Source organism: Bidens hawaiensis, unplaced genomic scaffold (assembly GCF_021521415.1).
Source record: "Bidens hawaiensis isolate Kalapana, Puna unplaced genomic scaffold, B.hawaiensis_p1.1 tig00030964_1, whole genome shotgun sequence".
Lineage (NCBI taxonomy): Eukaryota > Viridiplantae > Streptophyta > Magnoliopsida > Asterales > Asteraceae > Bidens > Bidens hawaiensis.
The window spans coordinates 54,587-126,675 of NW_027495190.1; the positions used below are offsets into that span (position 1 = coordinate 54,587).

General features: G+C 37.8%; 3 protein-coding genes across 3 annotated transcripts; 2 read left to right on the top strand and 1 right to left on the bottom strand.

The window, feature by feature from the left end:
- Nucleotides 1–26,344: 26,344 nt before the first annotated feature.
- On the top strand, nt 26,345–29,308 carry LOC143581460 (calcium-dependent protein kinase 32-like). The gene is made up of 5 exons (XM_077064238.1): nt 26,345–26,770; nt 28,601–28,715; nt 28,798–28,890; nt 28,972–29,118; nt 29,217–29,308. The coding sequence occupies exons 1-5, from the start codon at nt 26,345–26,347 to the stop codon at nt 29,306–29,308; spliced, it is 873 nt and encodes a 290-aa protein (XP_076920353.1).
- Nucleotides 29,309–38,110: 8,802 nt separating this feature from the next.
- Nucleotides 38,111–39,522, top strand: LOC143581461 (dual specificity protein phosphatase 1-like). The gene is made up of 5 exons (XM_077064239.1): nt 38,111–38,182; nt 38,255–38,366; nt 38,458–38,575; nt 39,069–39,220; nt 39,461–39,522. The coding sequence occupies exons 1-5, from the start codon at nt 38,111–38,113 to the stop codon at nt 39,520–39,522; spliced, it is 516 nt and encodes a 171-aa protein (XP_076920354.1).
- A 10,318-nt stretch (nt 39,523–49,840) lies between these two features.
- Nucleotides 49,841–53,394, bottom strand: LOC143581463 (fatty acid amide hydrolase-like). Its single transcript, XM_077064240.1, has 11 exons — nt 53,205–53,394; nt 52,226–52,345; nt 51,621–51,742; nt 51,147–51,248; nt 50,973–51,076; nt 50,687–50,779; nt 50,551–50,619; nt 50,403–50,467; nt 50,249–50,310; nt 50,084–50,179; nt 49,841–49,909 (listed from the first exon to the last, which is right to left on the bottom strand). The coding sequence occupies exons 1-11, from the start codon at nt 53,392–53,394 to the stop codon at nt 49,841–49,843; spliced, it is 1,092 nt and encodes a 363-aa protein (XP_076920355.1).
- Between the last annotated feature and the right edge of the window lie 18,695 nt (nt 53,395–72,089).

The following is a 72,089-nucleotide window of genomic DNA, read 5'->3' on the forward strand; positions in this document are numbered from 1 at the left end:
TGAAACGTGTTCCTCCTTGAAAGATGTTATCGAAACATTTGTCAAGAATGGCAGACTCCGACACCTGATGGCATCAATCAAGAACGGAGGGAAGAATGACAACCGATACAGAAACAACGGGCGAAAGCCAGTTGACATCAGTATCCACATGGTCCAGGGTAACATCATGGGTAGGAAGAGACGAGCGACAGAACCGTGTGCATGGAAAGAGGCCGAGGTACGTTTCCCACGAGTGCCAGGAGGACCCAGCAAAGAGGGCCCTATCATCATCAAAACCCAGCTGGGGCATTACATCACTTCCCGCACTCTCGTTGACAACGGCGCTTCATCAACGGTTATGTACAGACAGTTCTTTGACAAGCTAGATGAGGAAGACAAGGGGCGGTTAGAAACGGTCTACGCCTCGATGGAAGGATTCGATGGCAGCACGAACACCCCCTGGGTATTTTATCTTTCCCCGTCACTCTTACGGATGGGAACCGCTCACGCACAGAAGATGTGGATTTCGTTGTCATGAGAAAGCCACATCACACATATGACATCCTCTTCGAAAGAGATGGGATGGCAAGGTTCAATGCCATTGTATCTTCGGTCCATGGCATGATGGGATGGCCAACAGCGGCAGGTGTAGCAATGATCACCGGCGTTCCCCAGGTATGTATCGCATCTGTTTCTTCCAACCCCAAACCAAAAATGGCCAAACGCACATTCACCGAACCAGAAGAATGGGCTTTCAATGGCAAATACCCCGATCAGGCGGTTACCATTGGCCCAACAATCACTGACCCCGCACGCACCTTACTCAAGCGCTTACTACAGAAGAACGCTGATATCTTCGCATGGAAACCAGCAGATATGACTGGTGTACCTCGAGATAAATCGGAGCATAAGCTCAAATGTGACCCGGCTTTTACGCCGGTTATACAAAAGCGTAGAGTAATGGGGGCAGAGCAAGCTAACGCGTGTAGAACCCAAGTCAAGGAACTCCTTGACGCAGGCATCGTGCGCGTTAGCAGATATCAAACTTGGGTTGCAAATCCCGTTATGGTACCAAAGGCTAACAAACAATGGCGCATGTGTATAGACTTCAAAGACTTGAACAAAGCATGCCCCAAAGATTGTTACCCGTTACCCGAAATTGATCTCAAGGTAGATTCGTTAGCACCGTTTCGCCTTAAATGCTTCCTTGATGCGTATAAAGGATACCATCAAATCCACATGGCCGTTGACGATCAAGATAAGACCGCATTTCGGACGCCCGATGGCACATTCTGTTATCAAATGATGCCATTCGGACTTAAGAATGCCGGGTCCACATATCAACGCCTAATGGACAAAGAGTTTCACGCCAAAATCGGAAGGAACCTGGAAGTATACATGGATGATCTGGTCATCAAAAGTCTTGACCCGGAAGCGATGTTGAAAGACATCGAAGAAACATTCAACACTCTTAGGAGGATAAACATGAAGCTTAACCCGAGCAAATGTTCTTTCGGGATGGAAGAAGGGAAGTTTTTAGGAGTCATTGTTACAAAAGATGGCTTCAGAGCGAACCCTGAAAAGGTCGAGGCCATTGTCAAAATGGAATCACCTACTACCATCAAGCAAGCTCAGACACTGAACGGACGTCTAGTTGCGCTTAACCGCTTCTTGGCAAATCATGCGGAAAGGGCGTTCCCGTTCGTGTCGACCCTGAGAAACTGTTTAAAGAAAACGCACTTCCGCTGGACACCAGAAGCGGAAGCAGCTTTTCAGGAAATTCGGTCACGCTTGATCGAACTTCCAACGCTCACAGCACCGGAAGCGGGAGAGGAGTTAATCCTATACCTCTCCGCAACAGACAGAGCGACCGGGGCCGTCCTGTTAGTCGAGCGAAAAGGCATCCAGATGCCAATCTACTATGTTAGCCGCCTCCTAACGGACGCTGAAACTCGGTATTCTACCCTGGAGAAATTAGTCTTAGCGCTGGTCCAGGCTTCACGCAGGCTAAGACGATATTTTCAAGGTCACCCAATTACTATTCTCACCAACTATAAACTTGCAAACGTTTTGGGCAAACCCGAACTGTCGGGACGCCTAGCCAAGTGGGCAATAGAATTGGGGGAATATGCAATAAAATACAAGCCACGACCAGCCATAAAAGGCCAGGTCTTGGCAGACTTTATTGCCGAGGTCCCCGCATCGCGAGAAAAGGAGTGCCAGGACGAGGCTCAGCCCTCTCAAGCACAAGACATCGACGAGGTCTGGCGACTTTACACTGATGGAGCGTCCAGCAGTGAGGGCTCAGGCGCAGGGTTAAAGCTGACCAACTCAACAGGCCAAGAGTACACTTATACTATTCGGCTAGACTTCCCAAGCACGAATAACGAAGCTGAATATGAAGCATTTTTGGCCGGGTTAAGGATTGCGCGTAAGATGGGAGTGAAAAACTTAGAAGCCCATTTTTGGTGTTTCTTCAGTGGGCCCGGCAGGGAGATCACGGCCGGTGAAGATGGTGAGTAGAAGTAATCCCAAAAGGGTACATATTAAACAAGATAATAATATTAATCTTTTTGGTAGACTTTTGTTATTATTATTATTATATCTTCTTAATCTACTCATTTTTAGAACAATAATTAGTGGAGTTGAGATTCAGAGATTTGTGGAAGTAGATTTTAATGATTGTTGTACAGATGAGGAAAGGTATCGTGTTACGAGGTGGTCGTGTGCCAAACTGTGAAAGTACACTGATGACGTGTCGGTTTTTATTTTTGTTTTTTTGTTTTTTTTTATTATTTGGGTCAGACCATATAAGCCCATAATACTATTGGGTTGCCCAAAAACATATTTGTAGGAGAGAGTCAGCAAATTGAGCTACTTGTATTAGGAGTGTGTATTGCTCGATTTAGTTGGGTTCGGTTCGGTTCGGTTCGGTTCGGTTCGGTTATTAGAATTTTTATTTTTATATGTTAATCTATTTTTATTAACCAATTAGTTTAGTTTATTTAGTTAGTTTGTCGGTTTTCGGTTCGGTTTGGTTAATAACAACCAAACTTGGGCCATATTTTTTTCTTAGGAATACATTAAATGGTGGTATAAAAATCGGTTAACCTATTACCGGTTAATTTTTTAATCGGGATTTTTACTGGAAATAACTGGTTAGACCGGTTAATCGTGTCGGTACTAACCGGTTTTGATAAAATAATTATAAAAAAATCGGTTAACCGGTCGGGTACTAACCGGTTAAAAACCAGTTTTTAATAAAATAATAATAAAAAAATCATTTAACCGGTTCAGTTAACCAGTTTTGAAATCAATAATATAAACCGGTTACTAACCTCCAGTTAGGATCGGTTAGTAACCGATTATGATTGGACTGGTTAGTAACCGATTATGATTGGACTGGTTAGTAACCAATTAGACTTTACGTTAGAAATCGGTTAACCGGTTTCTGTGTGCACCTCTATTTGAGGGTAGATGTGTAAAAAAACCGGTCCGGAACAGGTTAACCGGAAACTGAACAGAACCGGTTCATTTATAAACCGAACTCAACCGTCGGCTCGTATAACGGTTTGGGTATTTTACAATCAAACCGTTTTTTTTTTCTTAACCAACCCAAACCGATCCGGATCAGTTTGGCTACTTCTATACTTAAACCGAACTGGTTTGACCCAAACCAGTTTTAAATATGCAAAAACCAAACCGGTTCGGTTTGTACACCTCTATTTGAGGGAGGGGTTATCAAATTTAGCTGCCAAAGTTCCGCTTTTTATATAATTAGGAGCCTAGTTTGCATATCCGGTGTAGATCTGGTGGGAAATATGTAAGGGTCGGTTTTGACAACTTGTAGCATAGTATTCTAAGAAATCACGTTGAAACGATGGAAAATTGGAAAGCAAGCTAGGCTAACTAGTTATATCTAAAGTTAAAAGTTAGCTTCAATTATAATAAGTTAAATAAAAAGGAATAAAACGTATAAAAAAGTAAAAGAAAAAATATCGGTTAGAGAAAGGAAAAAAAATCTTTGTAAACCTCAAAAATTGTATAAACTTTATTAAAGTTTAGGGGTAAAATCGTAAATTAGTTTTAAAAAGTTATTAAAGTTAAGAGTATTTACGTTATTTGGTTAAAGAAAAAAAACTTGCTTAAAGTAGAGAGGGTGGAAGTGTTAAAACCTATAAAGACATTAAAACTTGAGTAAATTTCCGAGGCCGTGAGTTTTGTCTAGCTCATCTATTTCCATCTATTTGAGTATAAATTCTTATTTTCTTTTTTTTGTTAGATCATAGCCTCAGTTTTGGAAATCAGTCACGTAAGGGGCACCAGCGGGCATTTTCGTCCGGTAAGAGTTGTGGAACTAGCTTTGAATGATTATGATACAAATGACTAAAGAGGATTGAGGAAATGTGTCGTTTTACCGTACGAGGTGACATTTTATATTTTTGCGATTTTGGGTTAGCCCTTAACAATATTGGGTTAATCCAGAATCATATTAACGGAGGTGGTCATTAAATTGATCTTCTTGTATAGTTGTATTACTCTAGTCCAGCCCGATAAAAACAACATATGCTTTTTATTTTAGAATCATGTTTTATGGATTAATGTAACCAACTCTTTTGATTAGTCTTGAAACTAAAAATAAAAGCAAGCCACTTTATCAACTCATAAGCAAGCTTGAGTTGAGTATGAGCCCGATTCTCATATCGTTGAGGAGATTACAAGCCGATCGGCTCATCCAATTTCAAGCTAAAGTTAATAGTGACTTGGCTTAGGTTGCTTACTGAACAAGTGAACAACCATACACCGGTGGAAACAAAACAAAGAGTCCAAGTTACCATTTCACATTTATAAAAAAAATAAACAAGTAGTTTTTTAGTTAATAAATTACATGTTTTATGGGAAAAAAAAAGGTTATTGAAAGCCCCAATACTACATAATTAGGGCCTTAGGGGTGATGTTATGACTCGTACTGATGGGCCTATCCTTCCGGCCCATAAGTAGCCCAATGACTTAAAGGATCTACTGAAGTAAAGGTGTTAAAAAAACTGGTTTGGGACTGGTTTTAGGCAAACCGAACTGAACCAGTTCTCAAACCGACCCAAATCGTCAGTTTTAGGACAGGTTCCCCTTAAGAACTACCAAACCGGTTTTAAAACCGAACCGGTTTGAGAAAAACCGGTTAAACCGGTTTATAAACCGAACCGACGTGACAAGGCCGGCCTATCTTGCTTCTAAACTGGTTTTGACCAGCCATTGACCAAACCGGTTCGGTTTGGGTTTAAAACCGGTTTTGTACACCTCTATATTGAAGGCTTGAAGCCATCACTGATATAAACGTAGCAGGGGAGGGGGGATGTCTAGGGAATAAATGAATATTGTTAAGAGTGTATCGGTTTCTTCATCCCATCTCCCTCTCTGATTATCTGATTCTCCCATCCCCTTCTGTAGTACTTGTTCTATCATGCTTTTAATCTCCTAGTTGTAATTGTTTCATGAAATTAATAAAGATACAATCGATTAAAGTTTCATTAGGTTGCTTCTATGCGTAGGTGACAAATGTGACCCATTAAGGTTCATATAGAAGTGTGAGCCCAATTTACAATTTCACATTTGCGACCCTATACGTAATAGTTACTAGGCAGCCACTTTTAGTTTTTTTAGCACACTTGGTCTAGAACTAGGGGTACAACAATTCCAATGGCCAGTGGACAACGGTTATATAAAAGGCTTAAACTCTTGTTTTATGAGATGTTGGACGCTTCTTAGAGTATGTCGTTGTACACGAGGTTTTTCGTAGGTTGGGCCGGGCTGGCCCTAACTAATCATACTCTGTGCATACTCCGGTATAGAGGTGCACAAACCGGGTATTCTTAGGAACCGGAACTGGGTATAGTCAACAAAAGTCAAAATCGGGTCCGGGCAGGAACCGGTTCCGGGTATAGTCGGGTATTTAACCGGGTTTTGACCGGTTCCGTCGGGTTTTTTTCGGGTTTCGGGTAGGGTACAGCCGGGTTTTGACCGGGTATTGGTGGAACTGGTTCCACCGGTTCCGGGTCGGTTCCAGTTCCAGTTCCAGTTTCAGAGGGAAACCCAAGACCCGGTCCATACCCGCGGGTAGGGTAGGATCGGGTCCGGTTCCAGTTAGGAACCGCCGGGTCGGGTCCGGATCCGGTTTTTTTGTGCCACCTCTACTCCGGTATGGCCCAAACAAATACGGTGAGGCAACAATCCACCACCTTTTACATAAATTACAATCCTTCGTTATTTGTTTACAGATTTTGATTATACTTTATCTTGTTGGTATATATTTTGTGAAGTTAAACCAACAAACTTATTATTGCCCGATGAATTTGTATAAGCTATATGTTTAACCCACAATATTGATTTAACTCCCCAAGTGAATTGTAGCATTGTTCATATCCATTTATGTAACGAAATCAAAGACAATAAACTGAAGAACATCATCATGAATACGAGAACTTGTGGCAAAACATAATTGTTTGTCTTTACGAAATGACCACACTTGAATCGTCGTGTGATTCTTCAAAACCTTATTATCGTCCACATAGGGGTTCCAGTTTGTGTTCAACACATAGTTGTTGTCGGTGTGTTTCATATGCCAAATTTTCAACCACAGTGGTTGCTTATGCATAGGCTCGGTTCTTGGGTTGTGCAGTCCATGCAAATAGGCCTGTAAACGAACCGAACGTTCGGTGAACTATCGTGAACCGTTCGGCGGGAAGTTCGTTTATGTTCGTTTATTTAATAAACGAACGAACATGAACAAAAAATTTGTGTTCGTTTAATTAAACGAACGAACATGAACATATGTTCCGTTCGTTCATTTATGTTCATGAACGTTCGTTTATGTTCATTTATGTCTGTTTATTTATGTTCGTATATGCATTAATAGAAAAACAAGTAAATATTATCTGAATAGGCCATCTGCTTAAAGGTTTTTTATTTATTAATTTGTGTTCATTTAAATGTTTTCATTTAAGTTCGTTTACATTTGTGTTCATTTACATTTGTTCATGCATGTTCGTTTATCTTTGTTCAGTTATGTTCGTTTAGATTTTAAACAAACAAGCACAAATGCCCATTTTTAAATAAACGAACATAAACATAAATATTTGTTCAATTAAGTGTCCGTGTTCTTTTAAAGTTAAATGAACGAACATGAACATGCCCTTGTTCGTGTTCATTCGATTCGTTTACAGGCTTTCATTATTTACATTGATAAATACATCAGTCTCAATCTCTAGGCTCTACCGATTTTATTTGTTCGTTTGTGTTCGTGAACCATTCGTGAACACATTAATTTCCTTAATGAACGAACACGAATATAAAATCTCGTTCGGTAAGTGTTCGTGAACCGTTCGTGAACACATTATTTTCTTAACGAACGAACATAAATAAGGCCTTGTTCGTGTTCGTTCGGTTCGTTTACAACCCTGCAAAAGCACAAGGCCCAAAAGCTCAAATGGGCCCAAAAGTTTTTTTAACTTATATTTTTATATATACATGACTGACTAGTGACTACATGAGGCCCAAAGGCCAAACCCAATCATCCAATACGTAATTGAAAAACTGATCGGTACAGTGAGTAGACCACATTTTATGCTACCTGTTGTACTTTGCTTAGGTGGCAATTTGACCACATAGTTTTGTTGGCTTTTTCACTTTCTTTTAAAAATAGATAAAAATTGTCGATCAAAATCATGTTAAATTTGGTTAGCTGCACGTTGGCTACATAAGTGTGTTGGGGTTTTTTACTATGCTTAAGAAATATTTAAATGTAAGTTATCTTTTCAAATTTATAAAAAACAACATTTATAAACGACCATTTTAACTTTTTGGAGTTGGTATTGATTTTGTTGTTTTAATTTAATTTGATAACCGGATTTACAGTAAAAAAAATCTTATATTTCATAAAAGGTTTTTTGATTTTATTAAATTTAAATAATTCTTTTAATAATTTTTTATCATTTTGATACACTACTTTTTTTTTATAACAATTTTCTTCATATTGTGGTTTGTTGATATATAATTGATGAATTTATATTATGAGGAGGCCCAAATTTTATTTCGAACGAGGCCTTAATTTTTTTATCATTCTCAGGGGTGGGCAGGCTTATGCAATTGCATTGCGGGGCCCATCACTCTAACCTCAATACCCTCTTTACTTACATTCACGATTCGCATCTCATCAGCATCAAGAACTTGTGTGGTCGTCTCCAATTGCTTAATCAGTATGTTTTGTCACTTTCATACAAGGTTTTCTGGATCAGAAGCTTCATGTCTAAACGGTATATCTCGCCCATAATGAACCACTTCAACCGCACGACTATCTCTTAGTTCACCAACGTCCCACTGTCCATCTTCACTAACAACTTCCTCTTCTTTTTCTTGTCATCGTCCTCCTCAATCAACAAACAATTGCGTTTCTTGATCATATTATTGTTCTCGATTTCTAACAAGTCCTCAAAAACAAACAACTCCCACTTCTCATAAAGTTTTTGGATTTTTTTGGTAACAATGATGATGTTCATCTTCCAAAGTAGCAAAAGGCATGAAACCAAGTGCTTATTTATATACACACAGGAATTTGATACATGTTTGGCCAAAATTGTAGATTTTCGTTATAATGAAATCTAATTAATTATGAAAACTAAATATGAATACTTACCATATTTTCAAATATTAGTTTGAGGGGAAAGTTAAAATGTAAAGTGAGACAAAAATAAAAATTGAGAGAAAGATTTGTGGCTACACAAAAAAACCAATTAAAAATTCAAAAAAATAATAATAAAAAACCATAACTCAATATATAAATAAAAAACGAATGAAACTAAAAACAAAAATGGTTCCTCCGTCATTCCCGTTCCAAAAAAAAATTGAAAAGACACAATTTCGAGAAAAAAAGACACAATGCCGAAAATGAACAAACAACACAATGATAAACCAAAAAAAGACACAATAGATCGCAAATATAACACAATTGTGAACAAAATATGACACGATGTTGAGTAATATAACACAATATTAAGAAAAAATAAAAGACAAAATGTCAAGAAAAAAAAAAGACATAATTAATGACGAAAATAAAAACAAAACACGATGATAAATAAAAAGACACAATGATCTTTTTTACTCAAAATTGTGTCTTTTTTGAGGTTTATTTATTTATTTATTTATTTTTGAGAACGAGAAAGACGATGTAAGCATTTTAGTGTTTTTACATTTTCGTTTTTGTATTAAAATTTGAGTTATGATTTTTTTTTATTAATTTTTCATTATTTTTTTAGGGATCTTTTTTGTGGTTAAAAATCTTTATCATCCTTCTCATTTTTGTCTCACTTTTTATAATAACTTGACCCTTAAATTTTAATTCAAAATTTGAAATTCGGTTTATATTTTACTAATACATTTCAATTTTAATCTTTTAGTTATAACTAAAATATATTTCATATTATTTAATCAAAATTGCGCATCAAATTTTTTCTTTGATAATGGGTCATGATTTTCAAAAATAAAAAGAAATTAACCGGCAAGATCATATAAATAAACCGCAAATGTCAAATCAGTTTTTCTTCATAATGGTCATGGTATCCACTTGTGTCACTTTTGTAGGATTATAGCAATAAAGTATTTGAGCTAGGGATTGTGAGATTGTCAGTTCGAATCCTGAGCCCACTCGGGTTTTCGTCCCACCATGTGTTACGTCAGAGAGTTTTGCTCTTATGGTGGTACAACAACTGTCAATTGGCAGCCGGCGGTATGGTTTCCAGCGGAACGTCCAAACCAAACTCTGAAGCCAGTATGAGCCTGGTTAAGACAACATAGTCTGGTCAAGGTGAAACAACTAAACAATCCAAATTTAAAGAGTGTGGTGGCCTACACAAAAAATTCATTGTGTCAAAAAAATATAAATAAACCACATATGTCAAATTAGACATAAACCAAAATCCATATTCCATCAGTATTACAAATCATAAAATTCTCAATCCAAAACTCTTTATCCCTTCAATTACGACTAACGTTTATCAATTAATATAAAAGTTGAGGGGTAACGCTATTCGCTCCTGAGACCGCCTTTAACACCCCCCCCCCCCCCCCCCCCCTCCTCTCCAAAATTCTTTATCCCTTTAGCCCGCCATACGCAAATGCTGGGTAAAGCTGAACAAGAGTTGCTCCTGCTCTTATCTTTTTATAAGCATCCTCGCCACTACATCAAGTATTCCTTTGCAAAGGTGATATGGGAAATTACTACCACTTCCAATACATTTAATCACATGAATATACGCAAGGTGAAATATTTATTATATAGTTATGATAAATATTGATGCATTTTTGTATGATTGTTATTTCTTTATGTTTCCTTGTAGAATTTTAAAGATACGGTTTGGTCAACCGCTTGTTGAACCAAGAAAGGTTAGTTTTTTCATTGATGTAGTCCTATTTTGAAATATTGGAAAATAGTGGTTTGCATGGAACCAAAAAACCAATCCGTAACCAAAAAAACAAACCTAAACAAAAGCCGATGCTTTTGTTTCTTAGAATTTTCCTTTTGTTCTTGTTTTGAGTATAATTAAAACCAGGGGCGGATCTACAGTGTACGAGGGTGGTTCCCCAGAACCACCCGAGTTTCAAAATAATAATGCATCGATATATAGAAAATATTAGAGGAACCACCTTATAAATTAGGAAGGAACCACTCTCCGGGACGGAACTACAGGAGGGTCCGAGGGTCAAAAGATGGAAGAAAAAGATGGTTTAAAAACTTTCCAGCCGGAAAATGGTCCGTCGGCGACTGCAAATAAAAGAGGATGAAGAAGACGTACAGTACAGTGTAGTGGATCTGATTTTAAATATTAAATGCCCTACTGTGGGCTTTTAAAAAAATACAGGCTTGGCCCATCTATTATTAGTCTATTTACCAATGTACAAAACTCAAAAATCCTTCATTTCCAAGATTTTCATGCGTGAGTGTGCATTTTTTTTCTTTTTCTTTTTTTGGTTTTAGTTTTGTTTTCTAATTACTTTTTATTATTAAAAATTGTGAACTAAGTTATGTACGAATTTTACTTTCAGAAATTCAGAAGGTATGCAAAGCTCTAATTTCTTTTATGTTAGGTTTTTTTTAATCATCACTGCCTCTTTTATATTTTAAAATATATATATATATAACAAGTTTATAACCCGGTGCATTGTGCCGGGCAGGTCGATAAAACTCAGTCAGTGGTAAAACCCAAACTTTGAGCTGGTAAGTCGATGCGATTTCGGTGACGCGCATTATCGTATCGGAATTAAAACCAAATATAAAACAAAAATTTATAAAAATTGAGGTGAACCAATGGGGTGACGTCGGCCGGTAAATCTCAAACGTTGGTAAAATCTAATACAACAATCAACACATAGATAGATACAAAGAAATAGCAAAAAAATAAAATAATAAAGAAAAAAAGCAAAAGAAGTGCTACAAAGGAGACTTGAACTTGGGCTAATCTGTATGTCAACATTTAAAAAGCTTTTCAACAACCATCAAACCAACTCATTTATTTGAATAAACCTTGAAAGTAATCATATAAATAGTCAAATTCATAACCTTAAAAAAACTTTGAAACATCAAAGTTCTTAATTATACTAATTTATAATTAATTAATTACGCTATATATTTTTTATCTTTTATTATGTAACGAGGGTTTAAATAGTAGGCACACAACCATGGTTTAGATGTAAAAAAAACTTATAACATGAACCCCCAGTTGAAGACTTCGGGTTCCGTCACTGACCACTCTATTTACACTACAAGCATTGGACTAGCTGCTAAGTTGCAGGTTTTGTAAACAGAAGGTTACGGGTTCGATTCCGTGTAACAAGGTTTTTTTTTGGAAAATTGGAAATAAATAATCCCACCTTTTGTGTATTGGCCAATAATAATCCTACCTTTAAAAATCACTACCAATGATTCCACCTTTCAACTATTTTTCTCACAATGGTCCTTCGTTAAAAAATACTTAACGTCGTTAAGTTTTTTCCTATTTTCAAATCGATGTTTTAGGGCTTTTGATCAGAAGAAGGATACGAGTCAACCGATGTAAAACTTATCTCGAAATGGTGATCCAAACGACGAAACAATGTTTCGATTCGGGTGCTTGAATTTCCAATTAACAAAAATCAAGCCATTTGAACCACTGTTTCGAGATAAATTTTACATCAATCGACTCGTATCGTTCTTTCGATCAAAAGCCCTAAAATATCGGTTTGAAATTAGGGAAAAAACATAACGACGTTAAGTATTTTTTAACGGAGCCGTTGAGACAAAAATAATTGAAAGGTGGGACCGTTGCTAGTAATTTTTTAAGGAGGGGTTATTATCGAGCAATACACAAAATGTGAGATTATTTATTTCCAATTTTCCTTTTTTTTAAATTGCTGTCTCTCTACCTTCCTCATACTCACCCTTGCTAGTCTTCATAGACTCCTCCCACTATAAAGGTAACTTTAGACTCATTTGTTAGATATGTAATTGTTCTTGATGTTGTTAATTGTTAAGTTATTTGTTAAATTTTAGTTTTTTAATTTGTTAGTTTGTTAGTTTTAATTTGTTAGTTGTTTGTTTTTAATTTGTTAGTTTTAGTTTGTTAGTTTGTTTTTAATTTGTTAGTTTGTAATGAACTTTGTCCGAACCATTGAACCAACCCGAAATTTTTTATATCCGATTCTATGAAATTGAAACATATAAAAGTAGTGCACCACCTGAAAAAAAATTCTGGATCCGCCACTGATTAAAACCGAACTGAATATGGGTTTTGCTTTCTACTTTTAATGTTAGGTAATTTGTAAGAATTAAATATTAGTCCAAATATATAATAACTAATTAATTATTTACTAACAAAATATCAACATTTTAGGCTCAAATTCATATTAGAGTTGCCCACTATTATTCATTGTATTCAGAAAAACGTTTGGATCCAATTCACCGAAGCCCGACCCGAACCGGCTTGACTAAAAAACCAGTTTTAGCCAAACCGGTTCCCAAACTCACATAAATCGTCGGTTCCATTGCCGGTTCCCCTTTGGAAAAACTGGTTTGAGAAAAACCGGTTTTAATCCGGGTAACCCTGTTTCTAACAGTTCGAACTTTCATGCTCCTAAACCGGTTTCTAAACCCAACCGGCTTAGGACAAACCGGTTTTGACCAAACGGGTTTGGTTTGACAAATAAAACCAGTTTTGTACACTACTACGTATGTTTGCGTGCGTGCTATGTTGACTTTGGGCTCGGTAATGGAATTTTGGATGGGTTGTTTCGGGTAGGTTTCAGTAATCGTTTGTGGTTAAAAACGACACTGGTTTAAATTCAGTGGGAAAAAGAAACGCAAGGTTGTCATTCGAGTTTCGTTACGAATCAAGTTTCGAGTTAAACTTCGTAATTACGGGATAACTTTTAATCAAGTATGTATCAAGTTTACCAAAAAAAAAAATAAAAATAAACATAAAGTATCTTATATTCTTGGAATTTGATTGCGAGTTAGTTTTGATACGTGTCGAAAATTTGGTTACGAGTATTTAGGAAATGAGCCGGTATAGAAAAGTAAATAAATTACTAACGGGTTACTCTAATCTCAAGGGTGGAGATTAAAATTGTAGCGAGTCAGTAGTTTTGAAGGTTAAAGATTCACAATAAAGTTTGATAACTGAAGAAACACTAACCGCTGAGGCGCGTGCTCTTCGGGAGGAGAACCAACAGCTGGCGGCAGCTGCCGCCGACAAGGAGAAGGCCTTCAAGGCCCTCGAGGTTGAAGTTCAGGCGCGACTCGAGGCCCGCTCCAAGGCTGCCCAAGCTGTGAATGAACAGCTTCGGCTGGCCAGGGAGACTGCGCGAAACGCAACCGAGAGGGCTGCCAAGACTGAAGCCGTTGCTGAGCCTTTGCGTGTGGAGAATGAGGAGCTCAAGGCCAAATTAGAGGCTCTCCAACGCGCTCATGATGCCTTGGCAATGGAAGATGCCAAGAAACTTCAGGAAATCCTGTACCAGAGGGGGGTGCTTGACCACACCGAGCGGAAGCTTAAGGGCGTCGAAGAGGCTGCCGCAAAGGAAGTTTTACTTGCCAACCTTAACAAGAGCGAAGCCGAACGCGCCCATAAAGAAGCTCAAGCTGCCCTCCAATGGCTTCTTCGAGAAGCGTTGCCTCAGGTATGTTTAGTTTTATCTTCACGCTTTTCTTTTGTAAGAAAAGGTTCTAATACTTGTGTTTTTTCTTTGTAGGTTGTGCGTCGGGTCTTTTCAGAGACCTCTTACGATGATGCTATGACCGCAGCCCTCAACGCTTCTCATGAGGATGGGGAAAAGGCCGGCTTCCTGCTTGGTCTAGGGTTTGTTGAGAAAGGCGTCCCGCCTTCCAACTTCCCTTTGTTCGATGTGGATACCGAAGCCATTTATGACCAAGCATTGAATCAATACGCCGCCTTCCCGCATCCAGTGGTGGAGAAGGTGGACGAAGTAGCTGCTGCTGATGATGGGTTAGCTGTCCTCAAAGCGTTCCTCGAACCACCCCGTTCTTCTGACGGAGCGGGTCCAAGTGGAAGCGGCCCTGAAGCTTGATCCTGAAGATCCCTTCCCATTGCTAAGATAGACTTGTATAGCTTTTTTTTTTTTCTTTTAGGCGGGTAGTTACCCGGCCATTCTTGTAATATATTCTTGAACTATTAATCTTTTTGCGTATAAGATTGTTATTTCCTTCTTTGGGTTCCTTGCTTTATAAACTTATGACTTACATACTTAATTTAAATTAGCAATTTTCCAAGTGTTTAGAATAAGAACCTTTGAACGTGGTTGATAATGTGTTAAAGTTTCGCTTCCTCCTTCGTGATTGTGCGGGTAGAACCGTCACTTGCACTTGGTAGGATGGCTAAACTTTAACTTTTATCTGACCTGCGTGTAGGTTTTCCTTTTCGAAATTTCTAAGGCATTAAGATAAGTTAACCTTTGAACGTGGTTGATAATAGGAAGTTTTGCTTCATCTTTCGTGATTGTGCGGGTAGAACCGTCACTTGCACTTAGTAGGATGGCAAAACTTTACCCTTATCTGACCTGCGTGTAGGTTTCTCACCTTTTGAGGATAAGTTAACCTTTGAACGTGGTTGATAACAGGAAGTCTTGCTTCCTCTTTCGTGATTGTGCGGGTAGAACCGTCACTTGCACTTAGTAGGATGGCAAAACTTTACCCTTATCTGACCTGCGTGTAGGTTTTTTTCTCCTTTTGAGGATAAGTTAACCTTTGAACGTGGTTGATAATAGGTGTGAAGTTTTGCTTCCTCTTTCGTGATTGTGCGGGTAGAACCGTCACTTGCACTTAGTAGGATGGCAAAACTTTACCCTTATCTGACCTGCGTGTAGGTTTTTCTCTCCTTTTGAGGATAAGTTAACCTTTGAACGTGGTTGATAATAGGTGTGAAGTTTTGCTTCCTCTTTCGTGATTGTGCGGATAAGACCGTCACTTGCACTTAGTAGGATGGCAAAACTTTACACTTATCTGACATGCGTGTAGGTTTTCCTCGCCTTTTGAGGATAAGTTAACCTTTGAACGTGGTTGATAATAGGTGTGAAGTTTTGCTTCCTCTTTCGTGATTGTGCGGATAAGACCGTCACTTGCACTTAGTAGGATGGCAAAACTTTACACTTATCTGACCTGCGTGTAGGTTTTCCTCGCCTTTTGAGTATAAGTTAACCTTTGAACGTGGTTGATAATGGATTAAAGTTTTCGCTTCCTATTTCGTGATTGTGCGGATAAGACCGTCACTTGCACTTAGTAGGATGGCAAAACTTTACCCTTATCTGACCTGCGTGTAGGTTTTCCTTATCCTTTTTAAGAATTTTGTTTTGAACCGTTCGACGCGCGGTTGTCGATAGGTTAGTGTTCGGTTTCCTTTCATGATTCATGCGGATAGACTGGCACTTTCATTTAATAGGATAATTGAACTCTTCCCCTTCAACTGACCTGCGTGAAGGTTTGTCAAGTTATTGGGTTCGTGCGGGTAGGACCGCCTTCCCACGCAACGACTTCACGTAATGTGAACGCCGTCACCAGTGTTGCATAGTTTAACCGTTCGACGCGCGGTTGTTGATAGGTTATTATTCAGTTTCCTTTAATGATTCATGCGGATAGACCGGCACTTTCATTTTTGGGTGCTGAACTTTTTCCCAAACTGACCTGCGTGAAGTTTGTCACGTTATTGGGTTCGTGCGGGTAGGACCGCCTTCCCATGCAATGACTTCACGTAATTATGCGGTGAAAACCGGCATATTAGTGTTCAGAAAAGTATGAATGTAAAATCATCAGCTTCGATGTTCTTAAAGAGAATCATTTCCATTAGGAGTGGCTCTTGGCCTTTTCTTTACAAATTGGAATTGATTTACATGCAGACTGTGTAAATGAGCTCCCTTCCATGTTGGGATGGGAGTGCCATCGAGCCGATATGCACCTGGTTCGGGATCTCGTTCTTTACGCAGCATGTAGTCTCAATGTTGAAGCTGGAATTTTTATTCGTTTTCCCCAGCTGGGGTTCTACACGCATCCGCCTGCTCAGCCTTTATTGCGCCACGAGGTGTGCGAGCGTCCCATCTCTGACAAATGCTTCGACCATGTCCTTTACGTCTATGCATTCTTCAGTGTTGTGGCCTTTTGTCTTGTGGAAGTCACAGTATTTGCTCCGATCAGCATCGTGACGATGTCGGATTATTGGAGGCTTTGGCCATGGGAGCTCTTCAGTGGCGAATATCTCAGTGACGCTTTGGGTGAGTGGCGTCCATCTGGAGTTCCGGTGCGACCGTACATTATCCCTTCCGCCCATTCGATGTTGCAAGCCGGATGAGGTGTCAAAGTTTACCCTTGACTGCCAAATGCCTAGCTTTCGCTTTTTATTTAGTCTGGCGGTGAGGACGTTGTCTTCTCTGGTCTTCTGAGTGTAGAGGTTTGTGCTCTGTGGGAGATCTCTACCCAGTTGCTTCTCTGTTTCCGCATAGCGTTTTGCTGCTGTCATGATGCCATCCCATGTGGATGGCATGCCATCTTTACCCGTTAGGGTGCGGATGAGCTCTGGGTCATGTGCGCCCTGGATGAAGGCAGCGCGAACAAGATCTTCGCTGATATTGCCCAAACTTAGCTTCTTTGAGTTGAAGCGAGTGATGAAGTTTGGCAGAGATTCATCTTCCTCTCGTATGCATTTGAGGATTGTCCATTGCTCCTCGGTATACTTCCGTTGCTGGCTGAAGTGTTGGCTAAACTTCTGTTGGAAGTCTGCCCAGTCGTAGATGTGGTTGACCGGTAGACGATCAAACCAAGCTCTAGCAGCCCCAACAAGCGTCATTTGGAACATGTAGCACCACGTGGGTTCCGTCCAATTGCTGACGGTTGCCCCCGCTATGAACCTGTTCAAATGATCGTCTGGATCAGATAAACCGTCATATGTGCCTATGTTGGGCATTTGTTTGGCACTCTTTGGGGCGATTGCTTCAGCAATGTCCCTTGCAAATTTGGACGTTCCTGCATTTGCAACGTTTGGTCTGAACGTTTTAGAGAAGTCTCGTGGACTTCCACCTGTGCTTTTTGGTTTGAAGGCTTGTCCAAAATGCCTTTTCGGTTGGGATTCCGTTTCCTTACGCTTCCCTTTTGCCCTATGGCGAGGGTTCGCGTCGGAGTCGGATTCCTCCGAGTCATCCTCCCAGTATTCGAATTCGTCGGCCTGTTGCACGGAACGCAAGCGTTCGTCCAACTCAGCCTGGAATTCCTTTTGTCGTGCCTCCGCCCATGCCTTAACTTCATCGAGAGTCTGGCGGGGGAGTCTTCGTTTCTCAAACTGGGTATCGGTGGATCCCAGTAGTCGATCATTTACAGCACTTGCCCCAGCTTTGGTAAGTGGGGTAGTGTTCGTAAAATTTACTTCACTTGCCCCCGCTTCGGTAGCCGGGGTAGTGTTCGTAAAAACTGTGTTGCCGGTATTCCCCCTAGTAGCTGGGGTTGTGGTTACCGGAATTTCTCTAACCATCTTTGTAGAAGTTTGAAAAAAACTGGAGAAAAATAAAGTTCTAGCTTTATGCACGGATGGCGCCAATGAAGAAACACTAACCGGACCCCGGACAGATTACTGGTAACCTGGGGGTTGGAGAGATGTTTCCCACGAGGGGTTAGACCCTTGGAAGATGGTTCTTCTGATAACCTGCAAAACAGACACCGTGAGCTCGTCACTGAGAAGGGGGGGGGGGGTTCCTCCTTGTGACCACCCTCCGGCGTGAGAATCAGACTAGATTGCTCTTTAAATATAAAAGTATATTAAGAGATTGCTAGAGCAGATATCAGGTATAATATGATGATAATGTAGTAAGGTATGATAAGATGAGATGGTCATACCATTTGGGGTATTTATAGCCGAAGGTAGGTTTCCAAGGAGGTATGGCCGGCTGCTACAGTGTTCCTGTTCATCAACAGTAGCCTACGCACGTGCCCTGCTGGTAGTTGGTGGGCAGGTAGCGGCTGATAGTGACCAGGCCTGCTGTATACTATTCCTGTTCCACCAACTGACGGCTACGCACGTGGTATGGCAGTAGTTGGTGAGTAGGCAGCGGCTAATAGTGATACAGTACAGGAGCATGCTGCTCGCCATACTGTATCAGTGAGCTGTCGTATCTCTGATCAGATCTTTCGCCCATACCTCGTCAGGTACAGTAAAAGATCCTTCAGTATACGGACTGGCTTATTTGGGCGGGAGTATTCCCCCTCCCGCCTCTGTGCGGGATTGCTCCCGGCTTGGCTCATTCCTTCAGGTGACACTGAATGATGGAGAGCTAAGTGCCTTGTGCGTGTAGCCATGCTGCGCGGGTGGCCTTCCCTAATGGCTTGTATCCGAGGCTGCGGGGACAGGCGGAGTCCTTCACCATTGGGAGGCATTTCCTGCGGGACCAGCTTGCGTACTGCGCGTAAGGACGTCACGTCTCTGAGCATGGTTGGTCCTGCGGATCCAGTTGGTCTCTGCGCAGACGTCCCTGTTTAAGGTGAGTCTTGCGGGTCCAACTGGGCTCTGCTGGGACCTACCTCTTCAATAACCTTATAATTTAACGAAGACAAAAATTCGGCATATAAATGTGTTTATAAATAATTAAGATGGATGAAAGCTACGGATAGTGAAATTTTATGTAATTAAGATTTTACAAGTGTTTTCTTGTTATATGTGGTATGTATTTCTCCAAAAGGTTAACGTATTATTTAATATGCACTAAACCGTTTTGCAAGTCGTCTATGGATCCCGTGTTGAGAAAACAGTGGGAAACATCCTGTTCACCAGCTTGAAAGACAACCTTTGGCATATGTTGAATGTGTGAACAAAATCTTTCCACGTTTTTTGTTTTCCGTTTGTTTCTTTTTATATTATACAATGCAAAATATGTTATAAGATATTATTACTGATCTTATACATTTTCTTTTGTAGCTCAACATGATTAACATTTTATTAAAATTTCGTATGTCATTCGGAGATTTTGGATTTTTTTCTTCGTATACGTAATTCGTGCACATATATAATGAAACCGTCAACTTCACACCGACTAAATCATATACAGTTGCCGTAGAACCCCAATAATCGATGTAATTGACATACTAGACATACACTTATACAGTTATACTTGTCATATGAACTACTATAGCAATTATTTAATGGACTAGATAAAATGTTTGAGACGACAAAAGGGCCGACTGGCAATACACAAAATGGAATCTAACACCAATGGATATTCAAACAAAATCGTAAAGCTTTTTTTTTTGTCGCTACAAAATACTAATTAGTTAGTTGCTAAGTAATCATTAGTTGAGATACCTCGTCGTAACGCGCGGGCTCTCATACTAGTAGTTTACTAATACATTTCAGTTTTAATCTTTAATTATAACTAAAATATATTTCTATTATAACCAGAGAGAAATATGAAGAGGAAATCGTTCTTCATTATAGATAATCATAAATGTGTCATATACATAACATATATATACAATACCAAAACCCATAAAATATTAGGTCGTGTCATAAATGTGTGTGTTTATAATAATTTCATATTATTTAATCAAAATTGCGCATCAAATTTTTTTCTTTGGTAATGGGTCATGATTTTCAAAAATAAAAAAAATTAATCAGCAAGATCATATAAATAAACCGCAAATGTCAAATTAGTTTTTCTTCATAATGGTCATGGTTTTCACTTGTGTCACTTTTGGTGGATTATAGTAATGAAGTATTTGAGCTAGGGATTGTGAGATTGTTAGCTCGAATCCTGAGCCCACTCGGATTTTCGTTCCACCGTGTGTTACGTCAGAGAGTTTTGTTTTTATGGTGGTACAACAACTGTCAATTGGCAGCTGGCGGTATGGTTTCCAGGGGAACGCCCATACCAAACTCTGAAGCCAGCATGAGCCTGGTTAAAACAACATAGTCTGGTCAGAGTGAAACAACGGGGCAATTCAAATTTAAAGAGTGTTGTGGCCTACACAAAAAATTCATTGTGTCAAAAAAATATAAATAAACCACATATGTAAAATTAGACATAAACCAAAATCCATATTCCGTCAGCATTACAAATCATAAAATTCTCAATCCAAAACTCTTTATCCCTTCAATTACGACTAACGTTTATCAATTAGTATAAAAGTTGAGGGGTAACGCTATTCGCTCCTGAGACCACCTTTAACCCCCCCCCCCCCCCCCCCCCCTCCTTTCCCTTTCTGTGTGTGTGTGAGATTGATTTTGGGGCAGGGATGGTGGTGGTGGGTAGTGGTTGGGTTGCTCACGGTGATGGGCGATGGTTGAAGAAGAAATTAGGAAGGATGATGGGTATAAATATCTACCGTAATATTTCAAGTCTATCACAACTTTTACTTAACGATATAAAATAGTTATCGCAAACAAATAAATCAAACTATCATTTAATAAAGATTTATATACTGACTTTAATTTAATTATATTATAATATTTTACATATTTAAAAATTTTATAACTTGTCTCTAAAGTAGCATACGAGAAAAAAGAAAAAAAAAAGAATACATCGACTAATAAAAATAATATTCTTAATTTGAGATACACTTTTAGTATAAACATAAGACAAAAGTCGTTTTAAAAATAAATATCTGTTTCTTTTTAATTTAATAAATAGTAATGGTCAGAGAATTAAATTAAGAATTAAAGATTTATAATTAATAGTTATAAGTAGTTTAAGAATTGTAAGATAACAAAGTAATTAAAGCTTTCCAGTTAAATTAAGAGTGAGAAACTTTAAAAATAATTAACACACTATTTTAGAAAATAATATTCAACCCCCTAACACTTAATTATTTGGGAAAAAAAAAAGCCTCGCCGGAGATGTCACGACAACGTTCATGATCTCGACAGTGTAAGTGGGTATGCCATTTGGCAGGTGGTCTGTGGGACCCTCGTAGATGACAACGTCGGAAATTCTGTCTGGTTCCATTTCTTTTGCTGCACAAATAAAACAACACACACAGAATGAGGCTTTTATTGCTCTAATTTGTTTTTTTTTCTCTTTGACATAAAAATGGCAAAATTGTGAAAAGTCAACATTTGTGCTTTACAGTTTGAACAATACAAATATATGCTTTTTGTTTTTATCAACAGGCTATTTTAAAGACTTTGTTTTACCACCTTTTTTTTTCTATATACTTTTTAAACAACAATAGTTCAAAATAAATGTTGGTTTATATTTTTTGAAAATAAGTTGCAAGTTTTAACTTAATTCCATATCTTGGTAAAAGTTTTCTAGTGAGCTAACTAAACACTTATAAAGATGAATGGTTAAAGAGTGGCACTAAAATAACTTATATTTTCTCTTTATTAAATGTTAAAATCTATTTTTTTAAAGGTAAAACTTAAGTTTAACACTTATTATTTGTAGCTGGTTTAGAAAAGAACTTATATCATGACCAAAAGTTACAACAACAAAAAAAAAATTGGTTCCACAAACGAATAGTCAATTTACAAAATGAATATATCTTAAGATCATTTGAATCTACTACGTATCTATCGGAATAGCTCTTATCGTACCTCTTTTAGCTTTTCAATAACCTACAAGACGGCTTCATCTATCGTTCCAAATTCTGTAATTTTCATGCCGTATGATTCTATTCTACAAATGTCTCGTGGTATCGGTGACTACCACAACCTGTCCCACCATCCGGGAGGAAGCACCTGGGTGGGTGCACACTGATGCCAATTGTTGCAAATCACGCCCCAAACAAACTCGGAGAACGTTTTTATGTTTCAGCATGCAAGATCACTCACATAAAACCTTATTTAAACAACACAAACACCTATTCAATTAAATAGATATTGCACCCAAAGTAGATAAAAATAAAATGTTTAAATAAAATACTAATGATTATCTAGCCTAACAATTCGATAAATAAACAAAAACAAACTTTTTCTTCAACCTCATAATTTATCTCAAACCCACTTAAAACCCGATTAGGATTAAACCCTTTGTGCGCGGATACTATGATACCTTTCAACAAATTATGCACATTTTCGATTATAATGCAAGTCCCAAAAGTAATTTAATGAAACTATTAATTGCAGCCTACATCAATCTCAGGTACTTTTAATTTTTAATTACGTACATTCTCCAAGGGATATATCACACACCTAAAATACTGAATCGTTGAACATCAAGTTGGTGGTTTTAGGTATTGGCTCACCCATTAAGATTCAATAATTAAGGCAAACTAAATAGCATCACAATCTATATTTAGACATGAAACCACGTTATATCTATATAGAAATCGATCCACATGTCATTCTTTAGTTGGCTATACTTTCGGAGTGTAAATTAATTATATTTGAAAAAAGTTTATTACATAACAGTTAAAGTAAACATGTGGCCGTTAAAATGGTGATTTGCATGTGGTACGTGTACGGTGTACCGTGAATATTATATGGGGACCAGCGGACAACAAAAAACCAGCATGTAAATAATTAGCCAGTAGAACGAAGCATACGTGCGCCACCAGTATAATATATCTCTGTGCCATTTCAAAATATCATACACCAACCCCCAACGTATGTACGCGCGCTGCCTTGTTTTTGTCCAGCCTGTGTAATAATCTAACGTGCTAAACAAGTTTTTGTGAAGTTCAAATCATGAAATGGTATATTTTTGATTAATTCAAAATAGTAGCATCCCAAATATGTTCGGTGATGTAATCTTAATACATAAACTAAGAGATATTTAACAAGTGTATATAAATGTTATGAAATTAATAATTAACAAAGTTAAATGCAATCTAAACAAGAGATCTGTAATACGGTTAATAATTGCATTGCAAATTAACTTAGTTGTTTACTTATTCATTCATCACATAACTAATGACATATTTGAAGCAGCCAAATGGTTCTCCAACTTTGCAATTGACTTCCAAACCCTGGTGAAGCACTTAGTATGAGGAAGAATTGACCAATATCTAATTGAGCTATGAATTGACATGATCACTTTTCGCCATAAGGAATCATCTTCGAGTTTATATCGCCAATACCATTTTGATAATAAAGCAATGTTTGAGTCTCGAAGAGGAGAGAGACCAAGACCACCAGCTTCGATTGGAATAGTAACCCAGTCCCAACTTACCCAACAAATCTTATTTCTGCCCGAGTTACAACCCCATAAACAATTCCTCCTTTTTGCTTCGAGTTGCTCAATGATCTTTTGTGGAGCTTTATATAAAGAAAAGAAATACGTAGGTAGAGATTCCATTACTGGTTTTAAGAGAGTAAGCCTTCCACATACAGAAAGCGAGGTTGATTTCCAAAATGGCATGTTGGCTCCTACGATGAGACCTAAGTAGGAAAAGGGAAGTTGGGTTGAATTACAACCCAAAAGATCCGCCATATCAAAAGCTTCCCCGTCATCCGCCTCAATTCCAATTAATTTTGATTTACAAAAATTAATTTGTAAACCAGAAACAAGAAAGAAACATCTTAGAATACGGTTCATGTTAAGAACATTTCTTTGATTCCAATCACAAGGGATTTTAACGCATTGTCCGTGTAAAAAAGGCATGTAATAACCGGCCCGTTATGATGAGTTTGTAAACCATGTAAAATTCCTTTATCTCTCGCGCAATTGATCATACAAGAAAGGGCCTCCATACCTATTATAAAGAGGAAAGGAGATAAATGATCACCTTGCCAGACTCCCCGATGATATTGAAATTCAAAGGTTGGCAACCCATTAACGAGAGCAGAAGACCGAGCCAAAGATAAAAGGCCTCGAATCCAAGTGTGCCATTTAACAGGAAAATTCATTTGCTCTTAAACCGAATCCAAGAAAGTCCATTTTATATGATCAAAAGCCTTCTCGAAGTCAATTTTAAATTAAAAAAAAAAAGCTTTAGATTTGCTCTTTTTTAGCCATGAATCAAGCTCGTTGATGATTGGCGGACCATCAACAATATTCCCCTCTTTTAGAAATCCCGATTGAGATTCCGAAATGACCGAGCCAATCACCTTTTTAAGCCGATTTGCTAAAACCTTCGAAATTACTTTAGTTGTCGAACCGATTAAATTGATTGGAAGAAATTCATGAAAACCCATTGGGTCCTTTGATTTTGAAACCAGTGAGATAAATGAGGCCCCACACTCCTGTGACAATTTTCCAGAGTGAAGAAACACTAACCGGACCCCGGGCAGATTACTGGTAACCTGGGGGTTAGATAGATGTTTCCCACGAGGGGTTAGACCCAGAGAAGATGGTTCTTCTGATAACCTGCAAAACAGACACCGTGAGCTTGTCACTGAGAAGGGGGGGGGGGGTTCCTCCTTGTGACCACCCTCCGGCGTGAGAATCAGACTAGATTGCTCTTTAAATATAAGTGTATATTAAGAGATTGCTAGAGCAGATATCAGGTATAATATGATGATACAAGATAAGATGAGATGATCATACCATTTGGGGTATTTATAGCCGAATGTAGGTTTCCAAGGAGGTGTGGCCGGCTGCAACAGTATTCCTGTTCCACCAACAGTGGCCTACGCACGTGCCCTGCTGGTAGTTGGTGGGTAGGCAGCGGCTGATAGTGACCAGGCCTGCTGTGTACTATTCCTTTTCCACCAACTGCCGGCTATGCACGTGGTGTGGCAGTAGTTGGTGAGTAGGCAGCGGCTAATAGTGACATACAGTACAGGAGCATGCTGCTCGCCATACTGTTGTCAATAAGCTGTCGTATCTTTAGTCAGATCTTTTGCCCATACCTCGTCAGGTACAGTACAGAAGATCTTCCCGTATCGTACGGACTGGCTTATTTGGGCGGGAGTATTCCCCCTCCCGCCCTTGTGCGGGATTGTTCCCGGCTTTGCTCATTCCTTCAGGTGACACTGAGTGATTTGAGAGCTAAGTGCCTTGTGCGTGTAGCCTTGCTGCGCGGGTGGCCTTCCCTGATGGCTTGTATCCGAAGCTGCGGGAACAGGCGGAGTCCTTCACCATTGGGAGGCATTTCCTGCGGGAACAGCTTGCGTACTGCGCGTAAGGACGTCACGTCTCTGAGCATGGTTGGTCCTGCGGATCCAGTTGGTTTCTGCGCAGACGTTCCTCTTCAAGGTGAGTCTTGCGGGTCCAACTTGGCTCTGCTGAGACCTACCTCTTCACAGAGTAAAAGAACTGGTTAAAAACATTAATATAATCTATGCCATTAATTAAAACCCAGAAATGCTTTATAAATTTGAAATTAAAACCGTCGGGCCCGGGTGCACGGTCTCCACCATGCACAATCCCAAACAGCGGACTTGATTTCCGAAGGAGTAAAAGGTAAGATCAGAAAATTGGCATAAGAATAAGCTAGCTTCTTAATATTGTAGCATTCGAAACCCGGTCGGTTTTTTAACTGGCTATTAACTTGAAAAGGTTCTGATATTGTAGCATAAGAATAAGAACCTCACGTAATAAGCTAGTTTTAATGAAGTGAATTAAATATATATGTTTTAAAAAGAGAGAAATGTGTAAAATTTGGTCTAGTAAGTAAAAGTAAGGTTGCGTAGTCGATCATGTAGCAAATTACTTTTTAATGAAACGAGTGAATATAGGGAGGGATGTAATAGATATGATGTGGGAATGGAAAACATGTAACTATAACTAATATTTTTAAACTAAATAAGGTGCAAAGGAGGAAAGAGAACTTATTCACAAATAAATACCCACTCCATAATACATATACATATACACCGATAAAGTAACAGTTTTCTTCCTCACGTGTCTTGGGTACTCCGGTCACCACAAACGCCGCCGTCATCAAACTTTCCGGCGACATTCAAACAAGAAAATGTCTACGAGCGAGATAGTAGACCACGGAGCCGGAACCTCAAACTCCATCCCGCCCAATGCACCGGCCGCTTTTGATGTCCAATACAAACTGACTGGCCAAGCAGTCGGTAAAGGGGCGTTCGGAGTTGTGTGTTTGTGTGAGGAGAAACGTACCAACGACACTTTTGCCTGTAAGATCATTTCAAAATCAGCCTCTACTCCTGCTCGCTTTGAAGCTATGAGGACCGAGATCAACATCATGAGGCGAGTGGCTGGGCATCCGAATGTCGTGACGTTGAAAGATGCCTTTGAAAGCACACACTTTTTTCATATCGTGATGTACCGTTGTACCGGCGGTACACTACTCGAACGCCTCAAGGCAAAGGGCCGTTACCGTGACCGCGAGGCCGCCTTTGCAATGCAACATATCCTTCTGGGGATCCATGTATGTTACTTTTTATCACTAATAGTTATTACTAGCTAGTTTATTACGAGTGTTAAGCGGGTCATGCTCGCGGGCTCAAACCGACCTACCCGAATCCTAAATAGTTTGAGGAGATAACATGTATGATTGTGAAACTTTGGTGGCCAAATTAATAAAGAAAAAACACAGACAACTTTACTAGTTGTTTACTAGTAAAAAATGTGTTAAAACGGGTTGACCCGCAAAAACCGTCGGCCTGACCGGAACCCAGCTTATTCGGTCAAGCACTGAAACGGACCCGAATCCGTTTATACCAAACCCAAAACTGACCCGAACACATTTAGTTAGACGGGTTGAAACTAACTCAAACCCGTGAACACAACTCGCATATTCGTGCCTTGACCCTAAAATTATTTGTTTTTTTTTCTTCTCACATATAAATGCTTTATAAAATTTACATTTTTTATAACAAAAGATAATCAAATTTATAATAAAAGGCAATTAAGTGTTAATAATAATAATCAATATATTATGTTAATGTCCTCTTTAGTTAGTTTTATATATTTACATAACATATCCAACCAATTTAATTAATTATATTTAAAACAAACTTCAAAAAACATAATAAAAAATGGGCTAAAGATAATAAAAAATGGGCTAAACGGGGTACTTAACCCGCAAAACTTGTTGGGTTTAGTCAAATAGGTTCGCTGTGAAATGGGCCTGAGCGCGTTTGGTTAGACGGGTTGCGACCCGAAACTAACTCAACCCCGTGAACACGACTCGCATATTCGAGCGTTGATCAGAAAATTATTTGTTTTTTTTCCTTTTCACATATTAATACTTTATAAATTTACATTTTATATAACAAAAGATAATCAAATTTATAATAAAAGGCAATTAAGTGTTAATAATTATTATGTATATTATGTTAATGTCCAGTTTTAAATATTTAAATAACAAACCCAACCAATTTAATTAATTATCTAAAACACACTTGCAAAACTCGTTGGGTTGACCCGAACCCAACTTGTTTTGTTAAACGGGTTTGACCCGAACACATTTATACCAATGTTAATTGTGAACTTTATGTATTAATTACTAGGTTAGGCACCCGTGTCCTGCACGGGTTGAACAATATAAAAGAATGATAAAGTTGAGTATTACATTGAATAAGTACAAAGTTAAATTGTAACTATATGCCAGAAACTTAAAAATAAATCATAAATCTCTAAATATTTACTTTGATACAACATTAAATAATACACTAAAAATATGGTAACTAAAGTAGGATAGTATTATGAGAACACAACTGGTACAATCATAACGAAACGAACCTGTCATAGGTGGAAGAAAGCTTCTGATTAGTCGAAGAATGTGCAGTAAAAAGAATCAATATGGTTTTGATTAGCAATATATGGATAGAAATAAAGATATTACGGCTACTGAGAAAAAAAAAAACGGGTCTAGTTCAGTTAAAGATCCACGCGTTTTTAACAATGAAGTTTTAAGTGCTAAAATAATTCATATATTTGTAAATATTTTTTTATATATAAAAAACGATATAATTCACATTAGAGAAGTTAAATGATGAAAAATGTTCAATTATAAAAATGTTTAATAAACAAACCTAACTTTTTTTAAGTAAAATACATTTGGTAAAAGCAATTATAGAAAGTATATTTAATATTTAATTAATAGGAGAGAGAAGCGGGAAAAAAGAGTAAGAGTGAACCAGAAAATGACACGTGTCAAGAAAAAACTTTTATTTATTATATAGTATAGATTAAGTTATCTGATAATAACTTATCGCCTGATAATAACTTATCGCCGTATTTTTTCCACCGTTAGTTTTGCCATGGTCAAGGCGTGATACATCGGGATCTGAAGCCCGATAATATTATATACGTGGATGACAGCGTGAGCCCGGCATTGAAAATCATTGATTTTGGACTATCAACAGCAGGTGAATAACAAATTTTAATTCATTATTAGCTAGCTCATATTAAAATGTGGACTAACATTTTTAAGTTTTCTTTGAATCTTAGATCAAGAAGTTACCGATGAAAAATACGGACCACAGGCGGACATTTGGAGTGCGGGAGTGATCCTGTACTCGTTGCTTTTTGGCTTTCAACCGGGTCGGTAAAACATTCTTTTGAACTTCCAACATTGTGTATTTATATGCTTTAAAACCGACTTTCAACTTGTTTATAATGTAGATATCGAGCATAAGCTTAGCACTCGAATCAGGAAAGGCCTCCCAATCATTGAGAAAAGGTCGAAGATCTCGGAAGGCGCTCTGGACCTTTTGCAAAAGATGCTGGAGCCGGAAGCTAGTTCTCGCGTTACCACCACCCAGGCTTTAGGTGAATGTTCAAAATGATTCCTAATTAGTATATCATTAATTAATAAAATGCATAATCTTATATATATATTGACTACAAATGATTGTTGCTTGCCACAGAACATCCGTGGATGGAGAATGTTGTTGATCCCGCCAACCTCATGGCTGGCAATACCCTTCTTGACACCGGTCGCAGCTGCCAAATCTTGTAGAGTTTGGATACGCGCTTCCCGTATGAACTTGGTATCTCTTATGATTTATGAATATCTACCTTTTATTTTATTTGACAATCAACTTTGATGAAGACAAAATGTTTGATCAACTATTGTGGTGCTAGATGTTTTCTTTTAAGTGGTTATGGAGTTTGTATGCTGGATTAACTTACCAAGTTTTCTTTATATGGTTGTTAAATGAAATGCCTTTTCTTTTCACTGGTAAAAAAATGTTTTTAACAGAAAACAATAAGGTTTTTTTTATGAATTCATGACAAGTGTGAAAATTGGTTTTGACTCCAAAAACGTTTATAACCAACCTGTGGTATATATCAATTCTACTTTTAACTTCTTTAGTAGCTAGGTGTTCAGGTTGATTTAGATTATACGTGTTGAATCGGTAGCTACGGTTTTGGATAAAACTAGCTGGGTTGGTTGGACCCGCCAAATCACAAACATGTTTGGTTTAACGGTTTCGAGCAGATTATTTTTTATTTTAAACTGTAAACATAAGGTCGAATAGCCCCGGCCAGCTCAAATTTAAGAGACGTGGCTATTGGGACATGGGGTACAACCAAACCATTCATGTTTTTTATTCAACTTTTAACACAAACCTAGATGCCGGAATGCCAATTTTGAAGAATAATTGATGTCTCTTGTTAGGATACCATAGCAACATGAGTTTAGATTTGGAAAGGTTCGATGATTAGTCTGGCGATTTATAAAAATGAAAAAGACTAAGGGTTACAAGGTTGTATACAACTTCAATTACTAAAAACACAAACTGATTATGGCTGTACAACCCAGTTCGCTATGGGTAGTGCAAGAATGCTAAAACCAAAAATCATAACTTTGAACGTCTATTAGTAAAAATGTGTAAATAGATAGATGATCCATGCCGTTTTATCTTATAAGGTTTTAAAGCATCATATTTCGTGGTTTTAAATTTCGAGCAAAACTAGGTATTAAGCCCAACGCCTGTTAAGAGTTAACAACAAGTTCACTCTCGTTTTAAGGTTTAAAACCTCGTTTAACGTTTTAAGTTTGGTTTTAAGGTTTAAAACTTTAGTTCAACGAAATTAATATATTTGGTCTTAGACATGCCGTCTGATTAGTTAGGCGTACCGTCAAACCATGAGTTTGACTTTTTGACAATATGCTTGTTTAGACCGGGCGTCTTAAGTTTAAACATGCCGTCATATAATTAGACGGAGGCCAAATCACTGGACGGGCCGTCCAATCGTTTGACATATACCGCCGTCTGTAATTAGCATTAGACGGGTCGTCCGCAATGTTAGACGGCCCGTCTAACCTTCTACACATAACCGTTTATTTTTAAAACCAATTTGAAGACAAAACCAACGTTTGTTGTTACATTCTAAGCTTCTATATTTGCTTAAAAACACTTCTATGATGTTCAATTGTTCATAACATTATTTTACCATGGTTTGATCGATAAAACTAAGATCGTGGCTAGGGGTGCAGCCGAGCCCTAGCTTGACTAGGCTAGAGCTTGGCTCATGAGCAGTCTTTCAAGTTCGAGCTCAACTCGGGCTCGCTTACTATTTAGAAATTGACTAGGGTTCTTTGTATCTTAAGCTTAAATATAATTTGATCCATCGACTTTCAAAGTTGTCCATGAACTTTAGGATGTTACATTGGGATATCCTCGTGGTCCAGCCGAGACTACAGGTTCATAATATATGATTTTACAATCAAGCCTCAACAAGTTCCGTTTGCCCCATCATGCAGCGATCCGCATGATATCTACTTGAACAATATACAATGATTTTACTAGGTAAGTCACCAGCTGCCGCTACTAACAGTTATTGGGGATTGTCGATCCCAATAGTGCTATTCATATTTCCACAACTAATACATTAGTTAATGGAGCTATGGTTATAAATTAGGACAAAAGGGACTTTACGAGCTCTATTGTATCAATGTCTCATATATTCATAATATCAGTTTACGTCGTTTGTTTACGTGTTATCATGAAAATGTTTCGGTGGTATCTTTCTCCACCAAGTGTAAAATGGTAAAACAAGAAAAGGGGCCGTGAAACTCACATCGTGAGCGTCAGCTATGTTGTGCTAGCAAAATTTGGTAAGACTAGGTAAATGTGGTGTTCACCCAGCACCGTATGTTCCTGACAACATACATTTATTTTAATAAAATTGTAAGTCAGCTAGTTTTCTATATCAAAAACATATCTATCCATTGTTTGCTGTTTAAAACAGCACATCGTAGCACTTAGTTATCAAGGTATGTTCTACGTACGAAGATAACTATATATGTGTATATAGTATACTAGTTTTAGCCCGCGTGTCACGCGGCTTACTTTTATTATTATTTTTAATTATTATTCTTTTAAATAATAATGTTGTTATATTTGTAATAATTTAAATGACTCAAATATTGTTAATAATATTATGTTTAGTATCATGTTTTTCTTTTAAACGTTAGTAATGTTATTATATTTGTAATAATTTAAATAGTTCAATTAGTTTTTAATGTTCATAGCTGTGTGACAAAAGGAATCTGCATAAGCTAAAGAAATCAATCTAAAAAGGAACTCAAATTTTACGGGGGTTTATTTAGGTTTTTGTTTTTAATCATTTTACTATTTTATTTTTTGTAGTGATTTGTTTTATTTCGTTTTGATTTAGTACAATTAGTTTGTAATGTTTGTTATATTTTAATGTTTGACACACGGGCTGAAAAACTATTTCTAAAACATATTAATAAATATAATCTATAAAATTTCAAAAATAAATAAACATGTGATCAAGTAACTTAAATATGACATAAATAATGAAAAAGCATTTAACCACTTTCCACTCCATCATGCTTTGTTGACTTCTTTAGACCAATTATGTGCATAAATCCGCTATGTATATTGGCACTTCCTTTCACACCGCTCATTTGTTAAGAATTTGCATCATGTCACACAAAAAATGGTATTACTTTGATGGAAAATTGGATTTTAATAATCCAAATTATTGACCATTGGCCAATAATAATCCCAACTAACAATCTAACCAGTAATAATCCCAACTTTCAGTTTCATTACCAATAACCATCTCGATCTAATAAATTGTTAACTCCGTTAGTTATAATCGATAAGTTTGTGTTAAAGGACTGAAATACACTTACACATTCCAGTCACCATCCCCGCCCACTGTTACCTTCACCATCTCTGGCAACACACAAGTTCATTGGCCCCCAATTCCAACCGAACCACCATCATCTACACTGGAAAACCAAATCCGGCAACACACCAGTTCGCCGGGGCCCATTTCCGGCCGAACCACCATCATTCACACCAGAAAACCAAAGCCGTCGCTGGGTACGGGCGGAACGCTAACGACACCTACAACATCCTTTAGATCGGGCTGTGACAATTACGCCGGAAAGATACAGAGCTGGTCTTGACAACCATTACCATTTCAGCCGAATGAGCCGACAAAAACAGTAGCCATCGATCTGGTCGTTAATAGCCACCGTAGACATCATGTCGTCGCTTATCTAATATTCAAAAACCACAGCCACCACCCTGTAACCACCGCAAAACCACCACCGATGACCGATCAGAATTCCTTCACCGGAAAATCGTGGTGGTGATGGACGAGACGATGGTGGTCGACCGGAAATGGGTAGTAGCAGACTGAGATGATGACGTAGAAGGTTGCTCACAGTGGCGGGCCGGAGATGGTGAAGGCAATGGTGGCTGGCCGGAGATGATGACCGGAACGGTGCGTTTTGTGATTTGTGAGGAAGAAAGAAAACCCTTTTAATAAATAGGTTAGGAGGGTAAATTTTATTTTATTTTTATTATTTATTGTTAGTGAAGGGTATTTCGGTCATTTAATATAAATTTAACGACCATAATTAAAGGAGTTAGTAGTTTATTAGACTGAGATTGCTATTAGTAACAACACTAAAAGTTGGGACTGTCACAAGTTAAATTGTTAGTTGGAATTATTATTGGCCAATGGCCAATAATTTGGATTATTAAAATCCAATTTTCCTACTTTGATTAAATCAAAATAAAATGAATAATCATCCTCAATAACTTTGACTTCCTTTTACTCCAGCTCAATAACCTTGTTTTTGAAAACATTGTCTAATGATTTCCTCTTTTCTTCCATTTATAATTCATAGTCTTTGCATCCAAGATCGTCTTACGTTCATCTAAAAGTTTTTGAACCTCTACCTGCAAGTTAATGATACTAATCACAATTCACACATATAAAAATAAAAACTTCTGCAATAATCAAATTAGAGTTGATTACGCGGATAGTCCTTGTTTGCTCATAACTTTCCAATATGGCCTAACCCACAAAGACCATACGTGTAACTAACTCTTCAAAATATTTTTATACTACGTACGTACTTACTTTTTCTCTTGCATTAAGCTTCTCCTCTAGCTCTTGTAACTCCTTTTCTTTTACCTCTAAATTCTTTCTTATAACACCATATTCCTGCATATAATCATATATGAAGTAAATACAATAATATATTATCATTACAAAACTTTTAAGATATCAATCTATCAACACCTAAAAGATTTACCTTTTCTTTCAAAGCTAGGTTTTCATCATTTTGCTAATTTCATTTTCTTTAGTTTTTAAAGCCAAATTTCGCATTTCAATCTTCTTTTGTGCTTCTTCAAGTTCAACTTGTTCTGAAAGAGAATCCCTAAAATTTTGAGCATGAGCAAGACCCTGAGAAATTAAGCATCTCAAAAGTTATCCCTTTAACCCATCATCACAAAACTAATATAATTCATTACATTTATAACTTATACTACAGCATTTGGGTATTTTTATCCCGAAGTTCAAAAGTTTAAAAAATAAATTGTCAAATTTCAAAGTTAATTACTTCTAAAAATAATATGTATACTATGAAAACTTTTATGAGTTAAATGGGTTGTGTTTTTGTGACAGAGTTTTCGACTCCATGTCGTGATCAGGTCTGGTTCAACCCGTCCACCCGTGAACACGGCCACTCAGCACCCTAAACTATTATTTGATTCATTTCCATAAATTATTTCTTTATAGAAAAAAAAGACCAAAAAATTATATTTTTCTGTTTTAGTATAGCCCATAAATCATGAACTAATTAATAATATAAAGATACGTGAGCACCAACTAATAAACCAGTTAAAAAGTTTATGGTTTCGTGATATACTTTTTGATTATAATAAACTCCTATAAAAATTCATCAAGAATAAATATATAATCCATTTATTAAATAAAAAATGAAGATAACATACATTGATAACTGGGAAGTCAGAAACACAAAATTTGGGCAACGAATTAACATTAGTTAATTATGTATGTGTGTAGACACATAAACATTTAGTCTGATTTTGCGTTATATTGTTTTAGAGATTCAATTATCCAACGTAAACGTGTTTCTAATCCCTCAAGGTAAACTACCGGTTTGTTTTGTAAGAGTAAATAGGTTCACTTGAAAGTTTTAAAGCTCCACGTATCTCCTTTCTATTCGATTTGATGACTTGTATGTTTACATAAATACTTAAAACCTTTGATGAGATCTAGCTGCAGACCACATTGGTATGCTTTTATCATTTCAAACCCCGTTCAACATTTTAAGGTTTAAAACTTTATTTTAACTAATAAAATAATATATTTGGTTTTAGATAGACCGTTTGATGCTTTGTGATAACCGAAAAATTCATTTATGTGTATAATAATAATAATAATAATAATAATAATAATAATAACCAAAGACATTAATACTATGGAAATAAAAATATACATTCGTGCTAATGTTAAAATAATCTAAACCAATGTGCCAATTATTGAACAATAGGAGTAAAAGGGAAATAATGTCAACACACATTTGCTTATTGCACTAGAAAACATATATAGCTAAATTCTCACCACTCATTCTCCATACTATTTGCATCACTAGAACCTTCGTATCTTACTATAAATAGTTAAATACCATGATGGTGACCGTCCTTCGCATCCCATCTCCTACGTTACACTTCCTTGTTTGCCTTCTCTTCTTCATGGTTCTCTAGCTCTCTTCTCTGTTCGTATCAAACTCCGACGAACCGCCCGCCACCACCAGAAACCATCAAACATCGCCTAGCACGATCGGATATCACTACCATTAACGTTGTCAACACCATACAAATCATCCCCCGGCTGTTTGAAAAACGCCACCACCGCCACTGCACACGTTTTCCAGCAAGTGCTTCCGCCATCATATCGCAAGTCCAAATAAGGTAACCCGAACCTAAGCCTATATTAATCATTTATTTAAGTTTAAACGTGGTTCAAACACAAAACTAAGGTTTACAATATGGGTGTTCTAGCTTAGGTTATGATGGGTTAGTATGGAGAAGATGATACAGCGAAAATAGTGATAAAGTAAATAGCAATCTGATTGTTTAATATAAATGGGATATGCTCAACTGGTTAAGACTCCTTACTTACAAGCAACCGGTCTAGGGTTCAACTTGCTTGTTTGCTGCATTTATTTGTTTTTAATATTTAACAACTTACATTGACTAAATAGATAACTGTTTCTTGGAATGCACACATAAGCGGTTATTGGGTTCATTGGGTAAATCATTTGGGTTACTCAAGAAAGGTCTTGAGGTCGAATCCCTTTGGCGGCCCTGATCTGTTTTTAATAGCTAACAGCTCTTTTAAGCGGTGCTGAAAAAGAAGTTCAAGAGCTCGAACCCTTCTTCTTGTGTTTGTTTTTAACATATTAAAACAACTATTTTATCAAATGTAGAACAAAACAAGTTTAGATACAATCTGTGTAAGTTCACTAGTCAAATACTTGTATTTTTAAACAATGGGCCAAGAGTTCCAACCCCACTCGTGACAAAGCTATTTTCGATACCTTGTTTTATATTCATCTATAATCATTTTTAACATTTAAAATAATATTCGTTAAAATATATAAATAAGAGATATCGACCTTGTTAAATAATACTTATTTTTCTTAATCAAACGACTCTATGTTTTCATATACGCATAAGATAAAATTCGACTTTAACTTTTCTAAATCGTGCACTCCCTTATGAGGTACATGTATACAATGTAGGTTGATTAAAAGAGCATCACTTATATTATTTATCTCTGTAAGACAACTAATCAGCAATCAGGGTACGGATCCTAACCCCCTCCCTGTTGCTATCATATTCGATTGTTATAAACCCCTTTGATATTATGTATCTTTGGAACTCCTAACGTCTTTGACGCCTTGATGATTTGGCTGTCCGTTTGTTTCATGTTCAGACTATGATTTGCTATTTGACTTGTTAGCGTGCGATATATCTATTATTATATTGTACTCATTAGCGCATGTTCCTAGATTTGTTAAGAATATATCAATTGCTATTGTATAACTTAGATTATTTGTTCTTTGTTACCCCGAGCACTCGCTTCCCGTGGAGTGTCCCACGGGCATAACATCGTGGCATTGATGCTATGTGCTCCTTCCGTGACGGAGAAATCAGTTCACGACGTCTCTTAAGTGCATGCGTGGTGCATAGCTATTAGGAGGCGTATGGATATATCGTAGTTCAGTTTTTCAGTTTCAGTTTCAGAAAATGGTTGTAGCTTACGCCATTTCGGGTGATTGACATACAGGAATGACATATTATCAGACTCAGTTATGCTTAAGGGTACATCCGTATGATATGTTTCAGTTCAGTTATATGATTAAGATAAGTTTATATGTTATCGGATATTGTTATATTGTTTTCAGTAAATTATTACTTGCTTTTGAGCCTTAATATTCCGTACTGGGCATGTGGATGATGAATAAGTAACATGGAACGCCACGTGTCAGCACATAATAAATGAGTCATCATCACAAGACATAAGTCGAATTCTAGTAACACTTCGTGCTTACTCATTAAGTTTCCTAACACTATAAATAGAAGACTATAGAGTTCAATTTCATTCATCCCAAACTTGAATCTCTAAACCTCATATAAATTTGAACCCTACGACGACCCGACAATTTTCCCCCGAGCATCGAAGCCACTCCGGAGTTTTGAAGTTTCATACCCCGACATCGTACGTGTAACCCAAGTGCTACTCGTTCATCCTTAAGCGTTATACCCGTTTTAAGGTCCGAGACAGTCGTTCATCGAATACAAAAAAGTCGTTAGTTGAACAACTCATCAAAACGTATAGTTGGTGCTATTTTTAAATCAGTAAAAAGCCAGTTTTGCACACACCACTTTTCCTTTTTCTCTTCCCTTCTGAAAGTTTATAACCCTAATAATTCCTAAACAACCGTCATTCATTCATTCATCCATCATCTCTGTCTCTGTTTTCCTCTACGATTGATTGATTGATTATCATAGTTCAATCTCAGGTATGTCTTCTTCTTTTGCTTGATTTTCTGGAACGCCGGTCAAAATTCGTACGTGCGATCAAACGTGGGTTGTTGTTTAACCACGATACTAAGTAATTACAGTAGTGCTTGCCGATTATGACTTGATTTAGTGTTTCCGAAAGGGCTCTGTTTGCTTGTTAAGAGAAGAAATTGATTAGGGTTCTTTGTACTTTAGAATTTAGGATTCATTTGTACTTTTAATTCTGGTGTTTGGGCTGTGCATGCCTACAAACACCCACCATTGTAAACTTGATTTTTGGTCATTTTGGTGGTTTATGAACCTAGGAATAATAGTCCTATTTCCTCTGCTGGTCCGTTCGTTTTCTACTATTTGTGGATTGGGTCAATGAGTTTACCATTAACAAAAACTCAAAACACTTATCTTGACTTCACAGTTTCGCAATGGATGACCTTTTGAGAGCAGTGAAGGCAGCAAATGATATCAAAGACGACATTCCTTCTCTAATTGAAGAGGTAAGCCTAGCCTAATCTATCTCTTGAAACTTTGCTATCCTTATTAATTCTCACCCTTTGATCTTTTGTTAGGGCCTCTACTTGGGTTCACTTGAAGCTGCCAATAACAAGACCCTTTTGACACATCTTAACTCCTCATTTCCGCCTGCATACCCGGATGATTTCACTTACAAAACTCTTGATGGTTCATCTGTTGATCAATCATATTGTTCCGTGTATATTTTTTTTTCTTTAATATTTCTCACATGTATATATATCTTTATTATTTGATTTAGTACACGACAGAGGGGAAACAAATATTGCAGAATGCATTGATGACTGTTTTGGCTTCATTAATGAAGCGAAAAGAACGGGTCGTGTGTTGGTTCATTGCTTCGCTGGAAGATCTAGAAGGTGATTTAGCTTTCATGAATTATTAATATTTTTGAAATGACAGTTTTCATTTTATTAACTTCTGTGTCATAAACTGAGAAGAAGAAATAATAATAATAATAATAATAATAATAATAATAATAATAATAATAATAATAAAATAAATAAAAACAGTCGCCGTTCCTGTTACTTTGAATATCAAACTTTTTATAACCATTTTGGTTTGTCCTCGAAAAAATTAAATATACGTTTATGGTCGGATGTGCAATTGGTTGACTTTTGTAAGTCAAATTGCAGTCTGATGGACAAACTCATGTTTATTCATCATGGTTTGCCACTTTGACATCAAAACTAGGTCGATGAAAAGAAAACAGACAAGTTTTCATATGCTAGGCCTTTGCTAAGAATAACATCCCATTCGCTTTAGTTTGCTAAAATTTTAAATGCGTGATGGAAGATTTTATGAGCATTTGAATTAGAAATGCGTTTTAACGTATCACAATTTTTGATCTAGCGTGACGGTTGTTGTGGCTTATTTGATGAAGACACATGGCATGAGCTCGTCTAAAGCCCTGAACCTTGTGAAGAGTAAGCGAAGCGTGGCTGCTCCCAACGCTGGTTTCATATTGCAGCTGCAGAGATATGAGAAGTCTCTTCCATGTATCAGTTTTATGCTTATTATAAAGAATCTAAACAAATATGAGGATTTACTTTAGCTTTCCCTCAAAATTTAGGGAGGATGGGGATTGGGATGGAGTGCTTTTGAATATGGGGATAAGGATAGGGAATAGGCGTACCCTACACCTATCCCCATACCCAAAACTTAAAAGGAAAACTAAAGATTCTTCTATTTTTATTTGAAAGATTCTTTTATTTTCACTACTGTTCTTCTCTCCTTTGGCACAGTAGCAAGGACAGGTTCTTGGTGGCAATGGATCTGGTTGAAGTTGACGAGCTTGAAGAATTGATTGGTTGTTGGGGGAAATGTATTTATTATTATAGGGGCTTATTAACTTCAATGGAACTGTTGACTTGATGTTTGAATTAACTTCTGATGTTGGCATTTTACATTGGGTCTTAGGGTGTGACTGACTGTTAATGAAATTTATCTTGCATTACTAAAGAGTACTAATTCTTCTTTTTGCATAGATTGTTAGATTCACCGGTTTGTCAATTTGAAGTTGAGGATTATAATGTGTTCTACTATGCCATACATGATTTTGATATTTCTGTGTTTTCCACTATGCCAATTACTTCTGGTTCACATACCTTTTGTTTGATGATCCCATGCTTCCATTGCATCAATAGGGCTCAATTGAGGCAGACGCATTACTAGTGGTCTCTCCTCCCCCCACCCACCAGATAAATCTTCTGACATGTATGTCAGCAATCGCTTGCGCCTTCAAATATTCTCAAACCTTGTGTTCCTATCTTGAGGGCTCCACGCCGCTTGCGCCTTCAAATACACACAACGATGATCAATTTCCGATTTCAAAAACATATATACATCAAATCAAACCCGTTGAACCCCATTCGGTTAATCGATTCAAATCACAAAATAACAACTCAATACTTTCACAGATGAAGTATAGAAGCAGATTAATCTAAACCTATTGAAGTATTGAACTAATTCTATTGAATGGGGGATTGATTTCGCGATTCAATGCCCCATTGAATGGTGGGTCAATTGAGTTTCTAATTGAATAGGAACCGCGAGGGGTTTAAATGAGAGCGTCTTAAACTCGCCTCTTCTTTTTTATTTTATTTTTTATTTTTTATTACTCTCTTTAGTTTTACTCTCCATACCCTTGCATTAGATGCTATACTATATGCATAAAAATATGTAGAACTCTAAAAACAAAAGGTTCTTAACATGCCCGTTACAAATGTTTTATAATATAGTTGATGCAGTTTTGGAAGCGATCAATGACTCAAGAAACTCATAGTTAATAAAGACCATAAAACTGAACCCAAGGTTCAAGAACAAAGTTCTTTATCATTCAAATTTAATCAAAAACTCCCTCAAACTAAACAACGATAACCCTATTTATACTAAATAATGAAAAGAGAAAAACATAGAAACGAGATAAATATAAAGAAATAAAATATAAAACATAAATAAGCTTTAGGAGATAACTGCATTAATAGTATAGATAACCAAAAAAGTCATATTGTTGATTTCATAAACATCATCCAAAATTGATGATATCCTTTATGAGCGTCTAGGAAACATTTGAACCTGAATGACGCAAAGAATTCAACCTTTAAATCAATTTCGGGTTGTGGATAGCAGTCTTTTGGACACGCCTTATTGGGATCCTTATAGTGAACAAGCATGCGCCACTGCATTTTCTTTTTCTTTACCATTACTGGGTTTGCTATGCAAGTTTGGTACTAGAAAGTTTGGATGATTCCATCATTCAACAGCCCCGTAACTTATTCATTCATTGCCTTCCGGCGTTTGTCACACATGGAAAAGCCAAACAACAACCCAAAGACGGCCATAACGAATACCAAAATGTGAACGGCAATCAAAGACCACCAACCCCACCTACACCCATCAAAGACAATCACCACAGCTTTTGCACGTAGGTACAACAACAATGGTGGGGGTGGTGATAGAAATCGTATTGGAACACAGGGTGGTAATAACGTTAACATGGGAAGAAATGAAGACCAAAGGGACAGTGGGTTATGATGAAAACCAAAACGTTCCAAGAATAAATATTGTAGTCCTTATCGATGGTGTAAATGGTCGATTCAGACCAGCAATTTCCAAAGATGCTTCACCAATAGTACCACTGGTTCGCATACCAGGGCGAAGAATGTTCAATTCTTATCCACCTTACATAAACTGCTTACCTACCTTCCACAGCATGGCCCGGCCTATGAAAAGCCATATTCACTTTTACTTGATCTTGGTGCTACCTATAGCATCATTGAGGATGGAGGCTTTGATTAGAATGGAGTGAAGCTAACATTGTTCCAACTTTTCAAGAAAGATAAGACTAAGCATTGGTTCATATCTTTATCTATTAACATTATTAGCAGCAGGGTAGAAGCGCAGCAAGCTTTCCTTGACGAATATAATTCACAAGCAAAGCCAGATGACACAGATTGAAATTCGTACCTTCCAAAAACAATTGGGAGAACTGCTTCATGAAGTATTCACCCAATTTAAAGAGCTTCCAACAACAATGGGACTTTGTTATTGACAGCTTCAGCTGACCCAAATAAAGACACTACAATATTGGATAAAAAAGCAAAGCGCGAGTTGACAACTTCACTTTTAGTTTGCCTCTTCTATTTGAGATGGAATGCCATCTTTAACATCCTTTCTTATCTTAATTTCTCTCAAAATGTCATCAAAATAATCCATTACATAACTGTTAGTTAAATTCAAAAACAAGATAGGTGTTTGAAATGTGAGATTTTCTTAATGGTAGATTCACGCACCAAATGAAATCAATCTGCACAAGTAAAAAATAAAGATCTTATGGGAAACCATGGCCGGCTCTTGAGGTGTGTGTTGGGTTCTATATGGGTGTAGCCCCGGCCCGTCTTGGGTTGGGCGGTTGAAGACTTGAAGGGTTGAATGGGCTGGCCCCCCACTCAACTTTAGTGGCCCGTTTATTTTATTTCTTGTAACTTGTGGAGAAAGAAATAAACCCTAGTTAGCCTCCCTATATAAACCATATTGTATCTTGTAATTTCTTGAGCACCTCAATAAAAGAAGAGACCCTGTTCGTTGCCCGTGGACGTAGGTTACTCACCGTGACCGAACCACGTAAATCCCGTGTTCCTATCTTTACTGCTTTACGATTATTATTATTGTTTGTTTGCATCTGTGTGTTCATGAAAGCTACTGCCGCCACCATCTAATATTATTATTATTATATTGCAATTGTCTTTTAACAATTAGTGGTGATTTGCTTGTGAGAAACCTACGCCGCCAAAGAAATTCTATTGGTTCTTGCGTTTTATGTTGCAAGAGATTTACTACTGCCATCGTCCACATAATTGGTTATTATTAATTCAAGTGCATATGTTGAATTAATAGAAACAGAAGCCGACGCTGTTAAGGATATTGTCGCTGACCAACTTTGTTTCAGGTTATTTAGTTTTGTCATTTATTCCGTTGCGTTTACTCGTCTCGTATTATTATTCGTTTTAGAAACCAATTAGAAATACCGTTAAGTTCTTAAGGCCCGAGCCGTTGTATTGTATTGATTTCTGTTACCCTATCCGACTCCTTTCGGGTCAGCCGCGTACATGTAATACCTCACAAGTGGTATCAGAGCTAGTGTTGGCTCTCACTCTTTGATCTCCGGTATTATGGCTGATGAGGGTAAAACGAAAATCGAGAAGTTTGATGGACAAAACTTTGGATGGTGGAAGATGCAAATTACGGATTTGCTGATACAGAAGGATTTGGATGTGGCTTTGGAGGAACCGTCTGAGAAGATTACAGATGAGTGGAAAGCTATTGACAAGAAGGCGAAGTTAACGATTAGGCTTGCCTTGTCTATGAACGTGGCGTACAACATCTTAGACGAAACCACGGCGCGTGGAATCATGGAGGCGTTGTCAAACATGTATGAGAAACCATCGTCTGCAAACAAGGTGTTCCTAATCCGAGAGTTGGTTAACACACGCATGAAAGAGGGAGGCTCTGTTACCGAACACATATACACCTTCAATTCTCACCTGAGACGTTTATCATTGGTGAAGTTCAAGATTGATGATGAATTGCAAGCTTGCCTACTTTTATCTTCATTACCTGACAGCTGGTCAGGAACAATCACTGCAGTTACCAGTTCAGTTGGATCGGATCCTTTGACTTTTAACAAAGTTCGTGACTTGATTTTGAATGAAGATTCTAGAAGGAGGAATAATGGAGAATCATCAAGCACTTTGCGAAGTGCTGAAGGTAGAGGGCGGAGCAAGAACAGAGGAGGCAACAGGGGTAGATCAAAATCCAAAAAAAGAAGCAAGTCTAGGCCAAGAAAAGATATTACTTGCTGGAATTGCCAGGAGAATGGGCATTTCAGAAGTCAGTGTACTAACCCTCCGGCACCTCAACAGAAAAAGGAAGTAAATTCTACTTCGGAAGTAAATGCTGCTACAAAAGAAGTTTCAGATGATGAAGCCCTAGTTTGCTGTGTTGAGAACACAATTGAGTCTTGGATCATGGACTCCGGTGCGTCTTTCCATGCTACGTTTAGCACAAAGAGCCTTAAGAATATCAGAATAGGGAACTTTGGCAAAGTTCGTTTGGAGAATGATGAGGCTCTAGACATTACCGGGATTGGGGATATCGACTTGAAGACTCCTTTAGGAACTACATGGACTCTGAAAGATGTCAGAATAATTCCTAGATTAAGGAAGATGTTGATTTCTATTGGGCAGCTTGACGATCAAGGTTATGGTGTTACTTTTGGAGGAGGGCAATGGAAGGTCATAAAGGGTAACTTGGTAATTGCTCGTGGGAAGAAAAAGGGTACGTTGTACATGGCAGAAATCTCAGCGGGAGAGGTAAATTCAGTGGCTAGTGGACCGAGTCCATCATGTTTGTGGCATCAACGACTCGGTCATATGAGTGAGAAGGGTTTGAAGATACTGGCAGATAAAGGTAAATTCCCTAATTTGAAAAAGGTGGAACTTGATACAGGGTTCTGTGAACCGTGTGTGCTTGGCAAGAAGAAACGGGTCACCTTTTTAAAATCTGGAAAAACACTTAAAGCAGAGAAGCTTGAGCTTGTTCATACTGATGTGTATGGACCAACACCAGTATCATCATTAGGAGGCTCCAACTACTACGTCACTTTCATTGATGATGCTACACGGAAGCTATGGATCTATTTTCTCAAAAACAAGTTCGAGGTATTTGATGTTTTCAAGAAATGGAAGGCAGCCGTGGAGATGGAAACGAATCTAAAAGTGAAGTGTTTAAAGTCTGACAATGGCGGGGAGTACATCAGCAAGGAATTCGTTAATTACTGTGCTGAGAAGGGTATAAAGATGATTAATACCGTTCCTGGTACGCCACAGCAGAATGGAGTAGCCGAAAGAATTAATAGGACACTGAATGAAAGAGCTAAGGCAATGAGGTTAAATGCAGGGCTTCCAAAGAGTTTCTGGGCAGATGCAGTCAACACTGCTGCATATCTTATAAATAGAGGACCTTCAGTTCCTCTTGGATTCAGAATTCCAGAGGAAGTATGGAGTGGAAAAGAGATTTCATTCAAACATCTTAAAGTGTTCGGTTGTGATGCTTACGTTGGGATAAAAGACACCGAGAGGGACAAGCTTGACCCTAAGGCGAAGAAGTGTACTTTTATAGGCTATGGTGATGCGAAGATGGGCTATAGGCTTTGGGATCCAGAGGTCAGAAAAGTATGCAGGGCTCGTGATCCGGTGTTTAATGAAGTAGGACTTTACAAAGATAGAAAGTCATTCACACAAGAAGTTGATAAAGAACATGTAGAGTTTGAAAATACAAGTGAGAAAGTTGATAGTCCGAGTTTAGAAACATCAGAAGAAGAGGTTGAGGAAGAAAATGCAGATGAATTTGAGGATTTCTCTGACAGTGGGAGTTCAGAGTCTAATACTGAACAGTCTCCATTGGAACAAGAAATGGTTACTCCTCAGCTAGAGGTTAGGAGGTCTTCCAGAACCATTAGACCTCCTAAGAGGTATTCCCCTTTTGTTAATTACCTTCTACTGACAGAGAACGGTGAACCACAGTGTTACTCTGAAGTAATGAGTTTGAAAGACTCGTCTCAGTGGGAGCGAGCTATGAGAGAAGAGATGGATTCACTAAACAAGAACAAGACTTGGGTTCTTACACCGCTTCCAGCCGGGAAGAAAGCTCTTCAGAATCGATGGATATTCAGGATCAAGGATGAAAGTGATGATACAAAGAGATACAAAGCACGATTGGTAGTGAAAGGGTTCCAACAAAAGCATGGGGTTGATTATAATAAGATATTTTCTCCTGTGGTAAAAATGACTACAATCAGACTGGTGCTTAGTATTGTGGCTGTAGAAAACTTACATCTGTAGCAGCTGGATGTGAAGACAGCTTTTCTGCATGGTGATCTTGAGGAGGATATCTACATGGCACAGCCAGAAGGGTTTCAAACAGTTGGTAAAGAAAACATGGTGTGCAAGTTAAAGAAGAGTCTTTATGGATTGAAGCAGGCGCCCAGACAGTGGTATATCAAGTTTAATGACTTTATGGGCAGGAATGGATATAAAAGATGTGAGATGGACCACTGCTGCTATCTCAAGAATTTCGATAGTTCCTATATCATTCTACTGCTGTATGTAGATGATATGCTGATTGCCGGTTCAGACATGTCGGAGATTAATAAGTTGAAGCGACAAATGTCTGAAGAATTTGAAATGAAAGATTTAGGTCCAGCCAAGCAAATTCTTGGCATGAGCATCACCAGAAACAAGAAGGACAGTTCTCTAACTTTATCTCAGGAGAAATACATTTGGAAAATTTTAGAGAAGTTCAACATGAGCGATGAGAAAACCACTACTCGAAGTACACCTATGGGTAGTCATATTAAACTTTCTAAGGATCAGTCTCCTAGTACTGATGGAGAAAAGGCAGAGATGGCAAAGATTCCTTATGCATCTGCAGTGGGTAGTCTTATGTATGCAATGGTGTGCACGAGACCTGATATTGCTCACGCAGTGGGAGTTATTAGCAGGTTCATGTCAAATCCAGGGAAAGCACATTGGGAAGCAGTGAAGTGGCTGCTTAGGTACCTAAAGGGAACTTCAAAGATGGCCTTATGTTTTAAAGGCAAAGACGCAATTCTTAAAGGGTTTTCAGATGCTGACTTAGGTGGGTGCAAAGAGACTTATAAGAGTACTACGGGATATGTGTTCACTATGGGGGACACTGCAATCTGTTGGAAATCTAGACCGCAGAAGAGTGTGGCACTCTCAACCACAGAAGCTGAGTATATGGCAGCTGCTGAAGCGAGTAAGGAGCTTGTTTGGTTGAGGACGTTCTTAGAGGAGTTAGGCAGGGAACAAACAGATTATCCGTTGTACTGTGATAATGAAAGTGCTGTGAAATTAGCCAGGAATCCTGTGTATCATGGTAAAACGAAGCACATTCATATGCGTTATCATTTCATTCGGGGTTTAGTCAGTGATGGGACTATTCGGTTGAACAATATTAGGGGAGACAGGAATCCGGCAGATATGTTTACCAAGGTTGTGACCTTGGACAAACTGAAGCTCTGTGTAGCTTCAGTTGGTCTCCAGGAATAATGTTGAGGAGTTGGCAACGAACAGGTGGAAGACATGGTATATATTGAAGACTAAAGATTATTGGTACAGGTTGGTTTACATGTAGAGCAAGTGAAGACGTTCCGAGGCTCTAAGTGGGAGATTATTGGGTTCTATACGGGTGTAGCCCTGGCCCGTCTTGGGTTGGGCGTTGAAGACTTGAAGGGTTGAATGGGCTGGCCCCCCACTCAACTTTAGTGGCCCGTTTATTTTATTTCTTGTAACTTGTGGAGAAAGAAATAAACTCTAGTTAGCCTCCCTATATAAACCATATTGTATCTTGTAATTTCTTGAGCACCTCAATAAAAGAAGAGACCCTGTTCGTTGCCCGTGGACGTAGGTTACTCACCGTGACCGAACCACGTAAATCCCATGTTCCTATCTTTACTGCTTTACGATTATTATTATTGTTTGTTTGCATCTGTGTGTTCATGAAAGCTACTGCCGCCACCATCTAATATTATTATTATATTGCAATTGTCTTTTAACAATTAGTGGTGATTTGCTTGTGAGAAACCTACGCCGCCAAAGAGATTCTATTGGTTCTTGCTTTTTGTGTTGCAAGAGATTTACTACTGCCATCGTCCACATAATTGGTTATTATTAATTCAAGTGCATATGTTGAATTAATAGAAACAGAAGCCGACGCTGTTAAGGATATTGTCGCTGACCAACTTTGTTTCAGGTTATTTAGTTTTGTCATTTATTCCGTTGCGTTTACTCGTCTCGTATTATTATTCGTTTTAGAAACCAATTAGAAATACCGTTAAGTTCTTAAGGCCCGAGCCGTTGTATTGTATTGATTTCTGTTACCCTATCCGACTCCTTTCGGGTCAGCCGCGTACACGTAATACCTAACAGTGTGCGAGCTGCACTCTTGGCTAAGGCACGATTTATTTGGGGGCCAAAAACTTTATATATATATATAGAGAGAGAGAGAGAGAGAGAGAGAGTAAGGTTAGAATAAAAACCCAATTGAATTGTGAAATTCTAGAAACCCATTCTTAACCACATGTTTTTAGTTAAAGATTAAATCTTGTGGTTCACAATTAAAATTAATAAAAAATATAAAAATAAATTTACACTTTTTCTCTTATGAAAACATATATAAAAATTAGTAAAAAAATATAAAAAAATAGCAAAACATTTTTTTTTTATTTTTCGATGTTTTGTATTAAATGTAACAATATATATTACACTAGATTTTATCCCCCGTATTACGGGGGTTGCTTTACATTATTTGTTTTTAATATTTATAAATGTATGTTTGGATTTTAATTTTATTTATTGTAAGAAAGTTAATAATTAATATACTTGATGTTTGATGATAAAATGGTTTCATAAATAAATAATATGATATAATCCGATTTAAAACCTATATGGGTTTGGTGATACCCATTACCCGTTTATTTTCTTTATTATAAAATTATTTATTAATTATAAATAATATCTTTTTTTAAATAAAATAGGAAATTAATTTTTAGTATATCCCTATTCTATATAGGATTTTCATATCAAATATTTTATGAGATTAATTTTTAATATAATGAGATGTTATAACCAGTTTAAGAGCTATCTGGGTTTGATGAGACCTTTACCCGTGAATTCAGGTCAAATGCATGAGAAACCTTAATTTACAAATAAAGCAATCCGATGGCTTAAGAGAATTGTTGTTTTACATTTTTGTTTTTTAATATTTATTTTTTGGATTTTAATTTTCTTTATTGTAAGAAAGTTAATAATATACTTAGGGTTTGATGATGAAAGGGTTTCATAAATAAATAATATGTTATAACACGTTTAAAAGCTATATGAATTTGGTGACCCATAACCCGCTTATGTTTTTTTTACTATAAAATTGTTTATTAATTATAAATAATATCTTTTTCTTTTTAAATTGGATATTAACTTTTAGTATATCCCTATTTTATAGGATTTTCATTTCAAATAATTGGTAAGATTAATTTTTAATTTAATGAGATGTTATAACCCGTTTAAGAGCTATCTGGTTTTGGTAAGACCTATACCCATGAGTTTGGGTTAAATCAATGAGATGTCTCCATTTAAAAATCAAGCAATCTGGTGGCTTCCATAAAAGAGGGGAGCGACCACATCATGACACGTAGGATTTTAGGATTTTCGTTTATATATATTATAGATGTAAAAAAAACGATGTTACATAGGGTTTTCACTACTCAAAAATGTTTTCATTCTATACATTACATATATATATATATATATATAAACCTTATATAATTTAGTTGGATTTTGATCATCTTAAAATTATCAGGGTTAATTTTTTTTATTTATAATTCACTAGGTTAGGTACCCGTGTAGAACACGGGTTAAAATAAATAAATTTTTTTAAATAATAACACAATGTGAAATATAAAAAATATGTTCAACATATAAAAAAATATAATATATAATTGAATAAATTACACAATACACAGTATGGAAATAAAAAATTACAAATTCGTAAATCTCTAAATATTTTTTTGTATACAATATTTGTAACTTTATCATCCATATTAAAATTATTAGTTTCACTTTATTTTTGTTTCAACTATATATAATGGAACACATAACTGGCCATATGTTAAAACATGTTGTCTCAAAAACAAACAAATTATCTAAAGCAATCGGCCTTGTCTTTTATTAATCTTCATTGAGAACCAAACATACAATGAAAATTTCTTTTTTTGAAATTTGAAATTAATTATTTTATCTAAATCAATGTGAAAATTCATTGTTTATAAAAACTTACTATTAATAGCTAGTACAATATATTAAAAACTAAATAATATATACTTAAAATAATATATATTAAAGCAAATTGGACTTGTAAATATATACTTAAAATAAAATTCCATAATTAAAGCAAATTGTCAAAAAAAAACATGAAAGTTAACAAAAGTCATGACTTAGAATCAAGTAACCCTTGAGCACTCATCAACAGCCTTAAACTTGTTCTCACTTACCCTTTGTATTTGTAACATCAAAATATATTACAGGCTTCCTCTTAGGTTCATTCCATTGTTGCTGCAAACGTAAATGCAAATAGTCAACGGTCTTCATGTTTAGTCTTCTCTTTGGCTTTTAAGGTCAAATACATTATATATTTTTCAGCTTTAATTAATATGATTATCTTTAAATTTAGACAAGTCCACAATGATTTTACATAATATAGTTGAAAGTACAAAGGTCAACTTTTACCTCTATAACAGCAGCCAAACGCAAAATCGTTGCTTCACACCAAGGCCGTCCTATTAGTTGCAGCCCTATTGGAAGTCCCTGCTTATCATAACCAACCTAGTCAGACGCAGACAACAACATAAGACACGAGGAGTGGTTACGTTTATCATTTCCATACACACTTACAGGGACAGAAATGGCCGGGAATCCAAGAACATTTGCTGTCAATCCATATTTCATTAGGCTAGCTGAACAACACACACATATAATAATAATTAGACTCACATTCCATTTTGTTTGTATAAATAACAGATAATCTTTTCTTAAGTTAACTATGCACCTGTAACCTCCAGATCCAATTCACCACAAGCAAGTGCACTCGGGTGAATCTTAGGTGCAGTCATGCTGGACAATAACGCAATTAGATCATGAAAACAATCAACATATACATACATACATACATATAGTAGCTGCTGAGCTTATCATACCCTGTTGAAGGGGTCACAATAATGTCCACCTTCTTGAAGATTTCCATGTGGTAATACATTAATCTCCATCTGTAGCATATTAAATTATAATTATTTCTCTTGCTATAGAAATCATAATAAAGAATTTTTTTTTTACCTAAGACGTTGGGCAGCAACATAGTTTGAGCCTGTGAATGACTGAATAACTGCCAAATTTATACGACTATCCAATGCAAGTTTCTGAAAGTTCCTGCATGAAAAACAAACAACCTGTCATTCACCAAAAGTCCATTTTTAATGTTTATAGAATTCTGAAATCGTTTTACTTGTAAATTAAGACTACTATAGTAACATTAAAAATTATATTTCTCATTAAACTCAAAACGATTACAATAAAGTCGTGATTAACATGTTTGTAATTATACATAACAAAACACACATACCTTTCTAGGAATCGAGGCATTAATGAGCACAGGGCTTCACTACCATCTGAAACGATATGTGCTATGCGCATCTTTTGAAGCTCTGGTATAGTAATCTCTACTATCTTGGACCACAGAGAAAGCAAATTATTGCAAGCTAGAAGAAGTAACATTTAAGTAGATATATAGACTTACTTCACACCCATGCATCTCTGATAATGAAGTAAGAACTTGTCCACAGACACCAGATATGTCAGGCGAGTTTACATCATCAAAGCACTGAAAGAGTGGTACACATAGACATATTTAGTACTCTTTAAGACCTTATTAGGTAAAAGTATAAAACTGTGTCCGTTTCAACTCAATTATATATTTTAACACAGTAATCGGCGAGGCATGGATTATTTGAGGACACGCCGGAGCAATTAAGAACTATACCTTAGTCGCTGTAGCAATCGGCGAGGCATGGATTATGATGATAAGACGTAGCGAATCTTCTAGTGCTGGATCGAGAAGAAGAAAGATTTGAGTTTGTTTTTCATTTTTTGTAGTTTATTAATTATAATATATGATTTTAATAATCCTTTTATATATATTAACTAATTTTTAAAAATTTAAAGAAGATGGAACCTCTAAAAGAAGTGCTGACATATGAAAAGATTAACAAACCTGAGTTTGCTGAGGCAAAAGTTCCTTTGTTTCTTCGGGCTTTGCAAACTCTTCCTCGGTTTGAGGTTCACAATTTGCATCTGAAAGAAGTTGTTTTAAGGATGCAATGGTTTCTTTTAGTCCTTCACATTCAATTATCTTGCAAAAATCAAAAATATTGATACATCAGAAAACAAAGAATATCAAAAGGCAACATAAATCTGCAATGGAAGTTTAAAATTGTACCTTTTGGTTGAGCTGTTCTTGTATTAGTCGATGCTCCTCGGTTTTCACATGTTAATCAAAATGATATAACATCTATGCAATAATAATAAACATAATCATCGAAATTCACAAAATTGAAGAACATTTGGTTAAAACAACAAATAAATAATCGACCCTAAAAAGAATAAGGAACACGATTTAGAGTTTATATCAAAACAAAAATAAAGATAAAAGGCACATATCGAACATAATTTCATACATTATGAAATCGAAGAATAAACAATGGTGAGATGCTGCTTGTTAATCAATTCATGCCTAAATACATTCTGAAATCGATTTAGGGTTTATATAAATAATTAACGAACACCGAATCATATGAGAAAGCAAGAACTATAACATACCAGCCTGAGGTCCAAAGACTGGTGTACCAAAAGGGTTGTCGGCGAGACCAGTGGTGGAATCAGGTGAGAAAAAGGGGGTGGCGGTGGCGGTTGCGGCTGCAACATCGGAGACGAAGGTAGCTGAAGAATGATTTAACAGATGAATCGGACCAGTGTAAAATCCGGTGAGAAAAAAGGGGTGGCGGTGGCGGGTGCAGCTGCAACACCGGAGACAAAGTAATTAAGCTGAAGGATGATTTAGGGTGTGTATGAAAGAAGGCGTTCAGATTGAATCAGGCCTGTTATAGGAAATGGCTTTGTAAATGGATATTGGTGAGAGGCGGGAATGGGAGACTGATGATGGGTTAAATGGATGACATGTGGCATAAAGAAAGATTTATTTATTTAGTAGTATAGATTAGGTAAAGTTTAGGTTATTGGGCCCATACTAAAATCAATAATTAAAATAATAATAATAAAAATAAACAATAAAAAAAAGATAAAACGCCAATCACTGTTTTATATTTGTTCGTTTGTGTTCATTTAGGTGTGCTTATTTGTATTCGTTTATGTTTGTTTATGTTTGTTCATATATGTTCATTTACCATTGTTCAATTGTGTTCGTTTAAATTTTAAATGAATGAACTTGTATCAGAGAGCATTAAGATCAAAAAACCAAAACAAACATACTTTTATAAATTTAAGATAGCATATTATGTTAAATTATCTGCCACCGGTAACAATAGTTCTAGGCCTGAAATCAAGGTTGGCGTGGTGGTGATATGCAGTGGCGGATCTAGACTTGAAACAAGCGCTCAAATTTTTTTTTCCATATTTCATACAATGTTAACGAAACAAATATAAATAAGTAATATTATGCTTTTTCTTGTTTAGTGCTATACTCCAACCAATCATATTTATCAAACCATTTGACACTAAAACGTCTCTAGCCACTAGAATATTTTGTCCATTTAAAGTCATAACCTCGTGGTTCAAAAACCTTTTTTAACAAGATATGCTCTTCTTATGTCATCTATTTGATTAGGATAATAACTAGCAATAGGTTGTCTATCAGCGGGATTCGAAGGAAGACCATCCAAATTGACTTTTGAACGTATTAAAGGACTTAAAGCCGAAGGAATATTTGAACTTGGACCGATATCTTCATTTTCCTGCAAATCATCAACCATATTTGCACTTAAAGTTGGAATATTTAAACTTGGTGATGAACCGATGTCATCGTTTTCTTTTGATGTTTGAAAAGGTTGCTAATAAGAGGTTTACTTATCTTCAAAGTTCCCTAAACAAAATTAAACCAAAAACCTATTATCAATTCCAATTTACACATAAAACTAAAAGCTAAATCCCTAAATACAAGAAATTTTACCGGAAAGATGGGGAGGCCGGAGGTGGAGTGGCCGAGTGAGGTCGGGAGGTGGCGGTAGCCGTGGTGTCGTGGTGAATTGGTGGTGTGTAGTGCGCCGTGAGCAGATTACCTGTGTTCACAATATGTCAATATCTAATATCCGGTCTTTTTTTATTGCTAACTTAAAAGGATTATTTGGGTTATTGGGTTTTTTTGGTTTGGGCTTTATAATTTAAGTGGGCTTTTGTTGGGTTTAAGTATTAAATTGGTTGGGCTTAAAATACATAGGGGTAACACTATTTTTTTTCCAGGGGTAATGAAACACGAAAATAGACCAAAAATATTTTTTTTATGCCGACAAAATGTTGAGGGGTAGCGGAGGCGGAGGCTACCCCCTCCTCATAAGCTATGTCCGCCACTGGTGGTATGAGTGATTGTAAGGCCCCGATCCCGGAACCCTACTTTAGCGTTGGTTTACTCATAAACATAGTTCTAAAATCAGAGTTCATTAAAACTTTTCGCGGAATCATTAAAACTTCATGCATTACATTACACATCATCGAATATTGTCTAAACAAAAGTACACTTGTCTTATAACATATCATATTAATTCATGACATTCCTTTCCAAGATGCCAGTCTTCCAGTCCCTGCCACGTGCCATCCTCAAGCCAGCTCCTTCAATCTATTTACCTGCGTGCATACTAAAAGTCAGCTACGCTGAGTGAGTTCTAGTTAAGCAGGTAACATACATCTCATTCTCGTTCTTACACATTTATATATATATATATATATATATATATATATATATATCCGAAGACACATATTACATTCGCTCTTACGTTCTTACTTCCATACATTCATACTTCTTCTTACTTTAGTTATTTCAAACGTATATATCGTTCTATGTTTTAAAGAGCCTTTTGCCCTATAACCTTCGCAGATATTATTAGAGTCTGCAACCCTTTCATTCTTCGCATATATTATTAGGGTATGCAACCCTTTCATTCTTCGCATATATTATTAGGGCATGCAAGCATATATTATTAGGGCATGCAACCCTTTCATTCTTCGCCATATATTATTAGGGTATGCAACCCTTTCATTCTTCGCATATATTATTAGGGTATGCAACCCTTTATATATTAAACTATACATCTCATACATACCATCCATACATTATACACCTCATACTTACCATCCTTTCATTAGTTGTATCTATTCTCATATACCTCTTTACTCATACGTTTAACTCATTCTATACTAATTAGGTATATTTATAAGCATTCATGCGGCATACACTTACCAATTAAGGTAACTGTATTAACTAATCACATTGAGTATGCACACAGCCCCAAAACATAACGCAGAAATAGGGCTAGAAACTCACCTGGGTCCTGTTTCTCTCTGAGTTAAGTGTAATGCCTTTCCTTAGCTGCGCACGGCTAACTGTGTAACAAGGCACGAGTATCAATTATCTATCATATCTACTTCTTACGTCTAGGTGAATAAGACCCTCAACTAACGAGGGTCCAAGAGGCAGAGCCCCTGGCTGGGAAAAATTTTATTTTCGTTAATAGGTCCATTAGCAAAATGCATCAGAAAATTAATCGAGTCACATTTTAATAACAACTTAAACAATTTCGCATGGGAGGAATTTTGCATAGAATTTCGCTTCGCATAACTTTTTCGCTTCTCATGGCTGAGCGAAGCGAAATACCTTCCTTTCTTCGTTTTTACCATTTTAAAGCCATTTTACTTTGTGACTCTTCCTTAGGACCCGATTTTACCCTTTTTATGGGTTTTGGGACGTACCAACTTTGTATACCCGTGTTTTATGAGGTCCGAACATCACCTTTTTGTCCTATATCACCCGTGAGGCTATGACTCACCAAGTTTATGTTTTTCTTACATCTTACAACCCGATCTACTAAGATATCGATTTGCATGTTGAACTCAACCACAAAACGTAACCTGGTTGGCTAAAACTCACATTTGGCTTCGGGTTCGGTTCGGATCTGGACAACTCGAGGATCTGGACGTGATTCTTTTTCTTTGAAGACACTTGATCACTAAAATCTTCCTTACTTTAGTTCATATTTGGATTCGGGTCTTGAGAGAGTATGTGTGTGTTCTAGGGAGTGTGTGTGTGTTGTGGGAAGAAATGGTGAAGGGATGGGGGAATGGCCTTATATAGAGGGCTATGGACCCCACCACCCACTTCCTTCACCAATCCTAATCCTTATCCAAATATAAACACGCACACAATTAAACGAGCGACACACACGAAGCAATAATTTTCTTTCATTCAGTAATCTCGTAATACGGATGTTACAGTGATGAAGATGAAAACAGGTTGACATGGATAAGGTTTCATAAATAAAAGAGGTAATTGGCGACCATATTTGAATTGGTGCTCGATTAACCGTGTTCATTCGGTGATTCAGGAGAAATCCAACATGAAGGGGCGTTTGATGTAGGTAACGATGATGGTTGATGCATTAAGAATGGAGGTTGTCGTTGGTAGGTGGTAACAGAAAGTTAATTGGTGATGGAAATGATAGACCGTCGACGAAGAATATGTAGAAGAGAAAAAATTAAATTAAGGTTTGATGATTAAATGGTCTCACAAATAAATGAGATATTATACTCGTTTAAGGGCTAGCCAGGTTTGGTGAGACCATGACCCTAAAAAATTATTGTTTGACGATGAAAGAGTTACATAAATAAATGAGATATTATAACCCATGTAAGGCTATCTGAGTTTGGTGCTGTTAGGTATTAAACAGAGTCGGTACACAGTGGAAACACAAACACACACGCACAAACGAAAGCAATAAATAAGAGACATGAGATTTTACGTGGTTCGGTCAAGGCGACCTACGTCCACGGGCTGCAACTAGGGTATTTTATTAAGCACGATACAAAGACTACAATACATGACCATGATATATATAGAGAACAATTAGGTTCAGTAGAGTAGGGACCAAGAAAAACTCCAAATGGGCCTCCATAATTAAACGGGCTGCCCCTTTTAGTCTTCTAATTGTCAACTAACAAACCCGGCCCAAAGGCCTTCACTAAACCTAACAATCTCCCACTTGAAGGCCTTGCGATAAACTCCAGCCCGCTCTTCAAGTACCAAGCAACCCGGTCTTCAGTAATATCAGTATTCTTTACTACCAAGTCTTCCAAGCTTCCAGTTCCCATAAACAAACTAAGACTTACCCCCTAGTTGCAGCAACCCCCTTCTACATCAAGTACCGGAAGGGCCAGTTGAAGCTCCACCAAGCTCCAACTCATCAGCCAAAACTGATCCGCCCTCTATCTCAACTGATACGCATGATCCACCAGTTCCAGAGATAACCCGACAACCATTACCACTCTCCTCTTTCAGCAAGAGTTCCCTAGGAGAGATTTTATCAATTGGAATAACGGTCTTCAAAACCCAACGTTGTTTTGTAACTATTCCCGGAACACAACCCACGCTCCCACTGTCACCAAACCCTTACCTGTTTTAGACCTCCGACCCCGCTTAGCTTGAATCACATTGGCACAAGGCTCTACTCTTGTAAATTGAACCTTATTTTTCATCTTTGACTCAGCGAACCCGACTTTGTTTTGTGGGACGGTCATACTTCCCTCAGTAGGCACTTCCACCATGTATAATGAACCACACCTGTTTCCACGAGCAATAACCCGACTACCTTTAGTTACCTTCCATTTACCTCCTCCGAAATTTACTTCCATGCCTAGTTCATCCTGACTAACAGAGATAAGCCTTCTCTTCAACGATGGAATAACCCTAACATTCTTTAAGTTCCAAACGGTTCCTAATGGAGTTACCAAATTAACGTCCCCCATACCCGTAACATTAAGAACATCACCATTAGCAATACGTACATTCCCAAAGTTACCAACCTTTAGATTCACCATCGTCTCCCCGCTGTGCGTAGCGTGAAACGAAGATCCAGAATCCATGACCCAAGAGTCCACCATGCTATCAACACTGCAAAATAATGCCTCATCATCACTGATGCCTTCATTAACCTGTTCAGCAGTGTTTACCTCAGCAGCCTTTCCATGTAATATGTTTGGACAATCACTCTTAACATGCCCAACTTCATTACACCTCTAGCACTTCACATTCTTCCGAGTTCTAGACAAACTCCTCCCCCGACTCCCACGACTCCTTTTACTTTACCTTCCCCTGCCTGCATAAAACATATCAGAAGATGATCCGCCACTAGTGCTTTTCCGGTGAACGTCTTCACCTAACACAATGTCTCGGACCCCCTCAAATGTCAAACCATCAGCCCCCGCAGAACTAGTAATGGACGTTACAGTTCCAGACTACCTCTCAGGCAAAGAAGATAACAATATAATAGCTTGAGTCTCATTATCCAACTTCATGCCCACAGAAGCTAACCTGGACATAATTGAGTTGAAATTATTAATGTGACTCGTGACTGAACTTCCCTCGTGCATCCTTGTTATAAACAATTCCCTCATCAAGAACACCTTATTGGCCACAGACGGTTTTTCATACATATTTGACAGAGCTATCGTCATACCACGAGCCGTGGTTTCTTTCATGATATTAAAAGCAACGCCCCTCGTCAAAGTAATGTAATTTTACCTCTAGCCTTCTTATCCTTTGAGTTCCAAATTGCTTCTTCAGCTTTATCCATATTATCCGGCTTTTCCTCAAATAACATATCCAAATCATGTTCACCAAGTAACGCCTCTAGTTGCATTTTCCATCATGCAAAATCAGTCCCGTTAAACTTTTCGATTCGAACCTTCCTATCTTCAGACATCGCAAACGAGAAAACAGAGAAAAAACCAATAAACAAAACTCTAACCCTATCACGCGACGACGGCGTATTTTCGGTGGCACAACGGTGATCAAATAGGAGTAAATAGTCAAACACAATTGCTTGAAAACAAAGCATACAATTCTATTTGTATGCGTCCAACAGACCACAAACAAATAACCCTAATTGCTTTTGACAAAGTGGACTGCTTCTATATTTTTTTTCTTTGTGGGCAAGCCATGACAAGAAAATAACAAAAATAATTCTCCACCTTCTTTCTTGGACCAACAAATTAAATTAACCCAACTCCCTTTCTTGAATACCGTGACAAACGAAAACGTAAAAAAAAAAAAAACTCACCCAAGGATTTTACGAGCACTTTATGAACCGGAGAGAATTCGTCGTCTCAGTGCAGCCGCGTGTTTAACGAACCCTCAGCTCTGATGCCACTTGTTAGGTATTAAACAGAGTCGGTACACAGCGGAAACACAAACAAACACGCACAAACGAAAGCAATAAATAAGAGACACGAGATTTTACGTGGTTCGGTCAAGGCGACTTACGTCCACGGGCTGCAACTAGGGTATTTTATTAAGCACGTTACAAAGACTACAATACATGACCATGATATATATAGAGAACAATTAGGTTTAGTAGAGTAGGGACCAAGAAAAACTCCAAATGGGCCTCCATAATTAAACGGGCTGCCTCCTTTAGTCTTCTAATTGTCAACTAACAAACCCGGCCCAAAGGCCTTCACTAATCTTAACAGGTGTGACCCAAAACCCACTCATTGTATAGTGATTTTCTAGTTTGAAGTTTGAACTTTGTTTTAGTAGCAAAGAAATTGTTGGCTGCTTTGAATTCTATTAGTACGGTTTTACGTTGGAAAGATTGTTGCATTCACCATTAATGACTTGTCTTGACCTGAACCCGCTCTGTCCCGTTGCTTAGAAAAAAAATAATAACTCAAAATACTAGCTAAGAATTTAAATGATCGATAAAAAGAAAAGTAAATAATTAATATATATATATATATGGATATATGGATGCGGATTCAGATGTGAGTGGTTTTTAGAGCATTCACAGCCTGTCCATCAAATTTAGTGAGTGTGGTTTTTATAATATAGAGAGTGGTTTAGGTTGTTGTGAGTGGAGAAGAGAGAAAATGTTGTGACTTTTCAGTATATTTGAAAATTTCTTGTAGCACCCTACAAATTTTTTAATATATTTTGAAACTGGTTGTGAGTGAATGAGAGAGAAAAGGTAATGATAAAGATTATATATATATATAGCTGGGTTTTAACAAGATTATCAAAGCCATAAGACCTTACTTTTATGAAAAACGCAGTGGAAAAAGTTTTAAATCTTGTTAATTTGATATGTATAAAACCAATTTTACACATGCAAAACCCAAGCCCGGATCCAAATACGAAATACATACTTACCAACACATGCATGTCACTAGAAGTTCATACATGTGTAATCTACCTTTCAAAAGAACCAAAACCGGGTGAAGGAGATGATGAATGAAAGGCAAGAGCTTCAATAGGAAGGTCCTCAAGCTTGTATACCCCAAGCCTTCCAACAAACACCTCTTTTAGCTAGGATTTGACACTTTGAAAAATCCTCCTTCCTTGGCCGAAATTCAAAGGAGAAAGAAGAGATGAGAGGAATTTTGTTACTTGTGAATTATTAGAGAAAGAGAGAATTATGTAAGGTATTGAAGGTACCACACACTAGTCCAATGAGTATCCTTGCGTGTTATATTATCAAGAAGAAGAGAGAAGAGGGAATAGACAGAAGGGGGGGGGGGGCTGTCTTGGCTCCTCCTTCAAAATTCAATATCAAATTCTTGATATATTATTTTCATTATGAACTTATGTTATATATATAACAAATAAAATTGTTACATAATATAACTTACATGCAAGATTAATCATGCATTTCATAATGTTATTTAACCAACTTAAATAACATCATATAACATCTTTTCTCAAACTATAAATCATCCATATGATTTACTTATTTCACAAGTACAATGTATCTAGAAACTCTTTCCAAATATCTTAAGTGTTAATATTTATTTACTTATGATCATATCATGTATAAACAAATATTTTCGGTGTTTTTCTAGCTTGTTATTGGGTATGACCTGACTTGGATCATAACGTACTAGCCATATCAATAATAATATGTGTCTTGGGCAGACTGAGTCCAGCAATCTCCCACTTGCACAAGATACATAGAAGATTGATGCAAGTAACAAATATCTCCTAACTATGATTTACTACCCCTAATACGCATGACGAAGTGCCATTCAATAACATCATTCCCTTCAAGTCCCTTACTTGAAATGATTTAGGTGAAATTATCATTAATCCTTTTGTCTCAGATGACATGTTAAATCCAGAGACATAGAGTGATCATTCTCTGTTGATTTAACTTTGCAGGCCTTAGACATCTCACTCTCAACGAATAAGAGGGAGAAATCCCCTTTTGACATCATATGTGTAACACCGTGAAAATACCCCATCTAATTTTGGGCTAAAAATGCCAATTCTGAAAGTAGAGGAACTAAAATTAAAATTTTGAGTTTTAAGACTCATCGCGCTACGCGATGGTCTTCTGATAAACCTCGTCGCGCTACTCAACATAGTATCACACATTTCGAGAAAAGCGCGACACCTAAACTCAACTGGTGCATCGCGCTACGCGATGACCAGGTTAAGTAATCGTGACATGTGGCCAATCACGTGTCAACAAGTGCCAATCTCTGAAAAATTGTGGGGCGGCGCTACGCGACGGCCCTGGTGAAAGGACCATCACGCTACGTGACGGCCTGCAAAACTCAGTTATAAAAGGGCAGCTACGGGTTCAGCCATTCTCATCCCATTTTCACACTCATTTTCACACACATAACCTAGGGAATCATGCCAAGGTTTTTCCATGGTTCCGAGGGCTGTTCTCGCAAAGAAACGGGGTGTTGTTACGCTGCTAAACGAGTTGCTGATCTTATAAACGAGACACGAGCTGAACCTGCTGCTGATTTCTTAGTTTTTAGTTCCATTTTGCCGACTAAGGTAGGATTATGGTTAAGTTACTTTGTTATATAGTTATTTGAACCTAGTTAAGGGTAGGATTATGCTATTCCAAACGTCATATGTAAATACAAAGTATTTTTATAAACGACTATAACTATACTAAGGTTAGGTCAGACCTAAGAGTTTGCAGATCAGACCTCGAGTCTGGTGAACTGAATCACTTCAAGTCTGCTGATGAGACCTCGAGTCTGCTGAACTGAAACAGACTTAAAGTCTGCTGAATGATTAAGATATACCCACTAGGTACTTATGCATGCCTATTACAAATATAGGTTGATAGCATACTGAGAAGAGAAGTTCTGATATTAACAACTAATAATACAAGGTGAACACGTTAACCTTTTATGGTCTGAACTGATTTTACTCTTGTAATAAACTGGTTGTTTATTACAAAGAGTCTGATAAATGTTTACATGAGATTACATCTCTAAAACCGTTATAATACAATATAGATAATAAAAGCAACTCAGATCGAATACACATGTGTCTGGATCTAAACATAACTGATAATTGGAATACAAAACCAAGTCAGTCATAACCAGCTCTCCAACAGGGTTACATAGCCTAGGGGAATATTGTCTCCGAACAGGGGCTATGTACTCGGGGAACCTTTAAATTGTGTGTGTAGGGCAGTGGTACAACTCCCGGGAATGACAGGCATTCCTGTTGAGATTGTGAACATAAAACTATGATTGTATTTAACGACTGTTATAAATGTTTTATTGAGTCAACGTTTCACCAGCATATAGCTGACGTGTTTTTCCCACCCATGTAGGTAACTAGATTACAATAAATGGTATACAAGGATTGGAGTCATTAGAAGATCGCTATGGATGGCTCGATTTTGATAAATCATAAATCCTTGTAATATTAATGTCACTGGTTTGTAAAACTGAAACTCGGGTATTTAATTCCCGAGTAATTTTGATAATGTAAATTAATATTTTAATATATTAAAGACTTCCGCTAAAACGAACCCACTACTCTGATATATTTACAAAACCAGATACCAACCCGGGACTTCGCACCTAGGCCCTAAGTCGGGGTGTGACAGGTTGGTATCAGAGCCATCGGTTTCAGTGAATTAGGTATTAATATGATTAGTACTTAAGCTTTAACCTATTATTTAACAAGTAGGGATAAGCTATGATTGGTAGTCTACTTATCCCTAGGTATATATGTGCAGATGTCGTATACGAATTATTACGGACATAAGCGACGGGTAGCAAGACGATCAAACCCTGCACCCGCGTCTGAGCCGTCTAACAAGTCTAGTACAAATTTTGGTCCTAAATGGCCAACTGTATCGGTGAATCCGACTGAACCGGTGTATATGAATCCGGCTGATCCGAACCCTCTGAATAATCCGATCCCAACAAATCTGATGTATCCTGTTGATCATATAGATCCATATATGGCTTATGGAAATCAATTACCGTATGTTTCGGCCAGCTCCAAATCGTGAGTAGGATAGTTCGCCTCATGAGGCTTTAACTGCTGTGAGGTATAAGCGATGACTCGGCCTCGCTGCATCATAACACACCCAAGCCCCTGGTAAGAGGCGTCAGAATAAACAACCAGATCGTCAGTGCCATCGGGTAACGCTAAAATCGGAGCATGCGTCAACCTGTTCTTCAATTCGAGAAAAGCCTCCTCCTGCTCGGTACCCCAAACGAACTTAACACTCTTCTTGGTCAACTTGGTCAATGACGAAACAATTTTTGAAAAGTTGGGAATGAAGCGGCGGTAATACCCCGCCAAGCCCAAAAAACTACGAATTTTAGATGGAGACTTAGGAGATTCCCATTTGTTTACGGTTTCCACCTTTGCAGGGTCAACCAAAATACCACTCGGGTTAATAACATGACCCAAGAACTGAACCTTGCGTAACCAAAAAGAACACTTAGAGAATTTCGCATACAACTTGTTCTTTAGTAGAGCTTCCAAAACTTCCGTGAGATGACCAGCGTGATCGGATTCGCTTTTGGAGTACACAAGAATGTCTTCGATGAACACAATAACCGAACGATCAAGCATCGGCCTACACACCCGGTTCATAAGATCCATGAACGCAGCCGGTGCGTTGGTCAAACCGAAAGACATCACGAGGAATTCATAATGCCCATAACGAGTGCGGAAGGCAGTCTTAGGGATATCTTCCTCACGAATTTTCAACTGATGATACCCGGACCTAAGGTTGATCTTCGAGAACTAACTAGCTCCTTGGAGCTGATCAAATAAGTCGTCGATCCTTGGGAGAGGGTACCGATTTTTAACATTGAGTTTATTCAATTCACGGTAGTCAATGCACATCCGCATGCTACCGTCCTTCTTCTTAACAAATAGGACTTGGGTACCCCAAGGTGAGATGCTCGGTCGAATGAAGCCCTTGTCGAGCAAGTCTTCCAATTGAGCCATAAGTTCTTTCATTTCATTCGATGCTAGCCGGTAAGGGGCTCGAGCAAACGGGTTTGGCGCCTGGTACAAGGTCTATCTGGAACTCGACCTCGTGATCCGGCGGCACATCTGACAAATCATCTGGAAAAACATCCGGGAAATCCCGAACAATAGGAACATCATCGACGGTAGCCAACTCAGTATTCACGTTTATAGTATACGCGAGATACGCCCCGCACCCCCGCTGCATCAACTTTTTCGCCTTAAGCATGGATATGATATGTGGCGTCGCACCATCCCGATCACCGAGGACTGTAATTTGGGTCCCATCCGGGGCCCTTAGACGTACAAGTTTCTGACCACAAACGATCCGAGCATCAACAATTGCGAGCCAATCCATCCCAAGCACCACATCGAAAAAGCCAAGCGGCATTAAGTACAACCGCACCGGAAATCTATACCCAGACAACTCGATGGAACAACCCTGAATAGCCCTAGACACGGAAACGGACTTTCCTGCACATACCTCAACCTCAAACACATCGACTACGCGCTCGGGTGATTTATTCAATGAGGAACAGAAAGCGGTAGACACAAAACTTCTACTGGCACCTGAATCAAATAAGACCGATGCCTGCAATTCATCAAGTAAAAAGGTACCTGGGATAATATTACACTACTGCTTAGCTACATGATCATCACGTACTATTTGAAAGGAATGAGAAATTATAACGGTGGAATAAAAGATGAATAAGGAAAAAGTACCTGAAACGACGTCCACATCGTCCTTCGCCTCTCTCTTGGAGATATTGAAGGCCCTCTCTCTGACCTTCGGCTTTTCTTCCACCTTCCCCCTCGAGGAAGTCCCCTAACTGGACCCCCTGCCTTGCTAGTAGGACAGTTCGATGCCAAGTGGCCGGCACCCTTACAGCAGAAACAAGTCAACGTCGGACACTCGAAATGGGGGTGTCCAACCTTATCACATCGGAAACAAGTGACCCACTCTTACATTCCCCCTTGTGCGGTCTCCCGCACTTCTTGCAATTTCCAACCACCGCATCCCTCTTAAATTCTGAAGGCTCAGTCTTGACCCTCTTCTCAGACGAATTAAAATTGTTTCCCTCGGGCCGTTTGCCATACGAATTTGAGTTCCATGTCTTCCTAGTCTTGGCCAGCGGTAACTTCTCCCTCTTATCATACAACGTGCCTGCTAGGGTAACCACCGAGTGAAACGAGCTCATGTCGGTTGTCACCACACCCCTACGAACATCCACCGGAAGACCATTCACATACTTCTTAATCCTCTTAGCCTCAGGAGTAACCAGATCGGGACATAATCGAGCCATCTTATTAAACTTCGTGGTATACTCCCGATGCGTCATACTACCCGCCTCCAAGGTCAAGAATTCTTGTTCAATCTTATCCAATTCATGTGGAGGACAAAACTGATCAAGAACCAATTTCTTCAACTCATCCCACGTCATCCTCCTAATCAAACGATCACCCATGGCCTGCGCCAGATTATCCCACCAACATAGTGCCTCGGAACGAAACGAGGCAGTAGCATAGGTCACCATGTCATCCCCCTTGCACTTGCTAACTCTCAGAACGGCCTCCATCTCCCTCACCCACTGATGTGCTGCCAAAGCATCCTTGGTACCGTCTAAAGAAGGAGGATCACATTTCTTAAAATCACCATACAAACAACCCCGAGTAGATACACTAATAGCACGAACCTCCTCTTCATCCTCACTCGGTACATAAACCCCCTTCCTCCTCGACCTGCGTCTCCTTACCCTTATTTTTCTTATCCGAACCCTTTCCAACCAAAGACTCCTCCATGGCCCTAACGGCTTCAGCAACGATCTCGGAAATAGCGCTATGGAGCACCTGGTAAACCTCATCCGCGATTGCCGCGCGCATAGCAGGATCTAAGGCAGGGTTATCCCCCTCCTCATGAATCGGGTTTTCTTCCTGCTGGGAAGTAGGGATCTCACTCTCGGCTTCGACACGTGGCTTACGACCATGACCACGAACATTAGGACGGCCTCTCTTAGTTGCACGAGTGTTAACCATGACTTATCCCTACAAAGACAGAATTTTAACATGGTCAAGTACAAGTGGCATTTAGAACATGTAAGATAAGGGTAAACTGCTAATGACGTTGATCAGGTGTAATTAGTCGTTTACTTTATCCGTCCGTCCTAATCACCCCTGCCCCTAACCACATTAGCATTCTATCTAACACTTAAACAATTAATCACATACTGGAACTTTAAAATTCAAAGGAATGACTAAACAATTTAAAGTTACCTCTTGGCGTGCAGCTACTCGCGGTGGCATACTAGTCTCTTCTCTTACAGTTCGAGTCCAAGCATTCGGGGATGCTCGGATCTCTCGAACCATGGCTCTGATAGCAACTTGTAAGACCCCGAATCCCGGGAGTCCTATAGTTGGTATTCATACAAAATGTTGAGAAAAAATACTTAACTCAAAAATAGTTTATTCCATTAAAATAACCAATCCAGAGTATAATTCAGCGAAAAGTCATGATTAATAAAACGAGTTCCCAAAACCCGGGAATTATGCCCAAAACCAAATAGAAATGTATTTAAATAAAACGTTTAAAAAAAATGTTAATTTTTTTTATTAAAACTTCTGACCAAGCATGCCCTCCACCGTCCAAGTAGCTTCATGCACGTCCAAGCGGTATTGCATCCATCTCCTAACCTGAAACTCACACTAACATGCACACAAAGTCAACTTGAGCTGAGTGAGTTCTAGTTTTAAATAATTGACATCTATAATAATAATCACAATAATCATTCCAAGAGTTTAAAATAAAAGGTACGATTTCACCACAAGCTAGAGGACCCCTAAGTAATCCCAAAACTCAAACACCTGTCGGTTTACATACAAACATTACTAACGACATCGAAATGACTTGTTTAACCTACGAGATGTTCTAACATGGTTAGAGTTACCTAAAGCCTCAACCTCATCAAACTCAATCATAACAGCCCCCGGGGCCTTACATTCACCAACAAGACCCTTAAATACTCCCGGGAATAAAGAATTCCCAATTTACCCCCGGAAGCACTAGGTGACACTAACACGCGCGTTTAAGAGTTATTTAGGCCATTAACATCCAACTCAGCCCCGTGTGGACCCAATATGATAAATTCACAGCCAACAAGTCCACTACACGAGTCAAATGGGTCGGTAACTCGCAAGTACAACGCACCAACTATTCAATAAACACTATTGCGCGTTGTACCGACCCGTTTGAGTAACCGACAACCAATTCAGCCCCATAACTTATAAAAAATGATTTTTCAACAGCCCATACATCAAACCAAGTTCACCCGAGTAGAATTGGTCGTTAATCACTTCAACCCTCGCGTTAAACGACGATCAACAAGTCTAGTCAACCGAACACAATCTTTCAAACTACAACTAGTTGACCAATCTAACGAACACCAATAAACATGATTTTTAAGTATGATATACTAGACATACCTAGGAGGATTTTGGTGCAAAAGCCTCAACCAAAACAGTCCCGAAAAGGTTATAATTGACAGCCACCCGGTAAGCCTACAACACCAATTTAACGATCAATACGTGTGATATAAAGATCAATTAAGGTGTAAAAGACTTGGGGAAACATAGAACTAACCTTCAATTAAAGTTTTGGACCCTAAAGATGACTGGAAAAAGAAAAATCGCATGTGAGGGAGGCTGCAAAAGTGCCGATCTGACAGCAAGGGAGGTTAGGGTTAGGTTTTGTGTTATAAAAATAAATGTTACGCTCTAGCCCCTCCAATTTAAAGGATATGACAACTTGAAAAAAAAGCTTAAGTAATTTAACGTACCAGAAGGATAATAAGGTCATCGAGGAACGACGGATAATGCCTGAGAATTGTACATACTTTACAAGATATAAATCATTAAATCGAAAATTAACGGGCGTTACATAGCAAATCCTCACTTATACCCAAGGGAAACAGCTTATCTTTTTCCTTCGGCATCCTCACTAGTAGGAATGTCTGAACAAAGGGATTGAGTAAGTCAAGGGAATCAAATTAACAAAGAAAAGACTCCTGAAAATAATACTTAATCAATTCCGGAAGAATACATTGGAGGCATTCGTGACATGATAAAGGAAACAGTTTCCCCGTTAATCAAGGAGGCTGTGAGTCCTTTAATAAAAATAGTCCAAGATCACGTAGGCTGTCGTGATCTACTCAAAAACAATTAATTAAGACTTAAATACCTATAATAAGTACGGGTAAGTAAGGTCGTCTCCTCAAGGACTCAAGGAAAGTGCTAATTTTAATAATATTAATTTAATTATTAAACTAAGTCGGACAGTCGATGTCAAACAGTTTTTAGAAAATATTTAATTAAAACTTAATTATTACTTAAAAACTTTGCAAACAATATTAATAAAACATTCATTCTAGGTTCAGGTAATGTGTTAATCAACTTAATCCCAGATTCACTTATCTTGATTGCGCAGTAATTACTAGACCTAGTAGTTTGATTGTGATGACAAACGATACCCTAACCGAATTGTTGACACAATTGAACTCGATCTACACAATTACCAATTTATGTTTTATGACAACTAATTAAGTAACATGAACCGATGATTATAAGTTCAATGACACAAGAGCCTAACCCTAAGTGTTGATGAACAAAACCAAACAAGTGATGCACTAATCAATAATCACAAATATAAATTGTTTAAACAATCAAGCAATCAATTAAACGAGATAAAAGCAACAACTTAAATCAAGTTCATAACTTTAAGCATAGCAAATCTGGTCTTAAGAAGAATTACACAAAACCCTAGCCTAGAATGAACAAAGAACTTAGCCGAACATGATCATAACGTCAATACACTTATCTTGGATGAACATTCAAACCCGAGATGAAACGGAAGCCTTGGAATGATGGAAGATCGTCCTAAGCAGCCTCTTTTGCCTCTGGAAGTCGATGATAACCGAATGGGGAGGTTAAGGGGTTTATATAGGGAAAAACTAAATTTTTGGCCGACATAAGCATCTTCGCGTATCGCGAAGATGTCCAGTTATGCTTCTTCGCGTATCGCGAATGACAAAATAGTCGCAGCCGCCATTATGCAACTTCGCGTATCGCGAAGTTGCCCTTCTTTGCATCTTCGCGTATTGCGAAGATGTAAAACTTCAGATTTTATTTTTTTTCTTTTCTTGAATGCCTCGTGATGCGTGCACTTCCAATCTTTCACTTCTTGATCTTCGTTCCAAGCCCGTAAATATCCTCGTTAAGCTCCATAGCCTCCAATGTCCTAAAACACGTAAACAACGTATGAAGTACCAATGTTCATTCGTTTATTAACCTAAATATAACTAATTAATATATAAAACTAACTAAATTTTACCCAACCATCAGATCACACCGCCAATTCAAAAAGCTTGGCAAAGTCAAAATCAAAATCAATTAAACAACCAAGCCATAGTGTATCTGTATACTCTAAAAGAAAAGAAGCAACAAAAGATGAGAAATAAAAGGAGCAGAAAGATAAAGGTTGTGAAAGCTCCACTGCTGAATATGAACCAAGTCAAACAAAGAAACGAAAGGTTAATACAAGTTGCACATTCAAAGACTTTCAAGTATACAAACCAAAGAAATTCTATGGAGACAAAGGAGCGATTTTTACACTATGATGGCTCGAGGAGATGGAGTCTATCGTCACTATCAGCAAATGTACTGAAGAGGAAAGTATCCAGTATTCATCCTAGATGTTCAAGGGAGAAGCGCTGGAATGGTGGAATACTTTAATTGAGGTGAAAGGCAGAAGGAATCTTTATAACCTGGAATTGAAGACTTTCAAAGAATTGATTAAACAAAAGTTCTGTCCTATTCATGAGATTGACCAAATTCAAACCAAGCTCTGGAATCATAAAGTTATTGGCACAAACATCAAGGAATATAACACCAAATTCCTTAAATATTGTCGACTCGTACCTCATCTTGTTACTCCCGAATATAACAAGGTGACTCGGTATATTTATGGTTTGCCAAAAGAAATTCATGATCATGTGAGATCGCACATGCCTGCAACCACTGAGTCTGCTATTGAGCTTGTTGGTTATTTGATGGAGAGTATGATCAGAAATCGAGAGGAGGAAAGAAAGATTGTGGTTGAGAAAAAGAGAGAGAATGATGGTAAGAAGAGGTTTGAGAAAGGGAGAGAAGGGTCGAGTATGTTTAATCGATCATTGTGTAAAAATTGTGGTAAAAGACATGATGGCAGATGTTTAAAGCCTACACCAAAGGTGGATGTTCGCAAGTTTGATCTGTTTTCAACTTGCAACTTTTGTAAGAGGCCAGGACACAAGGAGGAAGATTGTAGAAAGAAATTGATCGTTTGTTTTAACTGCGGAGAGAGGGGACACTTCAGTGCCGAGTGCACGAAGAAGAAGCCGGTAGTTGGAGGCGCCAGTGGAAGTGGTGCCAGGAATGATAATAAGAAAGAGAACGCCCGCGCATTTATGCTGAACACACAAAAGGCGGGTGAATTGTGTAACAACTCGAATTTTTCGATTATAAAATATACCCATATTTACCGACCCGTTTTCGTTTTCAAGAAGTTTAATCAATAAAATTACTAAATTAATTACATTATAGTTTTCTTTTCTTTATTTATTATTTTATCATTGGACTTTATATAAAAAAAATAACCCTTAACCCAAACCCAATAACCAAATCCGTAATCCGTATCCATATACCCAATCCATGACCCGTTAGCTTACTTGAGCCTCAATTAACGTTCTAAACTTGGAATTGAATCATGTTTGTGATTTTTCCTATTGTATTCGGCCTAAACAACACTATTAATTAGGAAACAAGATCGTTTATAATACGTATTGATGTAACAAACAAACCGTCTTAAGCCCAACTCATGAATTGTTACCTAATCCTAATAATAATTCAATTAAACGCGTCTTCACCATCTATATAACCCGACGACCAAAACCCCTAAACTTAATTGTATTAACATTGGCCGTAACCCTCTGTGTTGGTACATGATGTCAGTAGTTCAGTGTCTAGTGTCTGTAATCGAGTTAGTTGGATTTGTATTTGGATGTAAGCGAAGTTCTCACAAGTTCGCTGATATAGGCGAACTTGTGGAACAAGCGAAGTTAGGGACAACTTCGCCTAAACATGCTAGGAGAAGTTGTCGTGTTATATAAACTGCTAGGTTACGGCTAGATCAGGAGACGAGTTAGAGTTTTAGTTTACGAGTTATTCAGTTTTGTGTAATCGGTGATCAGTGAATCACGTGTTTCCAGTTGCAATACAACGTGTCTTTGTTTATTGTAACGTGTGTTTGATCGTGTTAACGTATATCGTCTTCTACGCTCGTAACGTCTTATGTAGGGATTCAACACCTACGTAGAACGAGATATTCCGTGTAGATCCGGCTGGGAACCTACAATTGGTATCAGAGCTTTTGCTCGTGATTGTGTGGTTCGGGATTATCACGCGGGTGTAGAAATCGTTCCATTCGACTATTCGTGGGACGAGTTTACCGAGTTTTTGTGTCCTACTCACCTCCCACCATCAAAAACAACCCATTACACCTTCGCATACCTCGCAAAACGTCAAAATCAAACCTGCAAAATCATCGTGTTCATCAGGCGAAGTTGCCGCTACTGTTTGTAGGGTTTAGGCGAAGATATAAGGTTAAGCGAAGTTATCCACAACTTCGCCTACCTCACAAGTTCGCTTATCTCAAGCGAAGTTATCCACAACTTCGCCTACCTCACAACTTCGCCAAATCAGGCGAATTTAAAAAGGAGAGCGAAGTTATCCACAACTTTGCCTACAGTACTGTTAAGGATAAAATTTTTATTTTTCGGGTTTCTTTGTGTTTTCGTTTCGTAAAAGATGACTTCGATAAATATTACGGAACTGGTGAAGATGGAAGTGGAAGCAGGTTCAGCTACTAAGGCACCGAAAATGCTTAAGGGTACCGATTTTGTGGCTTGGAAAGATAGGTTTGAGCAGTATGTTAAATACCAAGATGCTAAGATGTGGGTGTGCATTCAAGATGGATACATTCCACCAACTGCTCTGTATGAGGGTCGTGAACAGATTAAGAAATACAATAAGATGGAAGAGGAAGAAAAGAAAATGTATGAGGCTGAAAGCAAA

What these genes read in the sequence shown, in the direction of transcription:
- LOC143581460 (XM_077064238.1), top strand. Translation starts at nt 26,345, where the DNA reads ATGTCTACGAGCGAGATAGTAGACCACGGAGCCGGAACCTCAAACTCC. An exon ending in ATATCCTTCTGGGGATCCAT is followed by an intron (nt 26,771 to 28,600) that starts GTATGTTACTTT and finishes TTCCACCGTTAG; the next exon opens with TTTTGCCATGGTCAAGGCGT. An exon ending in GCTTTTTGGCTTTCAACCGG is followed by an intron (nt 28,891 to 28,971) that starts GTCGGTAAAACA and finishes TTTATAATGTAG; the next exon opens with ATATCGAGCATAAGCTTAGC.
- LOC143581461 (XM_077064239.1), top strand. Translation starts at nt 38,111, where the DNA reads ATGGATGACCTTTTGAGAGCAGTGAAGGCAGCAAATGATATCAAAGAC. An exon ending in CACTTACAAAACTCTTGATG is followed by an intron (nt 38,367 to 38,457) that starts GTTCATCTGTTG and finishes TATTTGATTTAG; the next exon opens with TACACGACAGAGGGGAAACA. An exon ending in GAAGTCTCTTCCATGTATCA is followed by an intron (nt 39,221 to 39,460) that starts GTTTTATGCTTA and finishes CCTTTGGCACAG; the next exon opens with TAGCAAGGACAGGTTCTTGG.
- LOC143581463 (XM_077064240.1), bottom strand. Translation starts at nt 53,394, where the DNA reads ATGGTTGATGATTTGCAGGAAAATGAAGATATCGGTCCAAGTTCAAAT. An exon ending in ATTGGATCTGGAGGTTACAG is followed by an intron (nt 50,311 to 50,402) that starts GTGCATAGTTAA and finishes TGTGTTGTTCAG; the next exon opens with CTAGCCTAATGAAATATGGA. An exon ending in TCCCGGCCATTTCTGTCCCT is followed by an intron (nt 50,180 to 50,248) that starts GTAAGTGTGTAT and finishes GCGTCTGACTAG; the next exon opens with GTTGGTTATGATAAGCAGGG.